Below are 72,089 nucleotides of genomic sequence, written 5' to 3'. Positions count from 1 at the left end.
AGCACCCAGTGCAGCTTTTTAATCTTGATAAGCAATGACGAAATTTATATAGCTAGACTGGTCTGATGACGTCGCTGCTCTGAACCGCATCACGTCGACTTACCTGATTGCTGTAAATATTAGGAAAGACAGCAGAAGAGTGCGTGGCGAAGTGAGGCAGGTGAGTTTCTTGTTGTAACAAAACCGTTACATGGGACAAGTTCCATGAGGAAATCCTGTACGGGCGCAAATAAACAGAGTGATCAGAAACAGTCTGAAAGGCTTGCAAGGGTGTTGCAGGGTAGGTTGTGCTGAGAAATAATTGTTAAAATAAAAATTCTGTACGTTGTGCCGCGTCCGAATTAATTAGTAGTTGAATTAGTCAATCAGAACGTTGCGCGCACAAGTTAAAGCGACCGTCCAGAGATGATGTCACCAAATGTGTTACGCGGTTGGTTTCATATAACCGTACAAGAGAGTGATACAAAAATTCGACGTGGGATGGCAGTAAGGATCGAACCCGACCCAAAGGCTGAGCAGTTTCGTGCGCCATCATCTATGCTATAAAAATAACTGACACTTATTGTATCTGGCGGGCCGCTTCAATCTGCTCGTGCAACGGCCTGATTCGCTAACTTCAGTGCTACTTAACTCGGAAACTGAACAATGTATCGAATATTTTTCGTCACAATTGTTTCTCACGACAATTTACCCTGTAACACCCTTACAAGCTTTCCAGACTGTTTCTGACCACCCCGCATAAAGCCACATGGTTGTCTGTTCAATGAAAGGAAACCTTTTAATGCAATGCGAGAATGAACGCAGATTATGGTAGAAATGTATTCTAAAGTCCAAAACAATTAATCACCTGACAGACAAACCCATGTGGGCTATTGCAATTCGTCTAATGTCCCGCAAAAATTCATCCGCATTGTAGTTATTTAACAAAATCAGAAAGAAACACAAAGAAAGCGTACTTCCTCTTACTTGAGAGAGAGGGATAGGGAGTGGGAGAGGAAGGGGAAGAGAGAGAGAGAAAGAAAGAGAGAGAGAGAGAGAGAGAGAGAGAAAGAGAAGGGTTGAACGCCACCGATGATCGCGGATAATCATGTTAATCACCACTGGACATCTCCATCTACTTGAGCACATGGTTCCGAATTGATAACAATGGAATGCTGATTTTCGTTAGCATATTTTTTATCAAAAACACGACGTAAGAATTTACTCTATATAAACGTGACTCCAAAGCAATACTATCTGCAAGACGAAAGTGATACACGCGTGAAACGCATATATTAAACCAGTTAAACCAGGAAGTTACAGCGATGTGACCCAGACAGATGAGACAGCATACTGGAATCGCAAATCTATATCCTCGTCCGTACAATACGAAAACTAAGGCCGAAGTGTCTTCCTGCTTCGACTGCATTGCCCGAAACTGAAATTTTCATAAACGTCTTGGAAACCAATGGCCTCACAATACAGATAATAATTGAGTTTTTGATATAACGACTGGGACTGATATCGAATGAACAGTTTGATCAAACACTACCAAACTGTTATTTCAGTTTTTCAAAGCCAGTGTTTTTATTTTAATTTCATCCTTCTGCGAGCCTTATTTTCAGTAGAGAAGAAAGCCATTCCTAGATAAGAAGAACGGTGTGAGTACACGATGGCTACTCGTGGTGTCTGACGTTACTGCAACGTTTCAGCGGCAGATCACAACACAGCATGCCCAGCATCCATGCACGTGTAGCCTACCGCCATCTTTCACGTCGTTGCCAGACGTAATGACTTTTGTCTGGAAATAGTTGTGATTTTCTTTGATTGCTGTAGGAAAAGGCTGTAGAACACATGAAATATTAGTTCACTTTATTATATAAATGAATAAAAGATTTACTTAACTTTGCCACACTGGATAATTTACAACTGATGTTGAATATGAAAGAATCACTTGATGCACTAAGTAACAAACTGTTTTCTGGATGTACAATGTTCGACATTTACAACAGCACAAGTTCATCTGAAACTTTAACCAGTCGCTGGTGCGACACTATGGTGTTGACTGCTGTAATTGAGGTTTCTAACTGGGTAGAGCTCTTGCCTGCTCGACACTATGTTGACTCCAGTGAGAGGGCACTGCTGTTGCTTAGAGGTAGGCGTGGTCTTTTGGAGCATCTCCCATACGTTGTTGTGGATGGCAGCGAGCTCTCACTATTATCTGTGGTATCGATTCCAGTTGCTGACTTCGGTGAAGCACCGCGATCTCTGTGCGATACCACATTTCAGACTGTGAAAGGTCGAATCATTTAGATAAGAGACATGGTAGAATCATACCGACAGAACACACAGTTGGCTGTACTGAAATGAGTCCAGAACGAGTGCTGACGAGCTAGACTTAGACCAAACAGTCAGTACGCCATGAAAAGTAGGCAAGGATCCTTCCAGAAGGACTATACCAGGTGAAGATCATAGCCTTATTCTATCAGCACTGATGAATATAGGGTGTTAACAGCTGAAACCCCAGCATATAGTAATTATAATACAGTGGTGGGCAAAACTTAAGAACGAAAGTAACTTTCACATAATGTGTTTTGCCAAATGACATAGCTCGGTGAAACTTGATCGGCTCATAGGAACAACTGCTACAGATTATTACAGAAAGAAACTACGAGAAATACGCAGTGAGACAAACAGAAATGACACTTTTGTTCAAAGACAATAATTACTCTGAACTCACCGTGATTTATGATGGTCCCCTGAATATTAGAAAAACAGTGACATAGTTCTTAATAGGACGCAAGAGCGCTGTGGTCAGCAGTGCATGCTCTGAAGTATGTTTCTGTGATGCCTACTAAATTCGTAAGAGGTCCTGTGATTGAACTTTTCATTCTTTCACCGTTGCGGACTAATAATAATGACAATAATAATAATATAATTATAGAGTCACCTGTGGCTTCTTTGTGAATTATTGTGTACTGTATTAACTAAACGAAACACTTTATGACTTGCTTCACAAATTTTTTTTATTTTTGTACGACCTATGTTTCGGGTTGTAAGCCCATTTTCCAGTACATTCCTCATTCCAAAGATGGCAACCAAGCAAAGATAAACGCATGTCAACTTCTTAATCTATCAATTCTCGAAATGAACTACGGAAATTATCTCTGTTGACTATATTGACACGGTTAAATTTGTATTGTATATCTTTTTGATATTCATTAGGACAGATTTACTTTAACTATTAGTAAGTACCGGAATGTAGCTGCATGCAGCTTACAAACTTGAAGCATTCCACCGCATAATCCAACGCCTTCTTTCTATCCATATCCCAAGAAGATTGAAACCAGAAACTGAATACAGTAAAAACAATAGCTACAAATAATGAATTACAATGCAACTCAACTGATACCATTCTCAATAAAAGAAACTGAAGAAGTAAGCAAGATTCGTACTGTACCCATTGGACAATACAGATAGAGCAAAAAGGAGATGGCACAGTTTACATTTTATACGTAAAATTTCAAATAGGATAAATAATATTTTAAAGACAAACGTTCTTTTGTATTTTTTTTGTATGTCTCACAGGCATTAGGTAGATGATTCTTAAATTCAAAGGCAAAACAAACTTTCATGATGAAAAATAAGTTTATAAAATCATCTGTCAAGAGTGTAGTCCTGCTATATAGAACAGATTGAGAGGTCAATCTGTACTAGGCTGAGAGAACGCAATAGAAGCTGGGGACTAAAGAAGTCAGATTTATCCCTTCCTGAACGTTGCTTAAGCCAGAAGCACAAATATGTAACAGATTTAGATAAGCAAAATCAATTCATTTATTCACCACTTTTAGATAATGTGGCCACTTCGACATAAGAAGAGAACATTGGTGCCTTCATTCATAAGTAAATAGTCACACAATTACCCATTCCTATGCAATTAGCTCTACCTCATTGTAGTTAGTATCAACCAGTGCTAATGAATGTATAAGTTTGTACAGTACTGATTTAAATATGTCAAAACAGTCAACAAAGATAACTTTTATGATTTAGCTCGAAAACATACATTAAGAAGTTGACGTGTGTTTATTCTTGCTTAGTTGCCATCTTTGGAGTCAGTAATGTACCGAAAAATCGGCTTACAACCCGATATCTAGGTCTTACAAAAATAAAAAAAATTCTGTGAAGCAAGTCATAACGTGTTTCCTTTAGTTAATATAATTATTATTATTTCGTTTGCCTCTTTAAAATATACGTTATATCATTTGTTAGTTCGTTAGTACTCTTGTTATTTTTATATTTCCAAAATTTTCATACTCTTACTGCGAGTCTGTCATCGTTCTAGAGTTCACGAGTTTTTAAGTTTGACTGTGTGGACGTGAACTAATGAGCGTCGATCTTTTGTCTGTATGAAGTTCGTGTAGTTGTTAGTGGCTCAACAGCGACTTGCATGAAATCCTTTTTGGTGTCTGGTTTGGTTTTTCGAGTCCCAGTTATAACTGGAAGACATTCTTGAGCGGTAATGAGTCGTCGATTAGAGCTGTTCGTAAGATTTCTGACGTATTTATTGTGTAAGGAAGCTAAGTCCTTGGGTCAGATTACACGGTACATCTGAGCTTTTGCGCATCCTATTACCGTTTTGGACCTTTAGTCCGGATATCTTCCCCAATATCTGTCTTTCCACTTTTTCGATGGCATTGAAACTGATGGCTAATGATGATGTCACAAAGTGTAGAGTGCTTTTACCAGGACAAGTGTCCGGTAGTGACGAAGATTGAATTTTATGGAAAATGATTTCTTATTTTAGATATTCGGGGTGATATTGTAGACACTACACATTTTTCTGCACGGGTATCACTGCCCACATTGCCTTTTCCAGTATTCTTGATATAACCACTTACGTATAAAAAGTGTATGTTCTGTTCAGTATTCGCATATCATATTCTGAGGGGTTCCAGATCTGCGTGCATGGAGTAATATATGTACTGTGTTTTACGTAAGAAATTTGGAAGCTGGTTTGGGTATCAATCGCATGAAACTTATCTAGGTCGTATTTGGCCTCTCTACTTCGGAGAATTATTCTTTGGATTTCAACAAAGGCAAAGCATTTGATATTGATTTATTTACTTCTTGTTACATCAATTACTCCAAGTGTTTCTTTGTGCCATGTTTTGATGCTCGCAGCTAGTACGAGACTGAAAATAAGTGGAGATAGGCGATTATTTTACTTAAAGCCTTTTTTAATTTCAGAAAAATTGGAGCTTTCTTCCTTGTATTTAAACAGTGATGTTTTTTAAGGATTGTAGGTTTATTATTATTATTATTATCATTACTATTTTTTGGTCTGGCCTACTGAGGATCACACGAAATAACTTATGTCTTCTTTTTTACCTCCTTTCTTTCTTTCCAGTAGTTTCTCATTTTCCCCCTACATTGTTCTCATCATTTTCTGTCCATTTTGCTCCCACCTTTTCCTTGATTTTCTTCTGGAATCCGTTGAAACTTTTTACTTTCACTCTGAGCATTTCGCTTTCTCTTGTTTTCTCCTTCGTTATTTACATTTTTTTCACAGACAGACTTTAACTTCTTTGTGCCACATTTTTTTCTGTCATAAAAGTTAAGAATTCTTTTTGTTACTCTTTTTTCATTGAATCTAATATTCGTTATATTTTTCTGTCATATACTCTCATTTTTCAGCAGATGTACATAGGCCTGCAACACTGTGTTGCATCTCCTGTAGATTCATCTAAGATGACAAGGTCGTTTGCAAAATCCAAATAACCAGTTCTCACATTATCACCCTACCTCCCAATTACGATTTTTAAATCTCTTCTTCTTTCTTGATTTCCTCCATTCCCTAATACTCATTTTTATAACGCAATTGAACAGCAATGGGGACAACCTATCTCCTTGTCTTACACCAGTTTTAATCTCAAAAGGCTTGGAGGTTGCACCTAAAAGCTTAAGTTGGCATTTTGTATTTGTTAGTGTGTCTTTTATGATAGCCACCAATGTGCATACCCTTTTAAGGTGTTGAATAATGTTTCCCTGTCAGTCTAATCATATTGTTTTTTGAAGTCTACAAATGTTATATACATGCTTTTAGCTCTCATTCTTCTATATTTGATTATAAATTTCCGATTTAAAATTTGTTGCAGACTGGATCGTACTTCTCTGAATCCTCCTTGGTGTTCTCCTAATTGCCGATCCAGTTGGCTCTACAGCCTGTTTTCTAATACTTTTGAAAGACTGTTGTAAATCACTGAAAGGAGGCAAATTCCCGTATAGTTATTGCAACTAGTTTTGTCTCCTTTTTGTGAATTAATGCCGTTTGTCCATCTTCTGGTATAGCTTCTGTTTCCCAGACTTTTTGATTGACGGCACGTAGCTTCTTGGTTGTTCTAGCACCTGCAGTTTTCCACATTTCAGCATTTAATGAACCTTCTACTGGGACCTTGTTACTTTTCAAATCTTTAATGGTATTTTGGATTTCGGCCACGCAGGAGGTTCTGAATTTTGAGCTTTGGGCTTTGTTATAGAAATTTATTCTTGGTTCCTTCAATTCAACAACTTCCTGAAATAGCTTGCTAATTATTTAACAACTTCCTTGGTTGTTTAGGGGTAATATTCAGTCTTCATTTTTGAAGCACATCTTAGGTGGTTGGCAAATCTGAAGCCTTTGTTTTATAGTCTTATAGTAGTTCCTGGTATTATTCTTTTGGAAGCGTTCTTCAATTAGTGATAGCTGGTTCCTTTCAAATTTCCTTTTAACGGCCCTTATCGTTTTGGATGTTTACCTTCGTTGTTTGAAGCTAATAAAGTCTGAACTTCTTTTGGAGGAGTATTATTTCTGCCAGGCCTGTTTCCTAAGTAGTAACGCTTCTTCTCACGGTTCATTCCACCATCTGTGTTTTTTGTGTCTTTCAAATGTTCAAATTTGTGTGAATTCCTAGGGGACCAAACTGCTGAGGTCATCGGTCCCTAGACTTACACACTACTTAAACTAACTTATGCTAAGAACAACACACACACCCATGCCCGAGGGAGGACTCGAACCTCCGGCACTTTCGTGACAGTAAATTTCCTAATCAGTATTTGTTTCAAATAGTGTCGTGAGTGGCCCAGATAAACAAGTATACAATTTAAAAAACATGCTCCAAGATTATAATCAAGTTACATTAGCAAAATAAATCTTGCCCGGAAAAGATTTCATGCTTCTTAAGCTAGGCAACCCTGTTTGCAGATGACGTAAGTTGAGTTGCCTATCTTAAGGGACATGAAATATTTTCCGCGCGATTCTTCCCTTGCCATTCTGTTTTAGTTTCTTGTATCGTTATAGTTTACATGGCATACAAACGGTCGCCATTCTGGGAGGACACAGACTTTTTGAAACCGATTAGTTGTAAGCTTAAAATATTAGCGTAAACTAAACCAAAGAACCAAGAAGGTCACAAGCAGAAATTTAAATTACGTTAAATACCCTATTTGCAAAAGCTAATTAATTTATAAATACATTTAAAGACTTGTGTATCCAGAAGACTTAGAAATGATCAGAAACGGGAAGTAATCAGCAATTTTGTATCGTTTCCGCCCTTGTTTTGTTATAGTTGACACACTCCACAGGACATGCACAACGTCCTTTTCAACAGTATAATAACTGCGATTCTGAGAGGATATTAAACTTAACAGGTGTTTTATTTTTGTTGACAGTTATGAGATCCGTACTTAAACTATTAATGGAGAAAATGTCATCTCGCTTGATAGCAGTAATGGGTTTTGTTACAAGTTTGGAACGTCTATTATATTCGTTAAAAGCATGTAGAAGCAGCTGAGAATGAGTAAAACACTAGCTTAGCGCGGAAAAACTGTTACGTTACAGCCGCGGATACTACTACAGCGGAAGCTGGTCTGCGTCCAATGCCCCCGTAGCGTTGCAGCGGAGCAGAAACCTTGGCGTACTGCGGAGCTATTTTGCTCGCATAACTTGGTGCCACTTCCCGTGAAACGCGGGGGATAAGGAAGCAAAGGGGCATGCATTTGCAATTAGGTCCCTTCACGTTTTCACTTTGAAGTTTGTGGAACCAGTTGCTTCCTTATTGGATTTCCGACTCGAGCGGAAAACAATAATTTAACGGGGACCAGCTGTAAGCGCTGCTCCGCTTTCCGTCACATTTCTGCTGTCGTACACAGCAGACCACAGACATCGCTACAGGTTCACGCACACACACACACACACACACACACACACACAGGGGCCAAATAGAGTTCCAGCTATTGATCTCAATTCGTCAGGAAGAATTGTCAGCTTCACCGCTGTAAATACGGAACGGGCTGCTGTGGAACCGCATTCGACTTGCCTTTCTTCCGCTTCCGCCATCGGCAGATGACGTACCCGAGCGTCACGTCTTTCTTTCATTTTGGCACTGAACGAAACGATGAGGCAGTTAAGACACAGGTATCGGATTCACGAAGACTGGGAGCTAGCTTCCCGTCCGAACATCTATATTTCGGTTTTCTATGGTTTCCCCAGTTCTCATTTACGTCTCGACAAAATATCAGCCCCATGTAACGACTCGCTGCTTGCTCTTAGTGCATAGAAATACAATGTTATGCACTTTACGAGACGAAGAAACGTGGTATCCTCCGAGTATAGCGATAATGAGTCAGTTATTGGTAGACTGCTGGGGAACTGCTGTTTGTTTACAAAGTATATTTCATGTAATACAAATTTACCATGTACACTATCTGAATGAAAATATCCGGACATCCAAATGTAATGCGGAATTGACCACTAGATGTCACGAGAACCGGACACGCCAGTACAGAACAGGAGAGTATTGCGTTCTGTGTTATCAGTGGAGAAGAGGGAAGCAGTAACAGAAGAGTGACTTCGAACGTGGACTAGACATTAGATGTTACATGAGTAAAAATTCCATCAGCACATTTCTACTCCTACAGCTGCCCAAGTCGATTGTTGGTGACATGATTGTGAAGTGCAAACGTGAAGGAAGAACAATACCTAAACCAAGAGCAAACGGACTGTATGTACTAGCAAACAGGGGCCGTCGAGCATTGCGAAAGGTTGTTGCAAGAACTCACATGTTCAGTAGAAAGAATAACTCGTGAGTTCCAAAGTATTACTAACAGTCCAGTTAGCACAATTACTGCGCGTCGCGAGTTGTAAAGATTGGATTACCATGGTCGAGTAGCTCCTCATGAGTCAGATATTTCTGTAGTCAATGCTACTCGATCATTGAGATGGTGTCCAAAGAGCGACGCCACTGGGCGGTTGACGACTTGAAACGTTTGGAATGATCAATCAGGCCATAACCTGTGGAATCCGATAAAAGGGTTCGGCGTTGACGAATGCCTGCAGAACGTAACCTGCCAACATGTGTAGCACGAACAGTAAAGTACGGAGGAGGTGGTGATGATGTTACAGTAAGGGGGTGTTTTTTGTAGTTAGAAAGTGGTTCCCTTACTGCACTTAAGAAACCGCTAAAAGCGGAGGGATTTGAACACATTTGCAGCACTGTATTCAGAAAAGGAGGAGTTCGGAGACGATGATTTTTGTACCAACATGACAATGTACCCTGTCCAAAAGCAGCATCTATGAGGCAATTGTTTGTGGACAGTAATATTGACGAAATGGAATGGTCTGCCCACAGTCTCGCCCTGAACCCAGTGGAATAGTTTTGGAATGAGTTAGATCATTCTCTTCGCACCAGACCCTAGGGTCTAATACTACCACCTCCGCTGGTTTCGGCTCTTAAGGAAGAAAAAAATGTTCAAATGTGTGTGAAATCTTATGGGACCTAACTGCTAAGGTCATCAGCCCCTAAACTTACACACTACTTAACCTAAATTATCCTAAGGACAAACACACACACACCCATGCCCGTGGGCTGCAAATCCTCCAAAGAAATTTAGACATCTCGTTGAAATTGTCCCGAGGAGAGTCCAAACGGTCGTAAAGGCGAAGGATGGACACACGTCATATTAACATCCACTAATAGGTTTTCGCATACTTTTGATCAGATAGTGTAAGTTCAGACTAACAGTGAACATCGAGCGTATCCAAAGAATGGCGGCGCAAATGCTACCAGGCGTCTTCGACGGACGGGAGAATATAACTAAAGTGATGAAACAACTATCACATACTCACAGAAGGACACCGTCCATAACTGAGATTCTGTTTAGAAAACTTCAAGATTCGTCTTTCAGGAGTGAAACTACGAATATTCTTCTGCCCCTTTGATAACTTTCCGGTACAGCTCGCATAGATAAAATTAGGCACAGAAGCGTGCAAGCAGTCATAGTTCCCACCTTCCATTCGTGTATCGAACGGGAAAAACTTAGTATACTGCACGACACGAAGTATCCTCCACAACACAATTCAAAGCTATTCGCAGCGTATAATTGAAGATGATTGTTTTGAAAAGGGTTCGGACATTTTCTTACCTGTCTTCGTTCTATCCGAGCTTGAGCTCCGTCTCCAATAACCTCATGCGGGTACTTAAGCCCTTATCTTCATCTTAATCTGAAATTCTTCAATTGAATCTTTTAGCTTTTTTTCTTTTTCTGCAAACGAGTTCTCAGTACTAGCTCTATGGGCACAAGAAGAATAAAAAAGAAAAGAAACAGATTGATTTCGGAGCGTTGTACCTTCGACCTTCGCGTATCAATTAAAAGCGACATTGTCACGTTCCTACGGCATTTTCACGTCATGCAGGAGCTGTAAAAACTTGTAGACCGCGCAACGTAAAGCTGCCGCTTTACAGAATGGGACAACGGACCGGTGGTCTCGTGGCAGACACGGACACCCGGTGTCACGAATCGGCTGGTTATCGCCTCAAATTATCAACACTACAGAGCATTGGGAGACTCTCGCATTACAGATGGCATAAATTTTCTGATTATGGAGGGTTTGTTCCGATCGATGGATTTTGGGCCTGATGTGTAGGCTGAAGATATAACGGACGATCAAAAAGTTGCCGTTTCAGGGCGTTTCTGCAGCGTAAATGCAACCCGGCACGGCTCCGATGCGAGTATATAAGCATCGATATGTAGGCAAGAGGTTAGTGTGGCCTTCGAGCGGAATCTTTTTGATCACCGTTTATACTGCTTTCAGAAGGGCTTTTCTTCCTAATGCCACGCTATTTCTTCCGTCGTCAGTTGTTTTGCTGACCGAATAGCGAAACGCATCCGCTACTTTCAGCGTGTGATTTCCTGACGTTATTCTGAGAATTCCATCTAATTTAGTTTGATAACACTTTATTGCCCTTATGCACAGAATAGCAATATGTCACTCACTAACTACTATAGCCATGGATGACGTGCAGAAATAATGACAGACAGTATGTGTTTACTACAGCCCATGTTTCATTCTATCATCCTGACTATTACGTGAAATGTGTTGGATTAAAACGGTACACGTAGGCTATTCAGAAAGTAAGGAACGATCGATCGCGAAATGGAAACCACAGTGAAAATGAAAACTGTTTCGTTTGCAACAGTTAGCTACACCTTCCAGCTACTTTTCTACGTAGCTGCTGCTCCGACTTAGACATCTGTCGTAGCGCTGTGCCAACATTCCAATGCCCTCGTCGCAAATGGCAGCCTCCCGCGCTCTGACAGTTTTCAACGCCGAACTGCAGCTCGTTGTCTGCGCCAAAATGTTGTCTCCATAGCCAGCGGTTCATCTGAGCAGAGATGAAAATCAGAGGGAGACAAGTCATGGCTGTATGACGCGTCATGAAACACTTCCCATCGAAAACGCAGCAGGAGCGTCCTTATTGCCCCTGCAATGTGCGGAGAGGACTGTCATGAATAAGGAATGCATGACAATTACGTTATATGCGGGCGCATAAAATCAGGTGAACTCTCTCGGCAGGCACCCATACTTGGCGGGAGACACTATTTTGAGGGCATCTTTAAGCACTCACTGTGCGAACATCTGTACAAAAATTTATCGAATTTTCATTGTGGTTTCCATTTCGCAATCGATCGTTCGTTACTATATGAATAGCCCTCGTATATCTTTTAAATCATCTAGCGGATTTTTGACATTAATGCACAACTTTTATTACAGCACCTCCCACTGGAGTTTGTGTAGCATTATCTTGAAGTTCTAGCGCTAATTCAACAAACATGTTGTGTCGCCACTTTCTTGTTTGACATCTGTTAACCAAATTTTGTTACGCATTGTCCAATGTAAAGAACTTATTATCACACGTCGACTAGTGCTACGTCTCCGTTTTCAAAGGAATTGAAAATGAATTTTTTGCAAGTTGATTGGATAATGCTTGCTTAGCGCAAACATAAAACAAAGGCTATAGCTCTGAGCACTATGCGACTTAACTTCTGAGGTCATCAGTCGCCTAGAACTTAGAACTACTTATACCTAACTAACCTAAGGACATCACACACATCCATGCCCGAGGCAGGATTCTAACCTGCGACCGGAGCGGTCGCTCGGCTCCAGACTGCAGCGCCCAGAACCGCACGGCCACTCCGGCCGGCATAAAACAAAGGAAACGAGAGATGAATAGTGGAGGGAGATGTCAGCAGGGTGGGCAAAGTAGAACTGGCCCACAACATATCTCACGGTCCTTAATCTAGGCAACCAAACTCATCCGCTCAGGTTGCCAGTGATGTACAGTGGTTGGGCAAAAAGATGGAAACACCAAAAACACAACACATTACCATCCTGACACGTTGTGGGATACACGTTGTCATTCAAAACAGCTTCCAGTCGTCTCGAAGTGGATAAATACAGGTAATTTAGGATTTTCAAGGATATATTATACCACTCTTGCTGCAAAATATTGACAATTTTAGCAGTTTTAGGCAACGATAAGGGACATGGAAAGCTATCATGCAACCTTCTCTCCAAAGTAAACCACGAGTGCTCAAAAACATTGAGATCTGGTGATTGGCGACCGGGGGGAGGGGAGGCGGGATGCGACAAGTCATCCTCGTGTTCACGAAAGGCTGGTCCCGGCGGAGGTTCGAGTCCTCCCTCGGGCTCGGGTGTGTGTGTTTGTCCTTAGGATGATTTAGGTTAAGTAGTGTATAAGTTTAGGGACTGATGACCTTAGCAATTAAGTCCCATAAGATTTCAGTCACATTTGAACATTTTCTTGCTCACGAAATCAGTCCTCGTCGATGTGAGGTGTGTGAACAGGGGCCATGTCGTCCTGGAACACAGACTCACCATTGGGCAACAAATATTGTACCATGTAACGGACCTAATACGCCTGAATGGTTAGATAATTCTTGGCAGAAATGCGACCTAGCAGAGTAACCATGGGGCTCATGGAATACCACGATATGGCTGCCCAAATCATTACCGAACATCACTATGTTTCACTCTTGGGACGTAAACTCGCCCCGAAGTTAGAAACAATGTGAAACAAGACTCATCCGACCAAATGAATTTTTTCATTTCTCCATGGTTAAGATTTTATGACTTCGGCCCCACGTTTTGCTGTTACGGGCATTCTCAGTACTGATGAGCGGTTTTAGAATTCCAGCTTGCCCTGCAGTTCCTTGCTTCTGGAGCTCCCTGGAGCTGACTGGATTCGCGACTGCGACATTCAATTCTGCAGTGACTTTTACAGCTGTCACCTTCTTAGTTGTCGTCACAATCCTCATCAGTGACCGTCTGTTATGATCACTCAACACACACTTTCTTCCGCGATGTGATTTATCATATGATATTTTTCCATTTTCGTTGCATGTGATATAAATCATCGCTAAGGTGCCTCCTGGGGCATCAAACACATCCGCTACCTAGGCGACGGAAGCTCCCACCATACAAGCACTAACTTGCCCACGTTCAAATTCCATTGTTTTCGACATATGTAGTCACAACTTCACAGAACACTCTTCTGACCACGACTGACACTTGCAAAATATTGAGGATGTTGCACATGTACCGTTCCTGGTCCAATACAACATAGCAACTAGTAGGCTTGGCTAGCATCTCCATTTATAGTCAGGCATACATTTTTCACGGTGTTTTCAAATTTTTGTCCACCCCTGTAAGCTCTGTTTCCTATTTTATGGTGCATTAAATATTTTCCGGGTCAGTTTCATTTTTACCACCCTATATTAATTCCTCGTATGGTTTTAGGTTACCTTAAATAGATACAGTAGGCATTTCGAGAGGAGACACAGGCAACTTCAAGCCGATCGGTTATAAGCGATAATTTTCTTCAGATCCAACACAAGGACCGTGAGATGAACTACGATCTAATACTTTCTAACTGCTTTAGTTTCTCAGTTATATTGTATTATCGGTATATGCTGGAGAGGACCTAGGGATTCCTATTAGTTTTGAACTTTATAAAACTATGGTTTGTAGGTACAGGAAAAATAACCGCTACGAAATATTATTGTGGTGCCCTAAGTACTGTTATCTTACGTCAATGTATAGTTCAATAAATGCGTCACTTATCATCAGTCAGAAAAAAGGACACCTTCGTCATCAATCTTGTCTATCAAAATTTCACTTCTAACTTCTCTGACGTAAGAACAAACAAAATATTGCACTAATAAAGCCATTCGCATCAACACACAACATGTCATATTTGAAAGGAAAAATTTGCAGTGTGTAACTGATTGACTTTTAGAATGGCACTTAACTGAAGAAGTAACAACGAAAACAATGGTTGACTTTAAATTTTAATAGACTAGATGACTTTAACAGGTAAAAGCGTTTTACTTAAGTACCTCTCCCGTTCTGGTCACAGACAGTCCAATCGGGACCGACCGACTGCCGTGTCATCCACAGCCAGTGGCGTCACTTGGATGCATTATGAAGGAGAGGGATCAGAACATCGCTCTCTCGACGGGGTGATGATGATGATGTTTGGTTTGTTTCGCGCTCAACTGCGCGATCATCAGCGCTCGTACAGAATCCCAATTTTTACACACTCCTATTTTTTTACAATCCAGTATAGCCTCTTCGCGAGTGATGATGATGATGGTGAAATGATGAGGACAACACAAACACTCAGACCCCGAGCAGAGAAAATTCCCAGCCCAGTCGGGAATCGAACCCGGCACACCATGATCCAGAGGCTGCAACGCTAGCCACTAGACCACGAGCTGCGAACTCTCACGACGGTTATCGTCTTTGCAGACCTTGGAGTGGAACCTTTTAAATCAAGTAACTCCTCAGTTGGCATCACAAGGCCGAAAGGACATCGTTCCAGTCCTCCCACCAAGCAAAAATACTTGGCAGTACTGGGAATTTAACCCGACTCCTCCGCATGGCAATCAGCCACGGTGACCACTCAAGTACGAAGGCAGACAGATACTTTTCCATAAGATGCTGGTGAGTTGGAGGAGAGAGTGAGACAGTGCTAATACTGAAGCCTACTTATTTCATCACACAATCCGCCCATGCACGGTGACTCGTAATCGCCGGCAGAAGAATAGTATAGCTGTTTCCATTGAGCTCATTGCTTCAGAGCTACGGAGCATTGCAGAAAAATTAGAGAACTTCACTACGTAACTGCATAATTTTGTTGCATTCGAGGCTGTATATCTCGCGTCTTCCAACATTCTCGTGCTCAGCTCACTCGATGTCCCTGAGGGTTCCATTACCGATGTATCTCCTTTCACTATCGTTCTTTTGCCTCATATTGTACACACATCAAAAAAAGGTTTGCATCACCCCGGTTCCCAGAACTCCTGAAGATAGACGCTAACTGTGGATATTGTATCACAGACACAGTTGCTTTGACTGTTCAGAGACGTCACTAAATCCACCCAGAGATGTAAACAACCATGCATGAGAAGCGCACATTGGACGGAGGGGGTCCGACAGCCGATTAGTTCCAGTCATTCCACGAGGAAGAAGGTACACGGCTCGTGTTGTCTGTAGTTCAACTATGCCTAGACGGTCAGTACCGCGGTACGATCGCGTCCGCATTGTTACTCTGTACCAGGAAGGGCTCTCAACAAGGGAAGTGCCCAGCCGTCTCGGAGTGAACCACAGCGATGTTCTTCGGACATGGAGGACATACAGAGAGACAGGAACTGTCTATGACATGCCTCGCTCAGGCCGTCCAAGGGCTACTACTGCAGTGGATGACCGGTACCTACGGATTATGGCTCGGAGGAACCCTGACAGCAATGCCACTATGTCGAATAATGCTTTTCGTGCAGCCACAGGACGTGGTGTTAGGACTCAAACTGTGCGACGTCCATGGCGAGATCCATCTTTGCAATCACGACACCATGCAGCGCAGAACTGATAGGCCCAACAACATGCCGAAGGAACCGCTCAGGATCGGCATCATGTTCTCTTCACCGATGAGTGTCGCATATGCCTTCAACCAGACAATCGTCGAAGACGTGTTTGGAGGTAACTTGGTCAGGCTGAAAGCCTTAGACACGCTGCCCAGCGAGTGCAGCAAGGTGGAGGTTCCCTGCTATTTTGGGGCGGCATTATGAGGGACCGACGTACGCCGCTGGTGGTCATGGAAGGCGCCGTAACGGCTGTACGATACGTGAATGCCATCCTCCGACAGATAGTGCAACCATATCGGCAGCATATTGGCGAGGCATTCGTCTTCATGGACGACAGTTCGCGCCCCCATCGTGCACATCTAGTGAATGACTTCTATCAGGCTAACGACGTTGCTCGACTAGAGTGGCCAGCATGTTGTCCAGACATGAACTCCATCGAACATGCCTGGGATAGATTGAAAAGGGCTGTTTATGGACGACGTGACCCAGCAACCACTCTGGGGTATCTATGCCGAATCGCCGTTGAGGAGTCGGACAATCTGGACCAACAGTGCCTTGACGAACTTGTGGATAGTATGCCTCGACGAATAAAGGCATGCATCAATGCAAGAGGACGTACTACTGGGTATTAGAGGTACCGGTGTGTACAGCAGTCTGGACCACCACCTCTGAAGGTCTCGCTGTATGGTGGTACAACATGCAATGTGTGGTTTTCATGAGCAATAAAAAGGGCGGATCTCTATTCCAATTTTCTGTACAAGTTCCGGAACTCTCTGTACCGAGATGATGCAAAACTTTTTTTGATGTGTGTGTTTCTCATCGATAGATTTTCGGAACAGGAAGGCGTGAAAACAAAACACCTGTACATATTACTATTCAACAGTTATACGCACTGCTCAGTCACATTAATGTGACCATCCCTCAGAAGCCTGAATAACTATCTCTTGGAGCGCGAGACGTGCAAAAGAAAGTCAATGAAGTTGTGGAGTGTACCGATAGGGATGTGAAGGCATATCAAGTCCAGTGTCGTTGCAGATGTACTAGGTTTCTCGGTTGAGGATCCATGACGCGAACAGCCTGATCGAGGTGGTCCCACAGATTCTCGACTGGGTTTTAATCCGGGCAATTTGGTGGCCAGGGGAGTACGGTAAAGTCATCGTGATGCGCGTACACTGCGAGCTGTATGACACATTGCATTGTCTTGCTGGTAGATGCCATCATGCTATCGTGATGAATTTCAAGATGAATTTTTTATCATCGATACTATATTTGGGCTGTCTGAATAAACTCTCTAGCTGTGTTAGTCCCCAAGTTCTCCGGTTAATCAGGAAAACAGTTCTTAGGCAGAAACTGCTTCGCAACGAAAACCTGATGATGAATGTGCTCGGAGATCGAAATAGTGATATGCTCAGATTAATTTCCAGATTTCATCTACATGGATAAAATTATTGTTTTTAAGAACACTTGAATGCAGATGGGTTCTAACATCGCTAGTTAAAATGTGTACTGTTGTGTTTTGCAGTGGCTGCAGCACTTGAGATTGTGACGTGACGTCGAACAAAGTTCTTCATATCTATATATAATATTGTAGATAAAATGGTCTGGAGATAAACGTTAAACATTCCTTACTGAATGTGTTTAAAATTCTGTTCATTTACTTGCTAAATGTTGACTTCCTATCTAGCCCTAGTTATAAACAAATCGCGGAATCACCCTATTCTACGTTACATCTCCCAAATGGGATTTAATAATCGGTTGTTCTCAAATTAGGATGAAAATAATAGAATCATACCGATTGAGATTAATGTTAATTTTCCATCCTGTACAAAAGTTGGTGATTGTGTCTTGTCGCTAATGAATGCTTCCAGCTACAAAAGTAAGGCTAACGTGACTGTTAAATACCTGTACAATAGAATGATTGAAGTGAAATTTATCCATGTTGTATGGAATTACAACTGTGTTATGAATGTATGAAATACTTTTTACTATTTAAGTCATTTTTTGTTCATAACTGCGCAACAGAATTAAAGGACCACTTTTTCGAAACCATGTAATTGTCTCCCATAGTGTTGCGAAAGTTTAAATTTTGGTTCAAAAGTGCCTACAACATTTCACTGTAATGGTTCAAGAGGGTGGCGCCCTGCGACTTCACTGTCGGGCTCGGCGACGCTTCAAACAGTAAGGTGTCGACATACACGAAAGAAGGGTCGGAGCTCTCAAAAGTTCATGTGACGTGTAAAGCTGGTTAATGATGTCACACTGGCACCAATTTCATCGCCGTGGACATGTCACATGATGGTTGTGCCATCACGGGCCTTCTTACCCACATTTCGCCCTTTTTTTGATGCCTCTGCGATGGAGGTCAGAACCGTGACGCCCAGCGATGAAATCAAGCGGTTTTCTTATGAGCGCCCAAGGAAAATATTTCAGATTCACCGCCGCTAAGAATCGACACGGAAGGGTGTTCAAAATGGTTCAAATGGCTCTGAGCACTATGGAACTCAACTGCTGAGGTCATTAGTCCCCTAGAACTTAGAACTAGTTAAACCTAACTAACCTAAGGACATCACGAACATCCATGCCCGAGGCAGGATTCGAACCTGCGACCGTAGCGGTCTCGCGGTTCCAGACTGCAGCGCGGAAGGGTGTGAGAGGGTGGTAAAATCGCATCATGAAGCCTCTCCTTTCCTTAGGGCATTAATTCCCACACATTTTGTGATCGAAAACGACAGTTCACAGTCTGATGAAAAACAGGAAGACTTTCTTGACAGTCTTTGAGACTGTTGACACCCTCGGACATTTCAACACTTCTCTAAGGACACTGTTATGCTGCATGCCCCATTTAACGTGGTCTCAACCTTTGGAGCGCAGAGTCAGCGCAATTTTTACTCTCTATACAGGATGGAACCATTAGGGACCGTTTAAAACCATTTGGGGAAATTTGAACGTGATCCGAAGCAGCAAAGAGTACTTATGCTTTTTTTCAGATTTCGTGTTTCGTGTCCTCCTATGGCGTGATCACTGGAGGCTGCGGCGTGGATAACGTGGCAAAGGTTCCCTCTAAGACCCCCAAGTCCGGAAAACTCTCGGTGACTCTTGAGCACCTTCAATGAGAATTTTAAAAATTATTCTAAACAGAGTGAACCTGTATAGTAGTTCTAGGCGCCTGCAGGCTGGCACTCCTTTGATACCCTTCAGATGCCAGTTCGCTGTAGGCACCTTTGGGCCAAATTTGATGATTGCAATATACTACAGAAATTCTTCGTGTGAACAATTGCTGAAGCAGTAAAAATTACTCCATAAATCATACAATTGACATGTGGGTGATTTTCTCATCTCGGCGGCTATCTCCCTTCTCCATCATCAGGTAAAGTGAATAAAACACAAAGGGAAGCATGAAGCCTATTGAAACGCAGCCAAAATAACGCTGAGAGCGCTACCGCGTTTGCCATTTATCACTAAGAAATGTCTGTTTGTCAGTAATATTTCGTCTGGAATTTCTGCAAAGATAGGACTTACAGCAAACCCAACATAAATCAATTAGAAACGTAAATTAATACCTTTTAATATAAAAATTGTCGGACCCTGTGATCTAGTGGCAAAGCGCGTGTCTGGAAACCGAGACGTGGCGGTATGGAATCCCTATCGGATCACGGAAATTTTCAGCCTACCTTTAATCTAGCATTGACCTCTTAACGATGGGAGAAATCCCCAGGAACGACATGCGGCTCAGGGTTATACGTTAAACTGTAAACCCTTTCCGCAGGTTGGATAAAGGGTAGGTTACGGATACCCAAGTCTTTGAAGTGGCATACATTCGGTGCACCCGGCCTTTCAGCCACACTAGGTTATTATTGTTTCCAAAACGTTAGAAAACAAATTAAAGAAAAAAGAAATTAAAAGATTAAAAGCTAAGAAGAAATGAAAAATGGTATGCTAAAGTTAAACACGTCGTATTGAGCATGGTTGTATCGTCTCGAAGCTCCAAAATTAAGGTTTTACGGGGTTTTTAAATACCTGAACAATAGTATTGTTGGCGTATACTGTGTTGTTCTCGTTTGCCGGCATTGATAAATCACTGTGTAAATAACAGGGACAGCTTGGATACAGATGATTCCCGAAAAACTAACCCTGGGCGTCCTACCGTGAGTGCTATTTTCACAAAGAGCTGTCTGTACGTCAGAAAATAACGTGTTACGTTCTGCAATCTTCCAGAGTCAGCTTACATTGCAGACGGAATTAAGGTAGCCAAGATAAGTTTCATTGATCCCTGATTTATGAAACGATGCACACAAAACGAAATTAAGGTAGAAGTAAGGAAAGCGTGAAAATGTAGAAGAATCTGAAACACCACAGTAGATTCAATTACTCCCGGGACTACTACAAAATAAAATAAAATTATCAGAATGAGATTTTCATCTATAGTGCAGTGTGCACCGATATGAAACTTCCTGGCAGATTAAGACAGTGAACCGGACCGAGACTCGAACTCGGGACCTTTGCCTTCCGCGGGTAAGTGCTCTACCATTTGTTTTTACTCGAACCTGGATTTCCCGCTTTACTCGAGCGGTTGCTTTAATGGAAGAATAATGCGTTACCCACTGCTCCACTATTTTTTTTTTTTTTGTAGTTCATGTTTGAAGTTTTTTCCACACTTTTCACAAAGACACACATGAAAGAAATTATAAAGTGCCACAAAAGGCAGAAAATTGTAACAAAATAATGAAGTTCGCACTCCTGCAATAAATGAAAATAACTTATCTGAAACGTTATGCCGAGTCTCCAGCTCTCGAGCAGAAGAGGACCAGTCGTCTTCTCACAGTCCACATTCCATAAAGGTTCGTCGTATATGCAGTCGAATCTAACTATGCAGTTAAACTTCTCAAAAGTGGGACATCGAAATTGTTGGGAGGATTCATTAATTCTCATCTTAAGAAATTGGCGCAATGTGTTCCATATTTTGTTTGACGCTGTATCTTCTCGTATTGAGCGTGTAAGTGCATCTAAAACTGCGGCCTGTCCATTTCATTGTCGTCATATATGTAACTCACTGCCATCCCTGCGATCCAGTAGATCGCACTCGTTTTTTGTCGGAGGAAGTATGTCACATCAGGGTAAAGAATTACCGCCGGTGTGATCTCTGTTTAAGTGGTACGCCTAAGAAATGTTGCGATACGACGTGCCAGAGTACACACTTCCATCGCCTTTCCATACACTACACGATGTTCATCCGTGTCTATCAATTCGCAACATGTGCAAAGGAGCAAATCAGTCATGTCTATTACGTGCAGTCTAGCTCGTGGCATATACTTGTGATCAAACTGAACGTACTACGAGTATCGAGCCGCCAAGTTAAGGTACGGGGGGTGCACAGAACGTCATAGGGTGGACCAGGCTCTCATCGCGTATCGCCGTTCCATCACATTCCTGTCATGATACCGCATTAAGAGACGATAAACAGCTCGCACCGTCGGGTCTCTGGATGTGGCAGCTCATGGCTATAGACTGTAATGCGAGCGAGTATTCGCTGACATAAACAGGCTGCACATAAGACCGTGCCATTAGTTCGTCAGTCAGAGCCGACGTTATTATTTCCGTCGGCGGTGCCGTATTCTGAGCATCGCCCTCATGAGCAGATGAGGAGGACCGGAACTTTAAGTGGACGTTTATAAGGCCAAGTCCACCGTCACACGTGCAGAGGATTAGAGTGGCAAAATGAATCTTGAGTATTATCACATGGGTGACAAAATATTCGAAGGCCGTCAGCAGGCGATCTGCAGTTACTGTGGAAATATCAGTGGAATATGTGGCAACCGCGATGCAAGATATACGTTGACATCTTGCACGCATTGTATCATGTCCAGGACTGAATTATCTCGCACCCCTACGCGAATCATCAGGAGCAGGTGCCTATAACTCACCGTCGCCGTCATTCGTAGGTCACGGGTGAACGGAATCCCCAGGCACCTCAAAGTTTCCACCAATCGTAATGGGCCTTGGTCCCATCCAGGTCTCGCCCAATTGGTATTATCCCCGGGTTCACCATATTCAAAACACTGACCACCGCGCCTCCATACTATGTTAGACAGTAGAGTGACCTTTGCACCTCCTCTGTCAATCACACGAAAGACAGAAGGTCGTCTGCATGTGTTCGATAGATAAAGGTTTTAACTCTGAGTTCCATGTCGGCGAGCGACCACCATAGCCCTTTAACGAGTGGTTCAAGCGCTATCGTCAAGAGGATCGTTGACAGAGGGCAACCTTTCCTTACCGAGCTTATACCGGTATAGGACCTGCATCTCGGCCGTTCACCATCACTCTGGAGACCGCACACCTTAGCAGCCGCATGATGATCTGAACAAAAACGGATGGAAATGAGCCGGCCGCTGTGACCGAGCGTTTCTAGGCACTTCAGTCTGGAACTGCGCGACCGTATGGGCGCAGGTTCGAATCCTGCCTCGGGCATGGATGTGTGTGATGCCCTTACGTTAGTTAGGTTTAAGTAGTTCTAAGTTCTAGGGGACTGATGACCTAAGATGTTAAGTCCCGTAGTGCTCGGAGCCATTTGAACCATTTCGATGGAAATGCCACCCAGAGCATGGCTGATACTAAGAATTCATGATTGAACTGTCGAAAGCTTGATCAGCTTCGACAGAGATGCGAACCGCTCTAAGTCGACAAGCAGTGGCTAGTGCTATCACGTGTCTATAGTCGCTGAGCGTCGACTGTATGTTGCTATTTATTCCAAGGCACATGTGATCTGGAGAAATATTGTGTGACAATGCCGTCTTGAGCTGTGTTGCCATCAGTCGAGCAAAGATCTTGCAGTCACTATTAAGCACGGTGAGTGATCGGTATTGATCCACTTCGTGACCTCCAGCCCTTTTCGGCATAGGGGAAACGTAGCCTTCAAGGAAGACCGGCGACATGTACACGTCAGGCTGCATGAGCTCCTTGTACATTGTTATCCATCAGGAAATCATGAGGTTTGTAAAAGCCCTCATAAAGTTGTAGGGGTAGGCCGTCCTGTCCAGACGATTTGTTTGCTGCTCCTTTTTTGAGCACCCCAACATTTCATCTACCATGATCGCTTCCAGGACCACTTCCTCAACCATCTGGTTCAGTCTCGCCTTTATTGGTTGTAAGATCTCCTCCCTTACCCAAGGATTTGTCTGGGAACCAGTGAACAGCCGACAGAATCTGTCCTGAAATGCTGAAGCTACGTCCGTTCGTGACGTCAGATGCCGATCATCCGCAGTGTGGATTGTGTCGATCAGCATTCGGCGAAATCATTTTTCGAGTATCACATGATGCACTGATGGAGGTTCCCAGGTAGTACCATCCAAGCATTTGGCCGTTGTTGGCAGGACTTTCGTTCTGCACCGCGTAAGCATGATAATCTGCGCCTTAACATGGTTGACTTCATCCTGACGGTGAGGAGACGGGGCTTGCAATGACAGATCACGAAGCACTGTATAGTAATACTCTGTTATGTCCTAGTGGCACTGCATTTTGCCTCGCATGTAAGTAATCAGGGTGCGATGAGAAAGCCGGCTTCGCACATCCCAGTCACCATTGTGTCACCGTTGCGTATGCTGGGAGTCGCCGCTCACATATGGCTCACGCCTTCCCAATTCTCTCATGACAATCTCGTTCTGACAATAGCGAAACGTTTAATTTCCAAGTTCCTCGACTGCACCACACACTCTGCCTTGCTAGGTTGATGGTGCAAAAGTATGTTTGATGATCATTAAAAATCGTGGGCCATATTTCAGCAGAAATCGTCGCTTCCTGAAGTCCATCAGAGACATAAATACGATTAATTCGGCTCGCCCCATGTACGGTGAAATGTATAAAACCTTCCGTATTCCCTTGGATCCGTTCCCATCTGTCGCACAGATTCATGTCGCGGCACATCACTTGTAGTTTCTTGCAGGTACTGAGTTTGGGAGTTCGATCCTACGGAGCCAGGAAGCAGTAGAAGTCACCGCTGCGGAGAAAGTGGTCGTACCTGCCGTGAAAAGAGGAGCAATACGGGCTGCGTACAACTAAGTTGTTTCCTTTCGGTGGTCTGTGCCGGAGGGAGCGTAATGTTGATAACGCTGATCCCATCAATTGTAACCGCCAGACACTGTGCAGATGGTAGGAAAGAGGGTTCGGTTGCCGATATCCCTTCCTGTATCAACATCATCGTGCCACTGTTATTGGCTGAGTAAGATGATTCGTGCGTGAAATAATCAGATATATCAGGGACTGTGTTGAGCCGCAGTCCTTACACCAACAGGATATCAACGTCAGATGCGTATATTATATCACGAAAGAGTTGCAAGTTCATTGTCGAACCAATGTTGTTGATATTGACAGTCCCAATTTTTTAAACTAGCGGTTTGGTTTCCGTCATACAATTTCGAAATTTAATAAGGAGTGTATCTACAGCGTGGGCTCCAATGGTTTCCACGGTGGAGTTGCCTTCCTGTAGTAGTCCGACATCATCAATCATCTGAGTAGGTAGGCGCCACAATTACGTCCCCAACAATCTTTTTGTTAGCCCCTTTATGTCGTCTTCTTTGTCGCCACAGTCGAGTGTGTCAGGAGCCGCAACCCTTCCCTGATTCCTCTGTCGTATCCTGTTGGAATCTGGACGAGTGTACGGAATCCGTAGGGGAATAGTCATCAGAGAAGCATGACATCCTCTCACACATGAAAGTGCACGGTCGGCGTCATCATGATGCTGCATCTCTCGTGACGAATAATCCAATATGTGATAATCAATACTGATCTCAGACGGCAGGAAATGGACATCATTCTGACTGAGTCGGCGCTTTTTACGTCTTTTCGGCGAACGCTGTTTACGCGTACATGTTCAAATGGCTCTGAACACTATGGGACTTAACATCTGAGGTCATCAGTCCCCTAGAACTCAGAACTACTTAAACCTAACTAACCTAAGGACATCACACACATCCATGCCCGAGGCAGGATTCGAACTTGCGACCGTAGCAGTCGCGCGGTTGCGGACTGGAGCGCATAGAACCGCTCGGCCACCACGTCCGGCACGTGTACATGTGTCGACGTCCTAAGTGAGGGGTTCATCCTAGTGTGCATCAGCCACTTCGTCGCGTGTCACGTCATAGTCTTTACATTCACACCCTGCTCAGTCTTCCTTCGATCGCCGCTGGCATTGTGTCGGGCGTAACAGCGATCAGTGTCTCTTCGACAGTATGCAACGCCATTGCCGCCACTTCCTGAGTCGGCGGATCGATAGATGGCTTTGGCGTCGACGTCGGCGTCGGCGCGTCCTAAAGTGCTGCCAGTGAAGAGACGTGGCTGCATCTGTACCTTGTGAATCGCCCCTAGGCAATTGGGTCACTCTCCTATGGAGGCACTCCGACGAACATGCCCCTCACTGCCTCATCCTGAACAGGTCCTTCGCTGCCCGTCGCATATTACTTTGGCTCTGCAGCCCCAGAAGTACAAATATGAGGGTACATGTTTCATCAACTCAATTTGTACCTGTCAGACACCGTTAAGTTCTGGATAAGTTGTGAAACACGCCCATTTTTCAGAGGTGTGGCTAATCACTGTACCATATTGACGCTATGCGTCTGTTACCTCGAAGGCAGTTCAAAGATGCTTATGGCGCAGATACCTAAACCTGAACACTGACACTTCTCCTATGTGGCCATCTGACGGTCGAAATTTTAATCCGATTTGACATCGTTCAGCATCTTTTCACATGCCGCATCTGTAACAACCTTGACATAGACGACACTGCTCACAGTCGATAAATGGAGGAGAATAAGGTCGCTGCAATTAACGTGAACCTCGTCTCGCAGAAAGCGTTCCATTTCACGGGCCTTAGGTCTCTCATATTCGTCAGAGAACGCGAACTTGAGCGTGCTCTTTCTGGAAAAGTGTGCCGTAGTGCTAGTCTGTCAGAATTCACCCATGCGGACCTGGCTGCAGTAAAGACAACCTCGACCACAACCGTGCGCAGCCAGGACATAAGCAGCATATCTGAGCTGCTCTGCTGCCAGAGGCAAACTATCAACTGAGCTGCCGGCCGCGGTGGTCTCGCGGTTCTAGGCGCGCAGTCCGGAACCGCGCGACTGCTACGGTCGCAGGTTCGAATCCTGCCTCGGGTATGGATGTGTGTGATGTCCTTATGTTAGTTAGGTTTAAGTAGTTCTAAGTTCTAGGGGACTGATGACCACAGATGTTAAGTCCCATAGCGCTCAGAGCCAGCCATTCAACTGTGCTACCTGAGGACAACCCACTACCCCTTCTCACAGCTTTACTTCTACCAGTAGCTCGTCTCCTAACTTACAGACTTCACAGTAGTTGCAATACAAAACCTGCGGGACTACCACTCCTTGGGCCGGCACTCATTTTTAATATGGCAGGAAGTTACAAAATTATCGTCATCATCATCATATACAACAAGGATTAGACGTTCTGGTCCGTTCCATCTCCTTCCAAATTATTGTTTTATGACTTTAGTGATTCCTGCACCTGGCACATGGTCTATATGTTCTTTCCATCTTAAATGATATTGTTTTATTGTGACAATTATACTTTGCATATTCAGTTCAGCTCAGATGTAACATACCTCTTTTTATCCATCAAAGTGTATCCAGCAAAGTATCTCAGGAAATTCTTTTCACATGCTTCTATTCTGGTTCCATCTTGGCTAATGGTCCAGTTTTCACATTCATAGAGCAGTTCTGGTGCAGCCATTAACTTCTAGAAATGTGGTAGAGAATCTCTATGAACTTTCTTTCTCAAAGTTCTGCGTAACGTCCCACAGGAATAATTAGATAGGACTGCCTTTTTGTCTGTTTTGTTGTGCACCCTGTATGTAATACTGCTCCCCTAAATATTTAAATGTATTAACTTGCTCTATGATCTTCTTGTCATTTTCAATCCCAACTTGCATGACCTGGTGACCAAAAAATTCCAGTGATTTTATTTTTGTGGTACACAGTTTCAGATTGTATTCTCTGGCTATTTTATGTAAAATGAAGACAGCCTCTGGTAAGTCATTTTTATTCTGGCTAACAACTACTTGGTCTTGATAAAAAAGTAGCGTACTAACATACACATCATTAATTTTAAAATGTTTTATTGTCTGCACCCAAGTTTTCGTTACATCTTCGATATGTATATTAAAAAGGGTGGGTAAGTGGGGACACACTTGTCTAACTGCTTGGTTTATTTCAGTCATGTTATATATGCAGTCTGCTATTTTTATTTGTATTTTGTTATTCATATCTAAACCCTATACAGGTCTTATCAGATGAGGATGGGAACCAAAAATGGTTCAAATGGCTCTGAGCACTATGGGACTTACCATCTGAGGTCAGCAGTCCCCTAGAACTTAGAACTACTTAAATCTAACTAACCCAAGTACGTCACACACATCCATGCCCAAGGCAGGATTCGAACCTGCGACCGTAGCGGTCGCGTGGTTCCAGACTGAAGCGCCTAGAACCGCTCGGACACACCGGCCTGCTGATGGGAACCCTCTATATTTTAAAATCCTCCACAGTTCATTTCGATTTACTTTAGCAAACGCCTTTTCGTAGTCGGTGTTTTTCTATTAATTGTGTCATGGTGAAGATACAGTCCGAGCATGAATTGCCTTTTCGAAGACCACGTTGGTCAGATAATACAGTTTCAGCGATTGGCGATAGACTTTTTGTTAAAATTCTAGCATACAATTGGATTCAGAAGGTAAATATGTCTTTAGTTGTGACATGCATATCTGTTTCTTTTCTTATAAACTGGGCATATCTGGGCTATGTTCCGTTCTTCAAGTACAAGCAACTTTGCCATCACATATTCATAAAATCGAGTATTCTTATTTGTGCAATGTTTGGTTCATATTTTATCAGTTCTGTACGGATTTTGTAACATCCTGGAGCCTTTCTGTTCTCGCTAAACGTTATTGCAGCCTGTAGTTCCTCGAACGTTATAAAGTCTATATCGCTATCTGGAACCATCTGTTTATCTTGCACATCCGTCCAGAGTGTTTTATATTGTTACAACAAATTAGATATAGATATTGTGATATTGCGTCTATTTGCCGTTTCTCCTTATCTTCTTTGTTTAAGTGTTTCATAATTTTGTATGATTTGTCCTTTGCCTTCCTCTTAAATCATGTTCAGTATCTATGTATACTTTTACCAACTATCCTTTTTAATTTGCCAGACTTTCCTTTTGGATAGAGCTGATTTTCTTTTATAATATAGACTCAGATCTTGATCATTATTAAGTATGTATGTTTCATATCTTCAATTAGACTACATATTTTATCATCCCAGTATTGCAGGCCCCTTTTGAAAAAAAATTTTCTTTCATGTGCCAAGTGCATCTGTTGCTGCCGTAATTAGTGCTTCCATTATATTATTCCTTTTCTGGTTAATGTTATTCGCTTTTACGTTTATATGATATATTAAAAAATTGTCTGACTACAAGTTATTAACGTATTACCTTTCGGTATGGGTACTTTCCCTTGTAATAAACTCGCAGAACCAATCATAGAGGTTCTGATGCACCCTGGCAAAAACTACGTCTGCATTGGTGTTCGAATCGACTTCACGTTCCTTTGAATAGACTCAACACATTCAAAATCCTTCCCATCAAAGGCAAATTTGAGGAACAGTATGAAGCCTGCTGGAGTCCAGTCGGGGGAATATGGGGATGTTCGAGGACTGTTATCCTTCTTTTGGCTAATACCTGACACACAAAGACTCTATTCTGGGCCGTGACATTGTCGTGCAAACACCATTTCTCGGATTCGTATCTTTCGAGTCGTTTACAGAGGATTCTAAAGAGAAGGCGTCTGAGAAATTACGCATAGAATCTCCCTGCCATAGTGTGACCAGGGAGGATGAAGTCTGTCGATAATCGAAAAACTGGATTATCATGTCCTTCATCTCTGATTTCGACGCGCCTAAAGTCATTGGCAGCCCCCTTCAGGTGACTATCACAACGTCCTCGTCGGTGGATCGAATTCAAAGTATTATATTATATCCACTATGACATTATTCAACAATAAACCCGCCTCTATACAGGCTATCTCAACGAAATGCTGGTAGCCTGTACGCGCTGCGCGTTTTGCTCATACGGCTGCTAGTGCGGAAAAACCACACACACATCTTCCGCTCGTCTGTCATACATAGTCTTGCTGTAGGCAGCGTTCACAGTATCGAGTCCACCTGTGATGCTATTTCGTCGGTTACCGTGAAACAGCTACCGTCAGTGCTTCACAGTTTCTTCACTTGGGCTAGTTATCGGACTACCAGCAAGAGGATCGTCTTATAGGGCTTACACTGTTTGTAAAACTTAGACGCCAGTTGAACATTTTGCTTCGAGTCAGAAAATAATTTTCATACACTTCTTGCATTATTTAGTATATTTCAGTCTCGGTTTTTTACTTTTAAAACAAAACTTAGTCACGACGCGTTGCTCCCATTTGAAAACAATGACAATGAAGAAGCGCACATCATAGGAGATGTGTACTCGAAGCAGTTTGTGGCCATCCGCTATAAAACATGTTATTAAGTAAAGGACATTCAGTCTACATAGTACCATATTTGTTCTAGTCATAACGACACAATTGGTAGGATGCTAAATCTAAATCCATCACATCTAGTATGAGTAATTTGTTTGGTTAAAGGTTAAAGAATTATGTAATGAAACATGGAGTATGTTCAAAAAAAAAAAAAAAAATAGCTCTGAGCCCAACAGGACTTATCATCGCTGGTCATCAGTCCCCTAGAACTACTTAAACCTAACTAACCTAAGGACATCACACAACACCCACTCATCACGAGGCAGAGAAAATCCCTGACCCCGCCCGGAATCGAACTCGGGAACCCGGGCGGGGGAAGCGAGAACGCTACCGCACGACCACGAGCTGCGGACGACATGGAGTGTGTCCCAGTGGTGGATGTGTCACTTGGGAAGCGTTTACGTTAGGTAGTGACAGCGGCTCTCGCTTTCGTGCGGGCAATGTCTGCTCTCTGCTCTCTCGTGACCCCTACAACTTACAACTTACGACTTACAACGGCTCCTCCCGATTCGGTGCTGGCTTGACTTGTTCCGGCCCTCTCTTGTTGGGTGTGACAACAACTTTCTCTTTCGTGTCTCGCCTTGAGTATATTTCTGAAGCTTCTCCACTGCTTCGCTTCTCACTTTCAGTATAATATCTCTGCTGATGAGCATAGATGCACACCCCTATGTTAGGTTTGAAGTGAGTGTCTCATAAGATAATCGACTGAAATCAGTATGCGTTGCAGGGCAAATCAAATATTAAAGTACGTATGCAAATACAATGAACATTTTCCAAGCAAGTTGCAAAACAACACATTAGATGTGTTCGTACAATCAATTCGCTAATGACACGACAAGTATCTCAGGTAATTACTGAAAGAAAACCACAAATTCTTAAACATCCAGCAAGTGATTCGGTGATTCGTGTGCTGATCTACATCTACATCTACATTTATACTCCGCAAGCCACCCAACTCTGTGTGGCGGAGGGCACTTTACGTGCCACTGTCATTACCTCCCTTTCCTGTTCCAGTCGCGTATGGTTCGCGGGAAGAACGACTGCCGGAAAGCCTCCGTGCGCGCTCGAATCTCTCTAATTTTACATTCGTGATCTCCTCAGGAGGTATAAGTAGGGGGAATCAATATATTCGATACCTCATCCAGAAACGCACCCTCTCGAAACCTGGACAGCAAGCTACATCGCGATGCAGAGTGCCTCTCTTGCAGAGTCTGCCACTTGATTTTGCTAAACATCTCCGCAACACTATCACGCTTACCAAATAACCCTGTGACGAAACGCGCCGCTTATCTTTGGATCTTCTCTATCTCCTCCGTCAACCCGACCTGGTACGGATCCCACACTGATGAGCAATACTCAAGTATAGGTCGAACGAATGCTTTGTAAGCCACCTCCTTTGTTGATGGACTACATTTTCTAAGGACTCTCCCAATGAATCTCAACCTGGTACCCGCCTTACCAACAATTAATTTTCTATGATCATTCCACTTCAAATCGTTTCGCAAGCATACTCCCAGATATTTTACAGAAGTAATTGCCACAAGTGTTTGTTCCGCTATCACATAATCATACAATAAAGGATCCTTCTTTCTATGTATTCGCAATACATTACATTTGTCTATGTTAAAGGTGAATTGCCACTCCCTGCACCAAGTGCCTATCCGCTGCAGATCTTCCTGCATTTCGTTGCAATTTTCTAATGCTGCAACTTCTCTGTATACTACAGCATCATCTGCGAAAAGCCGCATGGCATACTCACAGGAAACGTTAGGTTCACGAAAAGTATACAAAGTAGTTGACTAAACTAAATTACACACGACTAACGTTCTGTAGCCCACTGAACCCGCGAACAGTAACTGAACAACAGTATTAGGGTTTTATAAGATTGCTGTCATGGCTATTGATGTTTGTTTTGGAAATCACAGCCGTCATACAACTTGTCAGTTGTCTTCGTGTATACGACAGGGAACTTGAAACAGTACGATGAATCTGTTTGGTTTTCCTTTACCTCGAAAGACGAAACGTAATCTGTTTCACACTTGTCCAGCTACTGTCAAAAGGCGACTGTGCTCCTCACTAATACCAGGAATATGACTCCGTAAATGTCCATGTAATTCATGCAAAAATATAGTGATCTAAAAACATTCGTTCCACCGATTACTCTGTTCTGCTCGTCAGTTTGAGATCGTAATACTGTTAGACGATTATAGATGCAGACGTAAATATAAAGAAGTGTTGCACTGCCTGCATATGATGGTGTAGACTACTAAACCCGAAGTAGTATAAAAATAAATGACTGTTTTATTTGCGACTTCACGAGCCTGAGCTGACGTAATTCCAGTAGCGCTTTCAAGTAGAAATCGTCAGTGGTATCACTTTTTTCTTAATTAGGCGAAATTTACAAATGTATAAGTGAATTCGGTGGTACGCCACAAGATAATGGTAAACGGTCTGGGTTCGAAGCTCAGTGAGGCCGTTCACAGACGGCGCCATTGGATATAGAAAAGTTACAACGGTAGTAAACCGTAACGAAATGCAGGAAGACCAGCGAAGGATTTACGCTTGGTGCAGAATTGGCAACTGACCCTCAATGTAAATAAATGAAATTTATTGCGTAAAGACCCATAACTTATTGAATTATTTGTTGAATATCATGTTTTAGCACCGTCAGCTACCCCGAAAATCTGTAATATTGCTATCAGTTTTGATTGTTAGTGATCATCATCAGGAACAAAACCTTTCGCTTACACTATTTACGATAAATCACCGGAAGTAGTAACAAGTGTGAAATATCTACGAGTAACAGCCCGGAGCGACATAAAGTGCAACAATAATATGAAATAAACTGAAGCAAACTAGTTCCAGGCTGATGTTCGTTGGAAGAAACCTAATGAAATGTAATTCATGCAAAAACATAGTGGCCTAAAAACAGTTGTTCCACCGATTCCTCTGTACTGCTCATCAGTTTGAGAGCGTAATGCTGTTAGACGAGTATAGATGCAGACTTAAATATAAAGAAGTTTTACACAGCATGCATATATTCGAACGTGTGCACCCTTACATTCGAGACACGACGTGCAGCGGATGAAAGAAGAAGCCTTGGGGAACTAAAGGCAGTCATTTCAAAAGGTCTCATCTGTGAAATCAAAATCAGCTGCAGATTAATATTCTGTATCGTGTTACATAACCCTGCGCATTGTAACGTGGTTCGAACCTCCACGACGCGCTGTCTACAACGGAGACCATCCCGAGGTAATCCAGAATGCGAGAAGTGTTTCTGTGAAGACGCACTGCAAGTTTCAATTGGTCTATTGGTTTCAAGAACGCAAAATCCGATTTGTGGCAGCAGACACCGCAGACATTCCATTCAAATGATCTCTGCCCCCTGGAGGATAGTATTCCATGGCTGGCGCCACGTGGCAGTGCATCATCATTTTGAAAGGCGAACTCACAGACGACATGTTGGCTACAGATCTAGACAGTAGGTTGGAGTGTCATGTGCCGATACTGCAAACACCTCAGACTATCCTCGATAATGATGTGCTATGTTCTCCAAAATATACGAAACACAGCCAACAGAGAGAGTTTCACATGGAAAAGCCTGTTACCAGAGAGGCTCAACATACACTGACGGATGAAAACACCACACCAAAAAAATTAATGTAGAGTAATGAAATTTCGAGAATACATTTGTCTAGGCAACATATTTAAGCGTTTAACATGACAATACCAAAGGTTGATGTAAGCGCGAGATAAGCCATTGAAAATTTCCAATGCTGTTACATTAATAACCGGCGTAACTACCAGAATTTTGAATTCAAGAATGCAAACGTGCATAAATTGTGATGCGCAGGTGCCGGATGTCAGTTTATAGGATGTATTTCGTGCCTGTTGCACTTGGTCGGTCAATACAAGGACGGTTAATGTTGTCCGTGGATGACGATGGAGCTATCGTTCGATAATGATCCTGTGCGCTCGATTGCAGGCAGATATGGTGACCGAGCAGGCCAAGGCAACGTCGACACTGTAGAGGATTTGGGTTACAATAGCGGTATGTGGGCGAACGTTATCCTTTTGGGAAACACCCCCTGGAATGCTGTTCATGAATGTCAGAACAACAGGCCGAATCACCAGACTGACGTACAATTTTGTAGTCAAGCTGCGTGGGATAACCACGAGAGTGCTCCTCCTGTCATACAAAATCGTATCACAGACTTTAACTCCAGGTGTAGGTGCAGTGTGTCTTGCACGCAGACAGGTTGGTTGCAGGCCCTCAGCTGCCCTCCATCTAACCAACACACGGCCATCACTGGCGCCGAGGCAGAACCAGTTTTCATCAGAAAACCCAACAGACCTGCAGCCTGCCCTGCAACGAGTTGTCGCATTTTTGAATAATCCTGAGACCAAAAACGACATGAAAAGCTAAATGACAAAGATTTATAGTTGTGACAGTGGCACCGGACATATTTAATATGATTTTTGTATGTCCATTCGTGTGATCGGAGGTTTGGGGGACTGCAGCCGTTCGCTCGTGTAAGAAAATGAAACACGTACAGCCGTCCTTACGATGCCATTTATTGCGTGTCTACCAGTTCCCTTGTTTATGCTAAAGGGTTAAACACTATCCGTATACACGATGCATCAGTGGCCAACATAATTGTTTTACGCAGAGTACCTGTAACTGTGATGTTTTCTCTCCGTTCAGCTATTGTTGATGGTCGGAGAGAAAACATCACAGTTACAGGTAGTCTGCGCGAACCAGTTATGTTGGCCACTGATGCATAATGTATACGGATGGTGTTTAACCCTTTAGCATAAGCAAGGGAACTGGTAGCTACGTAATAAATGACATCATAAGGATGGCTGTAGGTGTTTCATTTTCTTACATGTTTAATATGCTGTCCACCGTTTTCTGCCACTAATTGAAGTCGAGAAACACCAGATTACTCAACAGATTGAAGTGTCTCGGCGGTCACGTTCAGAATCCATGGTGCGAAGCGTATCTTGAATTTAGCAACGTTAATAATTATAACACTGAACACAACAACTCCTAGATAACGCCACACTCATAATTCACGGGCTGCTACCCAACAGAAATGCTATCAAGTAACTTGACTGCTAAGAAATTAATTCAATGAAAATCTATGTCCTAGTAACAGAGTTATGGCAACAGAGTCCCCATATACAATGAACGGGAGGTGCGAAATCTAACAACGAAATTAAATTCAATATTCAGGATATTAGAGTTGCAAAAGTTTCTCCTCAACACAACATAAATATCATCGTCCTCTTCTGGAGCGGAAGATGCTGAAGATGAACTGTCCTTCCTCTTCCTCTTCTGCGGCATTTTTCCTCCTTTCTTCGTCGTCGGAGCAGCCTTTCGTCGCAACACATTACGTTTCTCCACCATCGTAAGGACTTCCGTAGTTTGCTTCTTTCTTCTAGTTTGCTTGGGTGTCTACAGTCTGGAGATAGGACTAATTTCCGCAAAGGAAGTTGTGGCACGCTGCTGCTTGTTGTACCAACTACTGGAGAGGTATTGAGCTCGTGGTTGTCAGTCAGATTCCCTTTCATATTTTCAGAAAAGGTGAACGCATGTTCTGTAATTTTCTATATATAGATCATATGGACAAATTTCGCACGCATATAATCTGACGCTGCCAATTTCAACAGTAACTGCCCTATTTCACGAAGCGCTCAGCAAAGACCAAAAATAAAGTCTGATAATTCTGCGGCCCGGGTTCGAATGGATTCAGTTGTTTAGGGTCTGCGGTAAAAATGTCATCAATGGCTTGAAGAACGACAGGTCCAGAGGCTGCAGATACTGAGTTGTTTTATTTGGGAGGCATAACAATATCACTTCATATTCGCATGCAGAAGTCAGCACAGTAACAGCAGAACAATGTGATCTGTGACCATTTAAAATAAGGGACACCTTCCCAGTTTCTTTCCGTTGGACAAAGTGGGGCCACAGCCAGTGAAAGAAAACATCTAAGTTGACATACGCTGATTCTTTGTTCATCTTAACGACGGAACCCAGAGGCATCCCATCTTCAAACTAAGCTATCTTTCTTTGACCTTTAAAAATACAGTGTGGAGGCAGAAACCTCCCTTCTGCATTGCAACATGCCACTACGGTGATGGACTCAACCTTCTCAGCTGACGTGACGTGATAGATATCACAGAGCCCATCACTGTAAGAACATTTCCTTGATCGTTACTCAGTTGCAGACAGCATTTATCCACATTGTAAATACTGCTTGGATGCCAGATATTTTCCTCATATACTTGCAGTAGCAGAATGAAGCAGGTTCCAACTTCGACCGTTCACTTATGTAAGAAAATGAAACATCTATAGCCGTTCTTCTGATGTCATTTACTGTGTGGCTACCAGTTTCAATGGTAAGAGGGTTGGGCATGAACCGCGTACTTCAGTGCACTATCGTCAGGCCTTAGCTGATGCTGGAGGGGTTAACAGCATCCGTATACACTACCGTAAATGTGCAAGATATTGAAGGAAGGGAAGAAGATTAGGGTTTAGCGCCCCATCGACGGTGAGGTCATTCGATACGGAGCGAACCACGTATTAGGGAAGGATGGAGAAGGAAACTGATCGTGTCCTCTTCGTAGGAACTATCACGGCATTTGCTTAAATTAATTTAGAGATAGCACAAAGAACTTAAATCTGGATGGTTGAACGAGTATTTAATACGAGTCCAATGTCTTTTCACTATTCCAACTCGTTCAGTGAAGATTGTCGAGGTTTCGTAGGTAGCAATTTCGAAGAGAGGAAATGTAAATGTAACAGAACGATCTTGGGATTCCTAAACTTCCATTTTATTTGTCGCTATACGAAACGTCAATACAGAATAAACACTGTTACAAACTAGAGCAAATCATATTCCTACAATGAAATCAGCTCAGTGATGTCACGCCACATAAGGTCTGTCTCTTAACCATCCCTTTGATTTGGCAAAGAAGTTTTACGCAAGCTGGGTTTTCCGCAAATAAAAGCTGGAAACAAAATATATATCAAATAGCTACAGTATTCTTAAGTTCGAAGATTTGCCTAATGCCTATATTAATAGTGCGTCGTTGATGTCCCCTTTATTTCCCCAAGACTTTATCTTATACATAAAATGAATAAATTTCTGTTAACTGACCTAAGTCGTAGGCACAAGGAACGTAAGGCAGCTGCATAATGAACCTGTCAGTGAAAGTACCGTAGAAAGAAATTCGCAAATTATAAAAATATGTGTTCAAGGAATAAATAGGTTAATTGTAATAGAATGATCTGTAGTAGTGCTGTATTATCGACTATCCGCATACGGATATTAAACGCAGATCATGGAAAAAAAACTAATATGCGTGAAGTATATCTGAGGTATTGGTATGTGATGTAACTTCCGACGAGGTAGTGCCACACCCAACCAGAGTTGAAAGCAAAACTTGAATCGGGAAGCTGGCGAGGTACGCCACACCCTTCTCACGGCGCACGCTTGGCAACGTCAGCATAGCGTCTGCTCTGCTTAGTATTAGAGAAAAATTTGTCTGCTTTGTTTTGAAAACTTTGTGTCAAACTGTATTGCTGGATTGATAACTGCAGCAAAATCAATATGCTTTGAACAGATATTTGGCGAAAAACCTCTGTTCCCACATTTAAGTGCATAGTTAGATTGACTGAATGTTACTCGTATACCATGGATCCTCCAGGGATCTCCGTGATGTAGAAAGAAGTTAAGCATGTAAGTTTCATTTCAATTCAATATCAAGAAATGCTTTAATGTTATGAAATAAACAAGATTTTACATGATTCCATCTTCTACATGAAAGAAGATAGAAACTTGGGGTACATCTCAACTCACGCACCGAAGCTACAGGCTTACCTTGCTGCCAGTTGTAGGCTGCTGGTCCATTTACTTGCTGAAAGGTGTCTCCCTGATCAAGCTACCTCGTTATTTTGTTCATTACCTGAAATGCATCGAGTCGACATGGCGATAATACGGCAACAAAACTCGTTTCAGCAGATGCAATTCAGTTACAACTGCGCAGCGTTATTTTCGTCGGGAGTACGGCTAGCAATTCCTGCAGCTCAAAGCATTCGACGATAGCACAGAAGTTTAAAGACACTGATAATTTATGTAAGGGAAAAAACCACAGATCGCCCCCGCGTTCAAGACGCAGAGTGCTTTCAACAGAATTTTGTGCGTAATTCACAGAAGTCTGTTCGTCGTGCCAGCCGTTATGGTGATGAAAGAGAACAATTCAATGCACGTTTCGTGTTCAGTAATGAGCCTACGTTTAATTCAAGTGGGTAAGTAAGCCGCCAAATATCAGGCTGTGAGGAATAGAGAAGACACCTACCACAGTCGAGCACGAGAGGTATTCTTCAAAGCAAGAAGTGTCTTGTGACATTTCCGGAGAAAAGATTTAGAGCGAGTTATGAAGATAGTTACAGGAATTACGTAACTGCACATGCTGGAGACTTGACTGTTTCCCAACCTGAGAGAATATGCTTAAAATACACTGTCCAGTCAAATCAATGTGACCACCTGTCGAAACCCCTTTTGCAGCACAGACTGCTGCGAGACATTCAGGAAGAGAGTCAGTGAGGTTCTGGAAGGTACCAACAGGCACGTGAAGCCATGCCGACTCCGCTGCCGTGGCCAGCTGCGCTAGGTTCCTCGGTTGAGGATACGTGGCGAGAAGAGCCTGATCGCGATAATCCACTTTTATATCCGGGGAGTTTGGTGGCCGCGGGAGCATGGTTAACTCAACCTAGTGCTCATCGAACCGCGGACGTGCACTGCGAGCTGTATGACACTTTGCATTGTCCTGCCGAGGAAAAACAAATTGCTTATAGCGATGGAGATATGCCCCACGGATAGATACATACTTGTGTTGTCCATTGTGCCTTCCAGAATGACGAGATCACCCGCGGAATGCCAAAAAACCTTTCCCCAGACCCTCGGAAGTTTCATGCCGCACAGGCCACGAACCAGGCGTCTATTGCGGAGACTCCCGTGCAACGGTCGTTGATCCGACGCTGGTGGTAGCCCCTTGGCTCATATGAGTGGTCAGTTGCTCAGCAGTTGCTTGTCTATCACCCTTATGCATCTCCGCAGCCGTCGTTCACACCTGTCATTTATGTCCTGTGGTGCACCGCAGTTGCCTCGGCACCAGTTTCCAATAGGGGCCATTTTGCCGTACACGGTATACTGTAACCACGGCAGCACACCAAGTTTCGGAAATGCTTACACCGTTGGCCCTAAAGCTAATGATTATGCCCTTTTGGACGTCAGATAAAGCGCTCCCTTTCCGTATTACGACCACGACTGTACTTTTCCCGCTCCTCCCCCCCCCCCCCCCCCCCCACCCCCCACCACCCACCCAACACGCTTTACATACCTCCACTGTTAGTGCTGCCACCTGCTGTCTCTGAGTGGATATTTAATGCTGACTTCGAACACGGGCGGTGGTCATATTAATGTTACTGGACTGTGTACAAATTTTCAACAGTACTGGCTTCTGCAAGTAAGAGCAGTTCTTAGCAATAAGCTACTTCAACCAAGGATCCATCCCCTATTTTTTTATGAGATTTGTTAAAGGCTCATCTATGTGTCTTCTTTTCCAACACATTTGGGTGAACTGCAACGCTACATAACCTCAGCAGTGAATGCAACAAATCCAGAGGTGCTCATATAAGTATGGGATTTATTGTACTATCATCTGTTTATTTGATGTGCTTTCGGTGGGACGATGAAACGTATATGAAAAATTTGAGCCTAAACGTAATTATGGAAAGTATGTGTACGCATTTGAGCGATACACTCTTGTAAAAGTCGGATGTTTCGTTTAGGACAAAAAGTAACCCTTCGCATAAGTTAAAATCTACCCCAGCTTTCTATTATCTGCTATGTAGAAGATATAATTTTGAGAAATCAGACGAATTATTTCGAAACACCGTGCATAAACGTGCTAATACTCATTATAAAGTAGCCTAAAACATTATCTCTAAAATTTTGTGTGAAGCAATTCTTCCATGGAGTAGGTGGAGTTGCTAAACACAAAATGAACGAGAAAAAAAACTAAACAATATTACTAAATTATTTTTAAATTAAGCGCAATCAACTTGCATTATTATACAGGGTACAACGGGTTGAAGTGCAGATGTTTATGTTGATGACTGAGGACGATGTACTGAACAAATTTACATTAGTATTTACATAATTTTCAGAATTATAATTGTAGCTATAACAAATCATGTGTTTTTAGGTTTGGCAGTACCTCCAAGTACATTTGGTAACAGCAAGCCATTAATGCTAAATTTCCGCTGGGCAGCAGGTCAGATGTTGAGATGTGCACACGTGGACGCAAATATAACTGAGGTAGATAAATTTATCGATACGTGTATCATAGAATGACTATTGTAAAACCTAATGAAAACTGAGTGGAATTTTATAAGATGGGCTCAACCCCATGTTAACGTATAGCAGAGAATGAAAGCGTTAAAGGCAGAATACTAGTCCTGGATCATTTGACGTGACGATTCCGCCATTTACTTTTGAAGGTTCGGCAACAATGGAAATCTAAATCTGCGTGCCTATCTTGATATCCACGGAGATCGCTAGAGAACTGCGAAGTGCCTCCTTGGGGACATGTCGGAGGGTTGTGAACAGCACCTGTAGGAGGTCGTTGTTCATAGAATGAAATGGGTAGAACTGTGTACAGGAGTTAACTACACTCAGCATATATTCGTATTCACTATAAACAGGGCTCGAGTCACCATCCGGCCGTCCTGATTTAGGCTTTCCGTGCTTTCAGTTTAGACGATGGCTAGATGGTTCTTGCAGTGATGATGGTGATGGTGATGAATAAGATGGTGTGATGGCGACCATGATAATGATGATGATGATGTTATGTGAGTCTGTGCGCACTGAAGTGAGGTCTCTGGAGCTTGTACCGAAATCTTACGAGGCGCGCGCAGATGAAAGACATCAAATAAATCAAAATAAATTATTACTCTAAAAACCATCGCGCGCGCGCGCACACACACACACACACACACACACACACACACACACACACACACACACATACAGACAGAGGCTCAGACACACAAATCGTGTTAACTGTCAGCTGTAAAACCGAGAAATGTAACAGAAAAAACTGAAATTGTGCTCAGTGTCAAATGTTTTACCACACACAAATCTCTCCGCCAGCTAAAATATAGGGCCGATTCCCGCTTTAGTCCCTTCCGGCCCTTTATACAAATTTTACCGTGGACAGGGACAATACTTCGAACATCAATCGAAGTGTCTCAGACTTTTACGGTCGAAATTATGTAGAGACTTGGCGATCTTAATTCAACTTTCCCCTCTTCCAACAGCAGTGTAGTGTAGGTATTTTGAGAAGCGAAGTGTCTCTAATGGTTGTAAAAAAGTACAGATCAATCCTGTTTTCAGGAAGGTCGTCGAAAGACGCACAGAAGTATAGGCATATAAATCTGACGTAGGTATGTTATAGAAAATTGGGGTATGTATCATGCTCGCGTATTATGTCATTTCTGGAGATCGAAAATCTCCTTTGTAGGAATCAGCATCGGTTCTGAAAACAACGGTCGTATGAAACCCTGCTCGCTCTGTTCGTCCATGAGTCCTAGACAGCAGTAGATAAATGCCGTGCCCCTTGACTTCCGGAAGGCGTTCGATACAGTTCCACTCTGCCGCCTAACGAACAAAATACGAACATACGGAATATCAGACTAACTGTGTGAATGGATTGAAGAGTTGGTAGCAATCAGAACACACTCCGTCATTCTAAATGAAGGAAACCTCCGGACGTTAAAGAAACGTCTGGCATATCCCAATGGAGTGTTACAGGACCAATACTTTCCACGATATACTTTATATAAATAGCCTAGTAGATGATCTCGAATGCTCCATGAGGCTTTTCGTGGCTAATACTGTTGAACAGATAAAAGTTATTAAACTAGAAGGAAGACCTGCCGAGGATTGACAGGGAGAGGTAATTAACCTTCAACGTGAACAAATGTAACGGAAAATATCTAGGAGTATGCGTACAGAGCGATTTTACGTGGAACGACCACATAATTAACCGTAGGTTAGGCAGATGCCAGACTGAGGTTCAGTGAAAGAATCTTCAAGAAATGCAGTCCATCAAAAAAGGAGGTAGCTTACAAAAGACTCGTTCGACCAATACTTGAACATTGCTCATTAGTCTGGGATCCGTACCAAATAGGATTGATAGAGGAAATAAAGAAGATCCAAAGAAGAGCTGCACATTTCATTACAGGTTCATTTTGTTAACGTGAAAGCACCACGGAGATGCCCAGCCATGTCCAATGAAAGATTGTGCAAAACAGACGTTATGCATCAGAGTGTTGATTACTGTTAAAGTTCAGGGAGCGTACGTTTCTGGAGGTGTGAACAAAGATATTGCTTCCTCCATCCTATATCTAGCGAAAAGACCAAGAATATGAATTCAGGGAGATTAGCGGCGACATTGAGGCTTATCAACAATCCTTCTTCCCTCGAACCATTCACGACAGCAAGAGGAAAAGGAGGAAGTCACAGTTGTACAAAAAGTACCCTCCGCCATGCACAGCGAGCTGCCGTGCAGAATATTGACGTACATGTATATAAAGAATATTTTGAGACAGGGAACCTACTGCACGAAATGTATGTTTTAGGCGGTACGAAGTCTTGAATGAGCAATACGTATTACGCAACGTTTGTAAACTGCTTATTTTTGGTAACATGTAACTGTTTGAAGCTTCGAAATTGGTGGTGCTAACTTAAAAAAAAATGGATAATTGTGTATGATGTGCCCACGGTAGAGTATACCACTGTTTACTTTTCATGAATGTATGGTGGTTTAAAAGAATTTCCAGCTATGTGCTTAATTTGGCTTGCTTGCAACAGATGTAGTTTCATTGTAAGGAATATAGCGCCGTCGGTAGATTTATGAGAAACTAGGTAATTCAGTTTACAGAGAGATGTCTAAGGTTCTCGATTAAGTATTATGCCCACTGTAGAAGATGAGGAGATGGTATTCAGTGATGTGGCAGAAAATTAATTAGAACGTACTTGCCCCTGAAACGCATACCGGTACTGCTAAGAATACAACAGTGACTGCTGGTGGAGCAGGGATTACGAGTACATCCCCAGAATAGTACAGACATTTTCAAGCAATGGGACCAAATGATTATGAGCCCAATTGATATGAAGTTAAGTTGTTTAACTCAAAAAGAAAAAACTTAATATTCATTTAGGTATCATTTGCTCCTTATCGAAAATTTTTCAGTGCCCTGCTACCTGTATAATTTTGACACTTGGGTTTAGTCGCGCCTTGTAAACTAAAAGATGACGTAAAGGCGTTGCACAATTTCTGTGCAGTGTTGGACAGCATGGAAACAATCAGATAAATAATTTGGATTTTTCTTATCGTATTTTAAATGATATATTTTGTGCTACATGACGTTAATTAATTAAAAATAGAATCTTAAAACGGTGTTCCATACTATGCGACAACATGTTTGCTGATTCCCTTGAGCAAAGACATAGTTCTCCTATCAGTTCTGTAAAATCGTGTTTTATGAATGGCCATTGCCGCCAGGCCTGCACCACTTCCGAGCTTTGGATGGAGGTCGTGACGATGGTTGCGAGACCGCAACCAGCCTTCTTACGCGGCTCCTGCCAGAATTGGGCTTCTTTTTGTCTTACCGTCGTAAGCAGAACGTGTCAGACTAGTATATTTCGGCCAGAAGGCCATTGCCGGAAACCACTGGTAAACTACGTCCATAAAAAGTGCCGTTACGTCCGAGAAAATGTGTACCGTTAATGAGAAAGAGCTTGTCACTAACGTAAATGCAAAAACGTGCTGCTCTTGGAAATCGAGAGTTATTATTAGCTCCTAAGCGCATACTGTATTCCAGCACTGTACCTTTATTCCATTTTTTTCGTTTTATAAGATATTGAAGTCCTGCCAAAGATGGTGTTTGACGAGGTGGCCGACTGTATCCATTTCCCAGAAAGGAGATGAAATGTAATGGCCATTCCTTTGTTGGAGAGCCATTTGTGCGTTCACATTGAGTGATGTAGTGAAAACGTGCAAAATATGGATCAAAAGGCCTGACATGGATCGAACTGCACTTCTGTAGCCAACCTCTCTCTGAGAAGATTTTGTGAAGGCCACCACATCGAAGGCAGATTACTATTAAACGTCTCGTCGACGACGATGTCATGGAAGACAACGCACAAGCTCAGATCTGGAAGGAAATCGACCATGTCCATTTCAAATGAACTATTATGGTATTTGCCTTAAAAGATTTACGTAAACCAAGGAATACATAAACATGTATGACCGACTGTGGACTTGAACCACCGTCTTTCTGAATACGAGTCGACTGTCTTAACACAGCACTTCTTTGCCTTGTCAGCTGGTTCAAATTAAGTTGAGCAGAATTGGTATTAGATCCCTTTCAGCAACTTGCGATTCTGATAACGTCGTGCATTATTGCATCCAAAGAGAAGATCTCATCAATTCTTACGCGTGTAATCCAGACGACCAGTGTATGACGTTGGCCTGCTCTTCTAATTAATCTATCAGCCATTCGTTTGGCTCTGTGTTCATTGTGGTTCGATGAAACTAATCTCAATAGATTGCTCTTTTGGTTTAATTAAATACATGCTTATATTGTTGTTCTTCTTTTACAAGTGCCTTTGTCATGCTTCGGGTCAGGATCGCTGTTATTAATAACGGATTTGCAATAGTTAATGCAAGGGGTGGCGGGATGCCATTTCTGTCGCCACCTTCTAAGATCCACATTGAAGTAACACCCTCGTTGCCAGCCGTGCGCTTTCGTTGAGCACTTTAAAAATGTACGTGTACAGACACAGCAAGTAGTTGATCCCTAGGCGCCGGAGTGACAGGCAACCACTTTGATGCCCCTGAAATGAGTGAAGATACACTATGTGATAAAAAGTATCCGGACACCCAAAAAAACATACGTTTTTCATATTAGGTGTATTGTGCTGCCACATAATGCCAGGTACTCCATATCAGCGACCTCAGTAGTCATTAGATATCGTGACGGAGCAGAATGGGGCGCTCCGCGGAACTCACGGACTTCGAACGTGGTCAGGTGATCGGGTGTGACTTGTGTCATACGTCAAATACTACACAAATCTTGTCTCAAACTGACAGGTCAGGCAATAGAATGAAATCAATGAACAGTGATCCTCATTACTCTTTGATGAATCTAACTTTGAAAGATGAAGGGGTGAAATATGCAACTGTAATGCACTGTCGTTCTACCGATATAAACAAAAGTCTGAAAGATATTAGAAGTGTTTTCAAATTTTGATTATAAGGCATTTTCCTTATCGATTCTTTCTATACCATAGAGAAATTCTTGAACTGAAATAATTAGTCAGTTTCGGAGAAATAAACCTGTGAATGGTTAGCATGCAGCCATTTAAATATTTTCCCTATTTTGTTTGTTCTGTGTTTGTTCTGTTGACACATTCCACATAATAAAGTTCATCGTGAATATGATCTATGCGACAAGTTATGAACTCGTTAACAAAGTGTTTCTTTTCTAGACGAATAACGTAAAGTAAACAGTGTGAATGTAATGAACAAAATTCCGAAACAGTACATATTAACACGCAAATTTTTATCTGTTGCTCTCCAGGAAATGAAATGAAACCACCACATGATGAAATTTGACCGAAACATGTGTGGGTGGAAAAAAAGAAATGGTTAATGACGACCACTGTGGTGTCATCGATATCGTAAAATATGCATTCCCATTACGACCTAGTTAATCGAGAAACCCCCACACCACAGGGGCCACGAATCGTTTAGTTGCGATTAGCATTGAAAACCTGAGATAAGAAGTTGCGCTGTCGCGTTGGCAACCGTCAAAAAAATGTTTGTTTTATGAGCGCTGCATACCTGTATCATAGGATTAGAAATTCCTGAGAGGCAGGGTGCAGTACATTATTCTGGATGGAGAGTCATCGACAGACACTGAAGTAAAATCTGGTGTGCCCGGGGGAAGTGCAATAGGACCGTTTCTGCTCACTTCATACATTAATTTGTTAATTAATGTATCAGTTGCACTCTCAGACATTTCAAAAATGATACAGTTATTAACTAGGAAACCACAGCCACTAAAAATTACGGTAATATCCGTTTTAGTATCGATAAAACACTTCAGAAAACTTAAAAGCATGGTATCCTTTGATTACCATGTCATACTAATGTTTCGAAGTTATACTGAAGATTAATATGAGTATAAACAAAGTTTCACTTGCAGGAAGAGGGCGAAACGACGCAGTGGTAAGATATTGGTCTCGCATTACGGAGGACGAAATTTCAAATCCTTGTACGCTCAACAAGAAACGTCTGGACGATATCCTTAAAGATCCTTCCCCAGTTCTAATTTGTGCGACTCGCACCACCTCGTCATCGACTGGGTGTTTAAGTTTCCTTCTTTCCTTCAGTGACAAGTAAAGCAAGTGCCAAGCCACAAGTCCCTGGTAGGATACTGGGAAAGGGATTACATGTAAGGATCACATATACTTTAATAATGCTAAAGTGTATAGAACCCATATGAATACTCATTCTACTAAGGTTTGAAGGTGCTCATTTTGTTAATCCGTGTTTGCGATTTAAAAACTGGGTTGTTTTGAAAATCAGCCTTTTGCAAACACAATTAGTTTATTTTTATGTTTACCCACACATGTTTCGACACCAATGTGTCATCGTCTGTGGGTCAAATTTTTATTTCTGTAAATTAAAATATCACATTAATAATAATATAATTGCTGCAGGCCTAATAATTAAAATATGTGCAATTTGCTTTGTTTTGTTGAGACACTCGCCGTAAAATTACATCGCTAAATAAACTGCATTATTATACCTCGGTTTTAGTGCTCGTTTCCACCGTTTTTTTTTTTTTTTTTTTTTTTTTTACAGCATGTCATCTGAAAAGTAGCCATGAAGAATTCTTTCGAGGGTAGGGGTTGTGTACGTTCCTGTACTTACATTTTTCGTCCTGAACGTTAGGGCGGGGCGTGAGTCGTGCGTGGGTAGCTCAGATGGTAGAGCACTTGCCTGTGAAAGGCGAAGGTCCCGAGTTCGAGTCTCGGTCCGGCACACAGTTTTAATCTGCCAGGAAGTTTCATTTTTCGTCCTGTTTGGTGTCTCTGATTGGTGTCTCGGTCAACTGCTTTTTAGTGCATTGTTTTCACTCAGTTTCTCACAAATTTCCGCTCACTACTTCACCTCACATGCTCTTTCCCAAAATGTGGCGAAATGTGATCTGAGCAGACACTTCTGACAACATACTCAGTGAGAAGTGCTATGTTATTGTCGTTGCTTACTTGTTGTGGCGCTATTTTTGAAAGTTCTGTCAGAACTGGTGCGCTGTGGCCGCTGGGGAGGGCAGAATGTATGTAATGTGTTTGTGTTTGTGTGTGTGTGTGTGTGTGTGTGTGTGTGTGTGTGTGTGAGAGAGAGAGAGAGAGAGAGAGAGAGAGAGAGAGAGAGAGAGAGAGATGGAAAGAGAGGTGGGGAGGAAACCAAGAAAACAGAAGCCTCTCTTTTTTGTCTGTTTGACCGTTACATTTTTTGTGGGGAGTCGCCTTTGTATAGTTCATTGAGTGTTCCAAACAGTGTTTTGTTGCACAGTGTTGTGTTTTCATTCAGGACTCTCTTTCTCTGTATTATTGCTCTTTGTATGTGATAGTTGTCCACTATTGTGAGTTTTTGATTCAGACTGTTGCTTTCTCTGAGGATCTCAAGATCAGTCTCCATGTTGTTGGGTGGTGGTTTTCTTGTATTACATGGTCTGCAAAAGTGGAGTGTATATTATTACTTCTTAGGACTCTGAGGTGTTTGGAGTACCTCGTTTTGAAATTTCTGCAGGTTTGGCCTGTTTTGACCGACTGGAATGAACTGCAGGTTCACCACACCACACCACACCAGTTCTGACGGAACTTTCAAAACTAGCGCCACAACAAACACAAGACCTACGATGAACAAGTGAGCAACGACAGTAACATAGCACCTGTCACTGAGTTTGTTGTCAGAAGTGTCTGCTCAAATCACATTTAGCCACATTTTGGGAAAGAGTATGAGAGGCGAAATAGTGGTGGGCGGAAATTTGTGAGAAACTGAGTGAAAACAATTCACTAAACAGCAGTTGATGGAGACACCAATCAGAGACACCAAACAGGACGAAAAATGTAAGTACAGGAACGTACACAACCTCTACCCTCGAAAGAATTCTTCACAAATACGAAATAATTTTCTTCGTGGCTAGTTTGCAGATGACATGCTGTCAGAAAAACGACGGAAACGAGCAGTTTAGTTAGCGATGTAATTTTAAGGTGAGTGTCTAAACAAAACAAAGCAAATTGCACGTATTGTAATTCTTAGGCCTACAGCAGTTAAATTATTGTAGATATCGTATTTCACTTTACAGAAATAAGCATTTGACCCACAGAAGTTGACACATTAGTGTCGAAATATGTGTGGGTAAATATAAAAATAAACTAATTGTGTTTGCATAAGGCTGATTTTCAAAACAACCCAATCCATATGAAGTCGTACTGTCAGGGAAAATCGAGCGTACACAAAGAAGAGATAAGCGAATGATCGCAGGATTGTTTGACTGACAAGAGAATGTGACGGAAATGTTGAAAAATACTAACTAGCAGATAGTAAAAAGACAAAAAAGAACTCCCTACTCTTTGCGAGAACCTGCTTGGGAAGGTTCAAGGACTGTCTTTCAGGGCAAAAACTATGCATATTCTTCAGCCATTTGCGTATCTATTCCTTAGATATAGGACAGATAAAAGTAAGCAGTTGACATCTTGCACAATGGTCTAAAAACAAACATTGTTTCTGCGCTACATCCGTGAGTGGAATAGGATAAAACTTCAATGTATGTTAGAATAAAAAGTACCGTCTACCACGCACTTCACATAATGTAGATGTAGATATAATAACAGAGGTCGGTGGAGCTCTTTCTACCACGGTGTTTCTTCAGCCACAGCAGGCCATTGCCTGCATGTTGTCGTCCTCGAGGTGAGGTGAACGAACATCACAGCGCCCGCGGGCGGACAGGTAGCAGCTGCAGCCGTGCGGAGCTTCGCTGGGTGCCTCGATAATACTAAATCGGCTTACCTCCCATCCTGAAGTATAAATACGACCAAACACCGCCTTAATTCCCCGACATCACGGATAACTACCAATTATCGTGCAACAACATAAGTCCCTTTTCGTGCAGGTATCGTGACTTTAATTAGAGCTAGTTTCATAAGTGATCTCTTTCAGAAGATGACATGTTATCAAGTTGTACATGATAATAACGTAAACTAGCCATTTTTTGGTTACAATAATTATCGATCGATTTATCTGATGCATTATTAATAAATTTCTTCATAAAAATCTGCAAAACAACTTACATTATCATAAGAGATTTAATTTGCAAGCTACCTAATATTATTTCATAATTTTATGCAGAATTCTCCTGAGGACAGGTACGTTTTCGTACGGTATCAACTTTCGACTATTCCGAAACGTATTATACATCGTAGTCTTGCATGCATGTAGTTTGAGGAATAGACTTTTTAACGCGCCTTCGATACCAATATAAATTCTACGAATGGTACGTCTTATTGTCGGTTTCTAACCACTGACTACAACTACATGAACAATTTCATCCTAAAACTTACTTTTCCAGTCGTAAACATTCTTTCTATTCGTCCTTCTGTGTCGTGTCATTACTATATTTCTTATAGGATGCTGAATTAAAGTACAAGAGATTTAAAAGTGAACTTCTTCTGTATTATTGCATGTAATCATTTTCTTCACCACCATGTACTTCACATTTCTGCGTTTAATACATCGTCAGCGCTTACGTAATTGAACGCAGTATGTTTTGTCCACACTCGATATAGTTTAGAGGAGGAACTTATGTTTGTGTCTTGTCATGGAATCTTCCTGGCTCTTTCGTGAAGTAATTTAGGCAGAACATGAAAGATGTAGATAGGGACATTTTAATGTAAAAAACAATTTTAAATTTTTCTATCAGGATTCAGGTAGGAGGGTGATCAAAACTCTATATTCCGAAATAGACTTAATGCTGTACGGCGGATGGCGCTCCGTGTTTCACTATTATTTCCTCTTTCCTAGCCGACCGGAGTGGCCGTGCGGTTCTAGGCGCTACAGTCTGGAACCGCGAGACCGCTACGGTCGCAGGTTCGAATCCTGCCTCGGGCATGGGTGTGTGTGATGTCCTTAGGTTCGATAGGTTTAAGTAGTTCTACGTTCTAGGGGACTGATGACGTCAGAAGTTGAGTCCTATACTGCTCAGAGCCATTTAAACCATTTGAACCTCTTTCCTATTCTCAAATGGTGTACAGAAAGAACAATTCTCGATCTTCCTCAGTATGAACTACAAAGTTTCCGACTTTTCAGCTGCGATCATGTCGTAAGATGTATGTGACACTTTCAGTAAAGAACACTCTCGCAATGTTAACACTAAGCCTCTCCATGATGCACAATGGCTTTCTTGTAGCACCTGCCACCGGAATTTCGTGTGTAGAGTCAATTCAAAATAATCGGAAAAAAATGTTAGGAGGAAATGAAATTTGAAAATTATGGAAAAGAAGAAATGAAACAAAACTTCAAGGAAAAGCAAATGAAATTACAGAAAGGAATGAAGAAGAGGTGTTTGGATGGAAACAGTTAAAATACGAAATAGTGAAAGTTGCCGATGAGGCCGTAGGGAAGAAAAAAACTACAAATAAGAAAACGTTGGATGACAGAAGAGATACTGGATATTATATGGGCCAACACAAACCTTAGAAAAAAGTTTTATCTGAAAGCTTGGAGGTAAACAAAAACAAAAAAGTCATATTATTAGGAACTGAAGACAAGCAAAAAAAAGAACTTATATTAGTAATGATATGAAATGGCCACAAAAATGAGAAATACGATTTAACAGTCTTGAACATATAGTTACTGCTTCAGAAACGAAATTAACAATGGTAAAAGACAAAAATGAGAACTTAACAACAGATAGTGGAGAAGTGTGTGAATGTCGGAAGTAATATACAGAAGAACTGTAAAATCATAAAGACACTGCGAATGAAACTAAAGCAATTGAAGAACTGTCGGACGTAAATAATGAAGCGGGACCCTCTATCAACAAAGACGAAATTGAACAATCTCTGAAGAATCTGAGGGATAAAAAACCAGTGCCATCATGTTGTAGTGCCTTAATTCTTAAAAAAAGACATGTTGGTGTTATGGCAAAGAATTCGTTGTTCACTGGAGTTACATACTGCTATATGCAAGTGGATGTTCTTGAAGATTTCTACAATATGAAAACAACTGCCTAACCGAAAAAAGAAATTGTGGTAGATTGTAGCAATTTCAATACAATACCTCTCTTACACCATGCAATAAAGGTATTAGTACATATAATAAAGAACAAAATAAAAACGTAAGATGAAATTTTTCTTAAAGGAAGGTCAGTTTCGTTTTAGGCTAGGCAGGAGCACTAGGAAAGCAGTTTGGGGGTCATGGATAGTACTGGGGATAAGAGTGGACGCGAATATAAGGAATTAAATAGCTTCTTTTGATTTTAAAAACACCTTTGACGTACTAAATTGAAAACGAATGTTTCATTCGTTGACTAAATTATGAATAAATTGGAACGACACAAATTGAGGCTGAACCTCATAAGGAGCAGTGCACTCAAGTAAATAATAATGGAACTAAAAGAACGTCTAAAATTCAGAAATTGTTCAGACAAGGCTGTCCCTTTTCTCCATTCATATGCGTATGTTTATTGAATCTGAATTAACATCTAAGATAGAGAACAAAGCGACTTAAAATAAATGGAGAAGCTGTCCACTGCATACGCCGTTGCTACTTTAGAAGAATATTCAGAAAATGGAAATGAACAGAAGTCAAAAAACATTGGCAGCTACAGACGAATGGCATAATTTGAACAACAGCGTTCACCTTGCAACAAAACACAGTTAAATGTTTGTCATCACCCAAATATGATTCATAGCAGTGGTGACATCCTCAGTGGGCGTTTATTTATCTTCTCTGATAATAAAGTGACTGAAAATCTGTGAATTTGGAATATGTGGACTGGGATTTTGTTACTGTTTACATTATGTACAGATGGAGGTGCATTCCACATAATTATTTGTATTTAGAAACAGGGCTTATTTGCTGTAAAAATATTACATACTTACTTCTGTTTTTATACCTATTTTTTGTGTCACGCGTGGAACATTTAAGTAATTAGTTTTATCCACAGAAGCGGAGCGCAATGTTGGGATGAATACACATTTCACATGTGCCACTGACGTCACTGACAAGTGTTAAATAATGACAATTCCTTATGGAAACAGTCATGCCATGAGTTAACCTTCTTGTGTGTGTGTACCTGCGTGCGTGTGTGTGTGTAGCCGGGCAGATCCGGCAGCGTGGGCGTTGGTGGTGGTGTTTCCCACGCTATCCAGTGACCTGAATCGCGCGCCGCCTTTGCTTTTCATCTTGCTTCTACAACGGATTCCGACTAGCTCTACGTCACAAACACAGGCCTACTTAGGCGGGGTCGGTCAAATAGTCACTCCTAGCCCTACGAGTCATCCTATGCTAAAGTGGAAAAAATGGAAAGCTTGGAAACAAAATCACAACGTCCGTACTCAGTAGTTTCGTGCCTTGTGCTGACAGACCCAATAGACATAATGACGGTTTTGAGTCTGCAGTTGGCCACCTCAGAGACTACAGAGAGTAGTTTCTTCGTGTCTGCTGTCTGTTTATGCACTTGCATTCTTTCAGAATAACTCAAATATTATGGTATAAGAAACGTGACGCGTAACTGTGTATGGTTTTTTTCTGAGCACCAAATAAACACAGAAGGCCGGACTTGGATTCTCAGCGAGCTCCAAAATTAGAATAATATCTTTAAGATCATTAGCGGATGGTATTAGTTGCTGTATCAGGCTTCTTGTAATTGAAGCAGTTACATATGAAGTAATTATGTCCGTAGCAAATTGTAGCAATATCCATTAAAACATCGACAAAATATCGTTCTAATGCAATGCAGCATTAAGACACTGGACTCACATTCGGGAGGACAGGGGTTAAAGTTTCACTCCAGCCATCCGGATTTAAATTCCGCGAGGTTTCCGTATATTGCTTTAGGAAAATGTCGAAATAGATCGCTTGGAAAAGAAACGGCCGAGTTCCTGCTTCGTCTCTAATGACTTCGTCGTCGATGGGACTCCTACCAACCTCCTGCTTGGTGCTAAGACGCGACTGGTTTATAACGCATACAAAATCAATATGATGCACTTCACGAAACATAAAAACGTGGTGTTCTTTGTTTACAGGAAAGAAGATTTATGTCCCGTCGACGATGAGGACATTATGTACGGAGCACAAGTTCAGATTTGGGGAGGATGGGGAAGGTAACCGGCCGCGTTCTTTCTAAAGGAACCATCACGTCATTTGTCTTAAGTTATGACGGGAAACGACGGAACACCCAATCTGAAGGATTGGGTGGAGCATTGAGCCATCGCCCTCCCAAACGCGAGTCCAGTATCTTACCACTGCACTACGGCGCTCGGAAGGATTAGTGAATCACATCCAGGGTCAGTTACATAGTTGAAATATTTGTGAGTAAGTATGTGTAGAGACATCGCAACCCGGCAAAGAAACTGACAAGTCAAAAAACGGCAATTTTTAGATTATGTCACTAAAAACACCTGTAAAGTGCTGCAACGTGCACGATAAATGTCACAATACTATCTCGTAATTTGTCCACTTCAGAGCAAATTGTGTCAGCTTTGTTGTAGGCTACTTGATGATTCGTCACGGCAAAAGCAGTGTCGCTTCTGCATTGCTACTGGCAATTGTATGTGGGTCATTCAAGAAGAGTGGCACATTCTGAGTTGTGGCACTTTTCATGTAAAAGGCAAGTTGAATGTAAATTTTAATATCATTGATTATTACAATGTCTGTATTTATACTTTGTGTGTATCTTACATTAAAATTTCCTTCAGAGAGCTCATGCATATCTGAAGGAACAGACACAGTTTTGATGATTACAGCTGTTCTAAATATTACGAAATTTCTTGCGTTGCAGCGTGCAAGAAAAAAAGATGGCAATTTCTGCTGTAAAGAAAGTTCATATTGAATCCCTTTTCTCGTCGAAAAGTTATATAAGCCCATTTATGATTCTATATTTCTGTAAATTGTTTTCTTTAAATTCTAGCTAATTGGTGTTCCTTATTAAGTTGTATTAATTTTCGTAAATAATAGTTTTATATTTTGTAATTCTCTAATAAAACAATTTCAGCTTTTTTAAAATTTTAACTTAAGTAGTAATTTTGCCCGATGGAGGTCCGAATGTGACATTATATCACAGCAAAAAGGAAAAAAAAGTAAGAAAAAAGAAAATAAAAATGGGGTGGAAAAGTGGCCAAAGTAATACATGAAATGTCACAACAAAAATAAAAAAAGATACCCCTCACAGTGGACGAGAACAGAACTACATCTCCACGTTACTGATGCATAGAATATAATGCAATTTACTGTCAAAAATACAGGGTGATTATAATTAAAGTTATATTTCCAAACCCACGCGGGGTAGCCGCGCGGTCTAAACTGCCTTTTCACGGTCCGGGCGGCTGCCTCAGTCGGAGATTCGAGTCCTCCCTCGGGCATGGATGTTTGTGTTGTTCTTAGCGTAAGTTAGTTTAAGTTAGGTTAAGAAGTGTGTAGGCTTAGAGACCGATGACCACAGCAGTTTGATCCCTTAAGAATTCACACACACACACACACACACACACTTTCAAACCGCAGTAGAAATAACACCACTGGTCAGAATGACGTCAAATTGCGACGGAATATTATCGGAGGAGGAGGAAAACGTATGCCAGAAGAAAAACAAATAGTTACAAAATGTAGCAATAGATGTCTCTGTAAGCATCATAATTTAATAGTGGCCGACTACAAATGACAAATGAATTATCCAACAATGCCTAAGGTGTACGTTTGACGTTAAACAAGCTGCACTACTCGGTGTGCATGGGTGTACAGGTGTGATACTGTTAGTTACGTAAGCCCATCCACCACGGCAAGGTCATATCACATCGGACTGGAAAAATCGGTTTTCAATTGCCCTGAGACAAAAACCGCTAAAAATCATCACTCACATCGGTTTTCAATTCTCCTGAGGCCACAAATCGCATAAAAAGCATCAATCACGTCGGTTTTTAACTGTCCTGAGGCCAAAAACGTCATAAAAAGCATCAATCCAAATCAAATCGGATTATTAATTTCCGTGTGACTGGTGCAAAACATATTCAATATGCCGTCCACCGTTTTCTGCAACAAGTTGAAATCGAGAAACAGCATGTTCCATAAGTGATCGAAGCGTTTCTGGGGTCACGTTTAGAATGTATTGCGCAATGCGTACCTTCAATGCTGCTAAGTTTGCAATCGGAACACTGAACACAACATCTTTCAGATAGTACTACAGCCAGAAGTCACACGGATTAAGATCAGGTGATCGGGACGACCAGACTGTAGAAAAATGGCGGCTGATAATTCTAGGATTTCCGAAATGGCACTTCAGCAGCTGCTTAACTGGATTTGCAATGTGCGGAGGTGCGCCATCTTGCATAAAAATGATCCCATCCACGCTGTTGGAGAGGTGGAATGACGTGGTTGCGCAAAAGATACTCATAGCGGTTAGCAGTGACGGTACAGATAACAGGACTGGAAGCACCTGTCTCTTCAAAAAAATATGGCTGGTTGATTTGCGTGTGGATTTCCCGTTGCCCATATTCGACAATTCTGTGTATTGACATATTCTGTCAGATGGCAGTGGGCTTCGTCTGTCCACAATATCTTCCACGGCCAATCATTGTCCACTTCCATGCGAGCAAGAAATTCTAAGGCAAAGGTCTCTATTGCTGGTAGATCAACAGGAAGCTACTCGTGCTCGTTGGTAATTCTGAATGGATAGCAAGGAAGGATGTTTCGTAGGATTTTACGCACTGTGCTCACGGATATGCCCAGTGCTAGGGCAATTCTTCGTGTACTACACGTTTGCACACCACCACTCGTCCCCTGCATTGCTGTCGCCACTGCTTCCACTGACGTCGAATCAATTCATTTCCTCCCTCTACCAGGTTGCACACCAAAAGAACCCGTCTTTTAGAATTTACGAATCATTTTCTCCAGAATCACGGCAGTCATCGGAAAAACGCCTTTTTCCTAACCCTTCAGTGTCCGGAACTTCTACAGAGCGGCGTGTGCACAGTCACCATTCTTGTAATACAGTTTTACAAGCAGAGCGCGATCCTGCATTGAGATAGTCATGGCGAACGTCGCAGACGCGAGAGGAGAAAAAGCCCTGTTCCCGGCGTGTTTATACCAACTTCAGTGGGTCGTGCGCATAGCAGGTGTTTTCATTTACGTATTCTGACACATACAGAGCCATCTATTGATCAGTTTTTACACCTTTTTTTCTCCTGCCATACGTTTTCCCACTTCTCCGATAATATTCCGTTGCAATTTGTCGTCGTTCTGACCGGTGGTGTTATTTCTAGAGCGCTTTGAAAGTGTAACTTTAATTATAATCACCCTGTACTTACCTGAAATTTAAGAAGAACATATACTATTTCAGTGTAAGTTTTATAAATGATTTTTTTAAGTATTGCATTTTTTCAGTTGTCTGCGATATGTAGCTGAACAATCACATATGACAGTTGCAGGCTTAGCAAATGACAGGCTCCAATTCATTGCTAAAATACTGGAAAACTAAAGTTTGTCAACGAAGAGCTATTGCACACAAAACACTTGTGCGGCACGTTCCTAAATACCGCTCAAGTGGGTGAGATCCATATCACGTCAATGTAACAGGGGACATCAATAGCAAGAAGGACCGTGCAAGCTCATAGGCTTGTTTCACTGGTGAGAGAGTGTAATATAAACGAGGTAAAATTTTAACTGGCAGACACTCTATGAAAGACGCCACAAATTCCGCGAGAACCTGTTTCGAAAACACCATTAACCGTCTTTCAGCGCAAAAACTGTGAATGTCCATGAAACTGAGATCATGCAGATAAAATCTGGAAAATAATAGTCTACAAGAGTCGTACTATCAGTTTTTCTTCCCACATCCCATCCATTAGCGCAACGAGCAGAAATTTAAATATATAGTGAAATAAAAATTATTGTCTGCCACGCTCTTAATGGTGATTCGCAGATTGTAAATGTGACGTGGAGTTAATGCCATCTCTGTCTTGACTTACAGCCATGTGCCTTTGAACGCGTTCTACCGATACAAGATCTCCAGATGAGATTCCCGTGTGTTGGCTTGCAGGCACTCGGCGAGCCTTACACGCTTCACCAGAATCAGTTTATATTGAGAAAGAGTAGAACTGTTGATGATGCAATGTATCGGGAGGGAGATAGGCGTGGTGGACAGCGGTGCAGTTCGCAAAGTGGCCTACGTTGCAGGCGGTTATGGCATTCTCTGCTGGCTTCAGACACTGTATTACAGTATTTGTACACTTAACAGATCTTCAACGCTCCAGATTGCAGTAACATGTTCTTGTGAGCTATTGAACAGAGAGGCTATTGTTGTTAAACTGAGTAGGTAAACGTAATCAACCGCCGATTTAATCGTTTTCTCATTGGTCAAAATTTCTCGGACGTATTAGTTAGACTGGGTGTTGTGTGATGTCCTTAGGTTAGTTAGGTTTAAGTAGTTCTAAGTTCTAGGGGACTGATGACCATAGATGTTAAGTCCCATAGTGTTCAGAGCCGTATTAGTTAAACGCTTGCCATCGTTATTAAAGAGAATGCTATAGGTGACGCTGTGGCCCCAATAGACGAAACACTACTACAATTTCAGCGGAACCATGTGTCAGTTGAAGGAAGAAGCCATACATGTTTTCTCTTGAGTGTCTCATAGCCCAAATAAAAAAAAAAATACAGTAGCAGCACATCTGAAAACTCAAATTCTTCATGTGCACAAACAGTTGTAAAAAGTAACGCTAGCCTGAAATTAGGAAGAACTCTGGTGTCAGGTAAGAAGTTGGGCTTAGAAAAGAAGGTTTTTTCCAAGCTGGGCTTAGAAAAGTAGGTTTCTTCCGTACTTGAACTTCTCTGAAATGGACTGCAGCTAGTAAGTGAGCGATCGACATACGGTATAAAATCTATCGTCATTCAGTTTGAAGCTGCTTCATAGTGCTGTTGCCACTGCCAGGGCTAGATTCTGACAGAGCAGATCTGTGGGATGTCCAATGGTGGACACATCGTTGGTCAGTAAACAGAGTGTCTGGAACTACACATTTCTTTATGCTGTACCTTTATACATCACTACGTAATTTTAAGCTGACTAATTACACTTACCCCCCCCCCCCCCCCCCCCCCCCATGAACCATGGAGCTTGCCGTTGGTGGGGAGGCTTGCGATACAGACAGTCCTACTGTAAGTGCAACCACAACGGAGGGATACCTATTGAGAGGCCAGACAAATATATTGTTCCTGAAGAGGGGCGGGCAACCTTTTCAGTAGTTTCAGGGGCAACAGTCTGGATGATTGACTGAACTAGCCTTGTAACATCAACTAAAATGGCATTACTGTGCTGGTACTGCGAACGGATGAAAGCAAGGGGGAAGTACAGCCGTAATTTTTCGCGAGGAAATGCAGCTCTACTGTATGGTTAAGTGATGATGGCGTCCTCTTGGGTAAAATATTCCGGAGGTAAAATAGTCCCCCATTCGGATCTCCGGGCGGGGACTACTCAGGAGGACGTCGTTATCAGAAGAAAGAAAACTGGCGTTCTACGGATCGCTGCGTGGAATGTCAGATCCCTTAATCGGGCAGGTAGGATGGAAAATTTTAAAAGGGAAATGGATAGCTTAAAGTTAGATATAGCGGGAATTAGTGAAGTTCGGTGGCAAGAGGAACAGGACTTCTGGTCAGATGAATACAGGGTTATAAATACAAAATCAAATAGGGGTAATGCAGGAGTAGGTTTAATAATGAATAAAAAAATAGGAGTGCAGGTTAGCTACTACAAACAGCATAGTGAACGCATTATTGTGGCCAAGATAGACACAAAGCCCATACCTACTATAGTAGTACAAATTTATATGCCAACTAGCTCTGCAGATGATGAAGAAATAGATGAAATGTATGACGAGATAAAAGAAATTATTCAGGTAGTGAAGGGAGACGAAAATTTAATAGTCATGGGTGACTGGAATTCGTCAGTAGGAAAAGGGAGAGAAGGAAACATAGTAGGTGAATATGGATTGGGGGGAAGAAACGAAAGAGGAAGCCGCCTTGTAGAATTTTGCACAGAGCATAACTTAATCATAGCTAACACCTGGTTCAAGAATCATAAAAGAAGGTTGTATACCTGGAAGAATCCTGGAGATACTAAAAGGTATCAGATAGATTATATAATGGTAAGACAGAGATTTAGGAACCAGGTTTTAAATTGTAAGACATTTCCAGGGGCAGATGTGGATTCTGACCACAATCTATTGGTTATGAACTGCAGATTGAAACTGAGGAAACTGCAAAAAGGTGGGAATTCAAGGAGATGGGACCTGGATAAACTGAAAGAACCAGAGGTTGTAGAGAGTCTCAGGGAGAGCATAAGGGAACAATTGACAGGAATGGGGGAAGGAAATACAGTAGAAGAAGAATGGGTAGCTCTGAGGGATGAAGTAGTGAAGGCAGCAGACGATCAAGTAGGTAAAAAGACGAGGGCTAATAGAAATCCTTGGGTAACAGAAGAAATATTGAATTTAATTGATGAAAGGAGAAAATATAAAAATGCAGTAAATGAAGCAGGCAAAAAGGAATACAAACGTCTCAAAAATGAGATTGACAGGAAGTACAAAATGGCTAAGCAGGGATGGCTAGAGGACAAATGTAAGGATGTAGAGGCTTGTCTCACTAGGGGTAAGATAGATACTGCCTACAGGAAAATTAAAGAGACCTTTGGAGAGAAGAGAACCACTTGTATGAATATCAAGAGCTCAGACGGCAACCCAGTTCTAAGCAAAGAAGGGAAGGCAGAAAGGTGGAAGGAGTATATAGAGGGTTTATACAAGGGCGATGTACTTGAGGACAATATTATGGAAATGGAAGAGGATGTAGATGAAGACGAAATGGGAGATAAGATACTGCGTGAAGAGTCTGACAGAGCACTGAAAGACCTGAGCCGAAACAAGGCCCCGGGAGTAGACAACATTCCATTAGAACTACTGATGGCCTTGGGAGAGCCAGTCATGACAAAACTCTATCATCTGGTGAGCAAGATGTATGAGACAGGCGAAATACCCTCAGACTTCAAGAAGAATATAATAATTCCAATCCCAAAGAAAGCAAGTGTTGACAGATGTGAAAATTACCGAACTATCAGTTTAATAAGTCACAGCTGCAAAATACTAACGCGAATTCTTTACAGACGAATGGAAAAAGTGGTAGAAGCGGACCTCGGGGAAGATCAGTTTGGATTCTGTAGAAATGTTGGAACAGGTGAGGCAATACTAACCTTAAGACTTATCTTAGAAGAAAGATTAAGAAAAGGCAAACCTACGTTTCTAGCATTTGTAGACTTAGAGAAAGCTTTTGACAATGTTGACTGGAATACTCTCTTTCAAATTCTGAAGGTGGCAGGGGTAAAATATGGGGAGCGAAAGGCTATTTACAATCTGTACAGAAACCAGATGGCAGTTATAAGAGTCGAGGGGCATGAAAGGGAAGCAGTGGTTGGGAAAGGAGTGAGACAGGGTTGTAGCCTCTCCCCGATGTTATTCAATCTGTATATTGAGCAAGCAGTAAAGGAAACAAAAGAAAAATTTGGAGTAGGTATTAAAATTCATGGAGAAGAAGTAAAAACTTTGAGGTTCGCCGATGACATTGTAATTCTGTCAGAGACAGCAAAGGACTTGGAAGAGCAGTTGAACGGAATGGACAGTGTCTTGAAAGGAGGATATAAGATGAACGTCAACAAAAGCAAAACGAGGATAATGGAATGTAGTCAAATTAAATCGGGTGATTCTGAGGGAATTAGATTAAGAAATGAGACACTTAAAGTAGTAAAGGAGTTTTGCTATTTAGGGAGTAAAATAACTGATGATGGTCGAAGTAGAGAGGATATAAAATGTAGACTGGCAATGGCAAGGAAATCGTTTCTGAAGAAGAGAAATTTGTTAACATCGAGTATAGATTTAAGTTTCAGGAAGTCGTTTCTGAAAGTATTTGTATGGAGTGTAGCCATGTATGGAAGTGAAACATGGACGATAACCAGTTAGGACAAGAAGAGAATAGAAGCTTTCGAAATGTGGTGCTACAGAAGAATGCTGAAGATAAGGTGGGTAGATCACGTAACTAATGAGGAGGTATTGAATAGGATTGGGGAGAAGAGAAGTTTGTGGCACAACTTGACTAGAAGAAGGGATCGGTTGGTAGGACATGTTTTGAGGCATCAAGGGATCACAAATTTAGCATTGGAGGGCAGCGTGGAGGGTAAAAATCGTAGAGGGAGAGCAAGAGATGAATACACTACGCAGATTCAGAAGGATGTAGGTTGCAGTAAGTACTGGGAGATGAAGAAGCTTGCACAGGATAGAGTAGCATGGAGAGCTGCATCAAACCAGTCTCAGGACTGAAGACCACAACAACAACAATTACACTTACGTTGTTGTAGTAATTATTCTAACCACCTGTGATCGTGTTGCCCTCAGTAGTGCAGTAAACGATTGCATATCAGATTTTTACAAATATTATTATTATTAGAAGCGTACAGGTAACAGTTGTACAGAGTTGCAGAGTAGAACTTACTAGTCGTAATGTAACTGTCACGTGTTTCTACCCAACGTAATAATCTCCACACATCCGATGCAGTACTTTCACTTTCTTCCGAAACACTAAATACTAACAGTGGTTCGCACAGTCTTCTGTCAGTTTACACCAATTCTTCAAGGGTGGATAACTGCGAAATGACGACTGTTTAAAAATGACTTCAGAAAACTGCTTTGTTATGCACTGAATATTTAATGTTCTGTCTTTTTAAAAACTGGTGTAAGCATTATAAACTTAAACTAACACTTCTTCTATGCTTTCTATACAGTAGGCGTGCAAGCAACATATATGAAACTGCAACTGAGATGTACAGCGATTCTAATAATGTTTCATTATCTTCAGAGACTATCAGTATATCTGCATAACACGTTATATTCTTTATAGGACGTTTTTCATAACCTTCTTGATGTCACCTCATTTACTTTGTTTGATTCGAACTCTTCACTTGTACACTGGTCACCAGGGAACAGACAGACGTATTTTTATTGCTAAACTTCAGTCGATAATGTGCTTTACAGGCCCATCAATGAAATCAAAAGTAGCCATCATACGTAAATTGTCTGAGTTGTACATGGATTTTAAAACAGGTCTGAGTTTTACCTGACGTTCCACTCCTCTTTCTCAAAATTCCAGAGTCCCTATTTCTTGTAGAAATTAGGCTACAGCCTTTTAAAATCTAGAATTTCTCCCGTATACACAATGTGGACCGTAAATTTTCTGTTCATGGCATAGTTGAAAATGACTGTTCCCCGCTAAGCTGCTTTTCGGAAATGAGCACAAATACTTTTGCTTTCCTGTGTCAATACCAACTGTCAGAGTTTTCTAATCCTGGAGAACCATAAACCACAATAAAATATGTTTCCAAAGGTGTTAGAAATTGTCTTTTGGAAATAAACGATTCGATTATATCCTAAAATTATTTCGCAGCAAGTGCGTCGCTGTATTAGGGAACGAGTAAAGAAACCTGTTCGCCAGAAACAACGCGGAAATCGTCTGAGGCTGGAGACGTGAGCGGCGGTTGCGCCAGCGCTTAGCTTCTGTGAATCGACCAGCTCGACCGGAACCGACTCTAGAAGCAGTACCGGCCGGGCCAAAGAAATGTGTGAATAGTGGATGGAAGGCGGAAAGCAATTTCTCTTGGCAGACGCCCCTAGAAGAAAGCACTTTCCCTGCCCGAGCGAGGTGCCACGGTCGTGAGCCAAGGTCGGCCGCCACCGCCGCTGCCAGTAGCCGGGCCGGCATATGCATCAGTGGAAAGCGCTGGGCGTGGTCGCCGCCGCTTTTTCCTGCCACACGCCCACATCTTGCACCCCGCTCCTTTATGTTCGTGCGCTGCTCCCATTGTTCTTCTCAGTGGCAATGCACTTGCCCGAGTGAAACGCTGCACTTGAGCCAGACATTTCCGTTCTCATTTCTAAACAGCAATTCGTTGTTAGATGCCCAGTGCAGCCTTCCCTAATACATCAGGCTCTCTTCGAAAACAGCCTGTTTCCATTAAGGTCTTTGTTGTTGCACTTACGAAGAAGAGACATCTTTTAGCGATCACTTGCTTTAGTAGTAGTAATAGTAGTTGCAGTAGTAGTAGCAACAGTAGTTTTATTTATCCTTAGATCACTTTTACATGGATACTGAACACATCCGGGTACTACATTTTAAGAACAACAAAAATAACGTAATTCGTAAATAAAGGCATTTACATATTAACGGGTCCAATTTGAGTAGGATGGGCAGGTTGTCGAAAGTGGGATTAAAGTGAAATAATTTAGTGAAGTTTCAGAAAAGCTAACTCAGGATGGCCGGATGAACATTGGAGCCTCCACCCTCCGAAACACAAGGCCAGTCTGTTTAAAACAACGCTACCTCATCCAGTTTTTCGTTGTTGTATAACAGTTTTGCAAAGAAGTTATATAATAAGGTAAAAGGCTAGTGCTACACCGTTCTTTAATTTCTCACATCCGGTCACTTAACACACCACACACACATTATTTTATAATGAAACAGTACACAAATTATCAGCTGATGCCAGGATCATAGCGACGATGTTTTGGTTCCATTTTGTGCACTGCAACTCCTCATTCGCTAACCTAAAAAGCAGTATATGAGCACCCGTATGATGAGTGAACTCAGGAAGAGGGTAACGTGATAGTGTTATTCATCGCATAGCATTGGGAGTAAGATTTTCCATTAAATAAAAAAAAAGAAAGAAAAGAAAAAAATAGTGTAAAAGTGTTATGTGAAATGATAGACGTTTCATTATCGTTATTTTATTTAATACATACAGCACATAGTCAAACAATAAATAAATAATTTCAGTCTGGCACTATAGGCATTACCAGCTTTCTAAAAACGGATGTTACATAAAGCGCGCATTTTAAATGCCCTGTAACTAATATTTAGCCACCCCACAGGTTTAGTGTGTACCTGCCATCAGTTCTTTTAGAGAGCATGTAGTTGGACACAGCTTGCAAATGAGGAGATGATTCATCGTCTGCTCTTCTCCGCATTCGCACAGGGTAGAGTCGCAAGAAAGTCCCTACTTCTTCAGATTTGTACTGCACCTGCCAACTCCAGATCGCAGCCTGTTGAGCGTTTTCTATGTCGGCCAGCTTTCTTCATAGCCAGAAGGTAAGCTCCCACAAGGTACCGGGTGATTTTGCGGTCTCAGTTACTTCAGGAAATTAGTATGAGTGGTGAAGGTTGTTTAGTGAGGATTGATTTGAGTCGGGCAGTTACTGGTGGGTACCCATACAGAGAATAGGTCTCTACGTTTTTTGCCCTATTGCTTTCTAGACGGGCTGTAGATTCACGGTGGATGTCCAGGAAGTGGGAGTGGGGGGGGGGGGGCGGTTGGGGGAATACATCCTAGACAGTAGACATTTTAGAGTGTGCTTGATCTCAGGCAGCCTGTGATGATTCAGCAGATCTCGTTCAGGACAACGTCAACGTGGCTAGCATGACTGGAACTTTACCAGACAGGACAGACAAACTGTGTTGCAGAGTAACAGATGGCTAACGCTGATATTCTCAGAACACGAGGCTGTGTCCCCACGTTGTACCAGCTAGTTTACGGAGGGTGTTAGTTCTTGCTGATACCTTCCTTTTGGTGTTCAAGCAGTGGGTTCTGTAAGTTAGAGTTTAATCAAGGGTGACTCCTAAATACACTAAAACAAAAAACAAAACAAAAACCATTCACCATGAAGGAATTACCCGAATGGGACGGAAATTGATAGATGTGATTTACATGTACGGAAAAACAGATGATTACAGTTTCAGAAAAAATTGGACGATTTATTAAAGAGAAAGGGCTCTCGAACTGAGCAAGTAAATAACCGTGTTGGTCCATCTCTGGCCATTATGCGAGCAGTTATTCGGCTTGGCATTGATTGATAGAATTGTTGGATGTCCTCCTGAGGGATACTGTGCCAAATTCTGTTCATTTTTCGAGTTAGATAGTAAAAATTCCTAGCTAGTTGGCTGACGCAGCCCATAATGCTCAAAACGGTCCCATTTGTGGAGATATCCAGTGTCAGTGTTGGCCAAGGTAGGGTTTGGGAAGCACGGAGACAAGCAGTAGAAACGCTCGCCGTGTGCGAGCGGGCATTATCTTGCTGAAATGTAAATCCAGGATGGCTTGCCAAGCAGGGCAACAAAACTGGGCGTATAATACGGTCGACGTACCACTGTGCTGTAAGGGTACAGCGGATGACAACCAGAGGGGTCCTGCTGTGAAGAAAAATAGCACCTCATACCATCACACAATGTGGCGGCAACTGGATCACAGAACGGGCCGAATCTGGAGAATGTACAAAATTCTGTCTCTTTGGAAGGCCAAGAACAAAAGATGGGCGTATTAGAAAGGATGTTATAAGCAGAATAACTCAGACTAAGATGCAAGAAAAGTTAAGAAACGCGAAAGTTGGTTTGAACACCTCAGTGCTTTACAACGTATGGTCCTAATGGTTGTGGAATTCCTCTGTCTTCCTCCGACCACTGAAATGACTTAGTCAGTCAGTTATAGTGGACCTATTGTTTAACACGGACTCTGAACTTCGATGAAGCTTGATATTTTTCACTTTTCCAAATCATTTTCATAGTCTATTGAAGAGAAAATAGCAGAAATAAAATACTAGAACCTACAGGGATTGAAACCTGGACGTCTTGATTTGTTGTCTAGTAAGGCACAGTGTCATGCTTGCACCTCGGCTGTTATTACTTAAGTAGCGAGTATTTACTTTATTACGTTTCATACGGGCCAATTTCGGCCCTACAAGTCGTTGCCAAATGCTGTAGGTAGACGGTAGGATGGCAGACGGTAGAAATGTAAAGACAGACCAAGATAAGGGAGTATTTCGACTCTGCAACAGACTTAGGAGTGAAAAGGATGGTCAACTGTCGTACTTCTTGGAGAGATGCTGGAAAACACTTCAAAAATTGTGAAGTTGGCCCAGACTGGTTGATGGCTCAAGACGTATGTTGGTTACGTTTCTTAGGACACATGCGTTGTTAGGACGACCAAATGCTTTAAACACTGGATATCCTAAAGTAGACTTTCAGAGAGCTTTCTACGCAGTTCTAGGCAAGTTTACTGATGATTCTCCAACTCTGCCTCACTGAAGCAATACACAAATTTAAAACACAAGGTGGGCAAAATAAAAGTTGCCCAGAAAATGTTTCATGCACCTTAAAATAGGAAACTTAGCTTACATAATCCATACCCAGAGCGGATGATGCAAGTTCGGTTGCCTATTTTTAGGCACATGAAACATTTTCCGCGCAACTTATATCTTTCGCACACCGTACGTACAGTTACCGAACAAAGACCAGTGAAAACACCGACAGCTGATGACAATGGCCACAACGTAATAGACGATGTGTTACGAGGGAAAGCTTGACTGGAAACTAAATTTAATCAATATAATTGTCAAATAATGGATGGATAACTAACAATAATAGGCTGGCCATGCTATAGACAGGACAAGCACTGAGCGAAATGGAGGTCGTATTCGGACATGTAATAATGACACCAACTGCATCTGAAGGTCCACTGCTTGATGTGTTATGTAACTCAGACAGCGATATCAAAGCCGAAATTCACGACGTAACGATTCCCTCTTCCTCTTTGCTGCGTCTAATGAATATGCAGATCTTATGTGGCACACTCGTGAGCACTCACGAAAGAGACACTACCGGTAAAGACTTCGTAAACCTGGGAAGACGTAGTCGATTTTGATCCGGTGACAGCATATGTCACTGGGGGCATAGCAGATGTTCAGAATATGGTATAATGTCTTCTGCTAACAGATAGAGTTGTGGCCTACCTACCAGAGCCCCAGCTGCGTCTCTACCGTTTAATAAGGAATGATCACAGTCAGAAGGCTGAGTGTGGTGCAAATGTGTGAAGCAAGCAGGCGACCATGCCACTGAGGACGTTCTCGTGCTTCCTACAGCCAACTGATAAAGTTTGAAAGGTATCAAATTTTGCCTTCCGAGTTGTGGATTGGTACTTTCGGAGAACTGCCACGCAAGTAGGACGTGCTGCGTCAGTTGTGCAACGATGCTGGTATCAGCGGTCACGCGAAAATTCTCATACTCGTAGACGAGATTCTGGACGACAATGCAACATAGACGCCAGCCAGAATCGTCGTATTGTAAGGGCAGCAGTGGCAGATCGTACAGATACCACAATGCAGATAATAGGGCGTGTGAACTAAAACGTGTCAACATGAACTGTTTGCGAAGCGCTTATTAGCAATAGGATTACAGGTACGCACACCTCTAGCCCGTCTACCACTCATGCTACAACATGGACGTGTACACTCGACTGCTGCTGTCAGAGCATCGTTTGGAAGATGGGATGGCGCGTCATGGTCTTAAGTGATGAAAGCAGATTCTGCCTGCACGCCAGTGATGGCCATTTGTGCGAACGACGTAGACCAGGTGAGTGCTGTCTCGTAGAGCGCATTCGTCCAATACACAGTTGCCCCACACCAGCCCTTATGGTCTGGGGTGCAGTAAGCTGCAACTCTCGTTCACCTTTGGTGTTTCTGGAGGGGATGCTAACCAGCGCTCAGTACGTGCAGAATGTTGTTAGACCCATTCTTTTGCCGTTCGTTCAACAGGAAGGTGACGTATTGTTCCAACATGATAATGCTCGTCCACACATTGCGCGTGAAACTGAACGTGTTCTGTGAGACGCTCAGCAACTTCCCTGTCCAGCACTATCTTCCGATTTGTCTCCAATCGAGCACGTGTGGGATATGATGGGACGAGAAGTGCCTCGTGCTAGCCGTCAACCAATAACTCTTCTAGAGCTATGCCAACGTCGAGCAGGCGTGGTATAACGTATCGCAGGACAGTATTCACCATCTGTACGATAACTGGATGCCAGAGTCAGCGTCTGCATTGCCACTCATGGAGGCTACACCACGTATTAATAGGGTGCTTCAACATGGGTCTACGCCCGGTGCCTCTGAGCCGCTTGTGCTATTGGTCTGATAATTTAATCATTTCATGTACTCCATATGCACTGTTGCAGCAAAACATCTTGAGTGAAAGATGCACTCTAAAAGAGTGCATCAATTTTTCTTCCAATAAAATAGATGACAGCTACCATGCACACGGGAATGTTATTCATTTAGACAGTCTGCACATGGAATGAGGAAAGTTGCTGCTTTATGCTAGTTTGACAAAACGCAGGATTAGATTGCAGTGTCAGGGTTAAGTATTACAAAAATGGGGACACATAGTTAACAGAGGTCAAGCTATGAGACGTCTATGTTTCATTTTGCAGTTTAGCCGTCGGAGACCTGAGAAACTTCTACAGCAAATTCGGCAGTAGTCCTACATGACGTTAGTCGTATTTCAGTATCAACACCTACTAAATGTCTGCTTGTTTAAGATCTGGTACTTGATTCTGTTTGTAGACGTCATTGCTCGCGCAGTAACGTCAACATGTTCCGAGGAGATAAATCTTGTCTACGTTACCTGCCCGAGGATTGAGGAAAGTATTTTCTGTGAGTTTTCGTGTGTTAATAGTTTGTATACTGATTCTGTGGTGAGACTGGAAAACCTGCATGGAATTCGCCTAATTTGTCAGAATGCGAGATATGAAAATTTTCTGGGTACCGGGCCAAAGGTCGTTATTCATATGAGCGGATTTGATTCAAATTTAGCTGATCCCGCTGTCTTATAATTACAGGGACCGCTCTTTCACTGCACCTGATTGCAGAGGGACCGCGCAAATATTATCGTTCACCGCACATTAAGGCGGATGAGTTTCTGCTGTTGAAACTTTCCTACTGGTGCTATTGTTAACCGAATACTATCGTCGGTGACGACAGTAGTATGCACTGGAAAATCTTGATATAACTATGGAACAATGGGAACGATATGACTTATCAGATGAAGCAGGCTTCTTGTTATATAACGTCGATTATCATGTCAGCATTCGCCGTCTGCCAAGAGAAAGCTGCTTGAAGCGGACTGTGTGGGACGCACAAACGCCTGTTGGCAGTATTACGATGTGGAGGACATGCATCAGGATTTTCATGATATCTCGATTCAAAAAATCTTTACCAGCAGCCGTATATTTTGGGTTATTTTATTTCATATAGCAAATGCTACCAGTTTCGGCAATTCAATATTGCCATCTTCAGACCCCATACGCTTATTTCGTATTAACAAGCTTATCGTATAGTATCACAAAACTGGAACCGTAAATCAGAACCGTTATGCAACTGATTCATATGAAAGGGTGACACCGACTGGGCACACATACAGCCCTCGAACGTTTGGTATCTGTGGATATTGCAAAAGGGTACATGATAGGTGGTTCTCTCTCTATCTGTCCCTGTCCCTCTCACTTTCTCCCACATATTTCCTAAGGCAGCGATTGGAGACTAGGCTAGATTTTGCCTACGGGAGATCGTAAAACCACATAGAAACCTAACTCAGGCAGGCCGATGTATCGTTAATCCGTCGCACGAATTCCATTCGGGTCTGGATCACTTCCCTGTCTCGCAAGTTAGTGCGTTGCGTGAGTATGTCTCATGAGAAACAAGCTGCATTTCATATTTATTGTAACTACTTTCAGCCCTTGGTGACTGATGTCTTTCACAGTGTTGCAAAGACATCTCCCTTCTGGGAACAAAATTTGCCGGATATAAACGTTATCAGGTACATTTGAGAAATCATCGAACGACACATCGTTATTTACAAACCAATCTGTACTAGTCTATAAAAATTATGTAGCCTGTACGTGTATATTTGTTTGTACATAATTCCAATGACGTATTTAGGGCCTGTAGCGTCAAATATATGACGAATTGCAGCTGTTCTACAAACGACTGTGAATTGCGTGATAGAGGGTACTTCTCATCATGCCATATATTGGGATTTCCTCCCGTTACATTCGTGTATGCTATTCGGGAAAAAATGCTGCTTAAATGCTTCTTTGCGCGCTGTAACTAATCTAAGCTTATTTTCGTAGTCCCTACTGGAATGATACGTAGGGCGATCTACTATGGTCTTAGACTCTTCACTTAATGCTGGTTCTTGAAATATTGTAAGTAAACTTTAGCGGTATAACTGGCGTCTATCTTCAAGTCACAGCCAATTCAGTTTTTCAGAACTTCCTTTGCAGTCGCGCGTGACTCAAACGTATGATAATTCGTGTTCCCTCTCTTTGCATACGGTCAGTATCCTCTATTAGTACTACGTAGTATGGGTCCCAACCACTTGAGCAGTATTCCCACAAACTGTTACACTGAGGTGCTTTTATCAGTTGATCAATGTCAACTGTGACTTACTGATATTGTGTTCGGAGCATACCAGTTTACTGCATATTTGTGAAATTCATAATTTTACATTTATGTACGTTTAAAAATTCGCCAATCTTAGCACCACTTTTAAATGTTATCAGAATATCACGGGTATTTGTGCAGCTTTCTTTTAGTTGGTACTTCATTATACGAGTTGTGTACGTTTATTAAGGTGCAGTAGGTCGAGATATGGAAACCGCAGTGAAAATCTGATGAAGCTTTGCACAGATATGTTGCGCTACTTCTCTGGTATGCCCTTTGATCGCGTCACATCGCACTTTTCATTTCTGAGCACACAATGAACACGTAAAGATGCCTAGAAAATAGTGTCTCCAGCCAAATGCCTACTGAGGGATTTCGCCTAATCTTATGCAGCCCACATAATGAAACTGTCATGCATTTCCCTCTTGATGAAAATTCTCAGCCGATTACTGCAGGGGCTGTGAAGATCCTCCTGCAGCGTTTTCGATGGGACGTATTTGATCACCCACCATACAGCCCAGACTCTGTGTTTCATCTCTGCTCAGATGACCGAAGGCTGTGAAGACCACATTTTGGCACAAACAACGGGTTGCAGACAGACTTAGAAATTTGACGGAAAGCACAGGTGATTGCTTCAGTGACTAGGGTATTGGAATGTGGGCACAACGCTGCGATAAATGTCGAAGTTGGAGTGGCGAGTATGTAGAGAAGTAGCTGGATGGTGTAGCTAACTGTTGCAAACAAAACAGTTTTGATTTTCACTGCGGTTTCCATTTCGACGTTGGTCAGACATTAATAAACGAATAGCCTCGTAGATAACTGCATCGTCTTCGAAAAACCTCACTTTTCTGTTAATATATCTAACAAGTCATTAACGTGCAACATGAACAGCAAGATCCCAAATATAACTCCATAGTGCAAGCCTAAAGTTCTTCTTCTGTCGAAGACTCTCCATCCACGATAACATGGCTGCGGTTCTCACTACCAAGAAATCCTCAGTCGATTCAGAAATTTTGTTTGATACCTCATATGATCATGCTTTTGTTAATAAGCGTTGATGCTGGACTTAGCTATTATACGTCAAAGATGGATCACCTTCCAAACAACTGCCCCACATAATGGAAGTGCCGAGTCTGTTTTTTTGTCGTTGCTAGTGTTGATGCTCCAAGGAAGGTCCGTATTTTCGTCATCCTACATTCCGACGGCAGCAAGCGGATTATAGTTTAGCGACTAGACGCCACATCAGACTACCAGAATTTCTCGATCTTACTGTCCACAGCTCAAAGCTGAATGTGCAGCATCAGACAGAGCCATCAGAAAGCGTTCACTGGATCGGGTATGAGAAGAAGAATTCCACTCGCCAAGCTTCTACTCACACTTCATCACCTCGCAGTCTTCCTCCGAGAATAAAAGGTGACCGTTGATTCGATGGCTGTATGAGGATGAAGGGACAAAAGTACAAGGTCATCAGTCCCTCGTTCGCGAAACAGGTCCATGTGGAA

This window comes from Schistocerca piceifrons, chromosome X, assembly GCF_021461385.2.
Source record: "Schistocerca piceifrons isolate TAMUIC-IGC-003096 chromosome X, iqSchPice1.1, whole genome shotgun sequence".
Taxonomy (NCBI): Eukaryota; Metazoa; Arthropoda; class Insecta; order Orthoptera; family Acrididae; genus Schistocerca; species Schistocerca piceifrons.
Note: the sequence above shows the minus strand (reverse complement) of the source record.